The sequence below is a fragment of the Tiliqua scincoides genome, chromosome 3 (genome assembly GCF_035046505.1).
Source record: "Tiliqua scincoides isolate rTilSci1 chromosome 3, rTilSci1.hap2, whole genome shotgun sequence".
NCBI lineage: Eukaryota > Metazoa > Chordata > Lepidosauria > Squamata > Scincidae > Tiliqua > Tiliqua scincoides.
Window position 1 is genome coordinate 35,025,278 of NC_089823.1, and position 72,089 is coordinate 35,097,366.

Here is a 72,089-nt window from a genome sequence, read left to right on the forward strand (position 1 = left end):
ACCCAGGTTCTTACCACAGGATACAAATTCTTGTTACTCTGTCAAACTTTTCTTTATATTAAGATAGCTAGTCTCTTATATTTCTTAAAAATGAGTTTTGCCTCTGCACACATCTAAGGTCAAAGATTATTTCACGTGACTCCTATCACCTTCATACACAGCCCAATCCTAACTAAGTGGCCCCACAATGATGCAGTGGTGCCAGCGTGGCTTCCATTGCATCCTGAAAGAATTTCAGCTGCTGGAGGTCTACTCAAGTTAAGGGGACATTCATCCCCTTGTCCTGGGGTAAGCCTTAGAGTCACTCAGGCCTGAACCAGTGAAATCGCTGGCACAAGTCTGTTTGCTCCATATCAGTGAATGAGGCCTGGGAAGGGGAATAGGATATGGTGCACACAAGTGCTGACAGTCCTGCCCCTCCTGGGCTCAATTTACCCATCCCCTGCCTCTTTCGTCACCATCCACACCCTCTTTCACCCCCTCCCTACCCTCCCCAACCTTCCCCCACTCTTGTTTGCCCAGCGGGAGCTTACCTACTCCCTGCACTGACATTGGCAGGATGGCACAGGCCTTCTCACCAGTGGGGCTGGAACCTGCGCTATTGTAACGTGCTTTATGGCACGTTTGCAACATCTGCACTGGTGGACAGTCAGTACCTCCACTGGCACAGAAGGGGGATAGGATTGTGCCAACACTGTCACTGTGGAAAAATATGAAAATTTGGTTATGGAGTACTGGCATTTTAAAGGGGGTCGCCAGATCACCTGCACTGGTGGCTTTTCAATTTTAGACTTTCCATGCGGTGCTTGTTTTGCCCATCAGCTAGCCCAGATTGCAAGTGTTTTGTTGTTTGTTGTACGCAAGTTTCTAGGTGCTCTGGAAGCTGAGATACAAGTAAGAACATGCTGGCAGCACTCTTTGTGACAGCACAATGAGAATATGCTCCTGCCTTCATGTTTCTGCCCAATAAGGGAAAGTAAAGCTGGGATTGACATGTAAGGGAAGCAGTGATGCTGTGCTCCCCCCCCCCATGTGACCCACAAAACTAGGAACCAAGACGGCAATCACAGTTCATTTGACTGAACGTACTGATTCCTTTTCAAAGCTATTGGAGTATTTTCCTCCCTTGGGGCAGAAATGACAGCTGCCCATAGAATACAATAGAAAAATCCAGGATTTTTAGCAGCAGCAGTGATGGGGTAACAATGTTGCCCTCCCCTGCAAACAAACCAATTAGAGAGCAGAGACAGGAGTGTTTGCTCTTTCTAATTCAAGTCTCACGTCATGTTTTTAAATGTTATACTGTACATTCATTTTTAAACATTTAAAAGTGCAATGAGTGCTCACAAAGTCAGTGGAGTGCAAGGTTTCTGCATGCAGCAGAGTGCTAGATTTCTCCAAGGAAAGAGTGTGAGGAGGCTGTTCAGATTTGCTGCAACCTGAAAGGTGTTCTGTGGGTTTTTTGGTCAGAAATTTAAAACAGCCTCAGTTCTATCTGTCAGTTTAAAAATGTCCACATTGCAGGGCTGTTGTAAGCCACTGTCTTTTAACCACAGGTTCCCCAAACTGCAATAATGACCAAAATGGATGGTTTTACACCGTACAGGAATATATTGCAATTCCTTTATAAAAATGGTTAAAAGTTTTTTAAAAAATTAAAATATGAAATAAGATTTGAATTTGAAATAGCACAAACTGTTTACTCCTTGTCTTTGCTCCTACCTTCGTGTGGGGGGAGGGGAGATACTGTTGCCGAATTAAAACTACAGTATGCTAAAAGTTTTGGTTTTCTCCATTGTGTTCTATGGAACATTCTCACATATGTTTCCAGCGTGAAAACAAATAGTTTCAAAAGCAGGAACTCCTAAATTTGCTTCTCTTTTCCTGTAGGAAGGTAGAGGGGAAAAAGCTTCCAAAGAATCAAGAATCTGTGAGCCTAGTTATTACAAATCTGTGATTAAACCCACTCTTTTCCACTGCCCCCGATCCTAAAGTACAGTGTATGAAGAACTAATATTTTGTTGTAGAAGTGGGTAGAGGGTTTGAATTTAGTAATTTACAGTGCAAGCCTATGCAGAGCTACTCAGAAGTAAGTCCCAGTGTGTCCAATGGAAGTTACGTCCTAGTAAATGTGTATAGAATTGCAGCCTCAAAGTTGTTTTCATTTATAGTAGTATCATCAGAGCATACATCAGAGCATACACTCCAGCTGTTCCCTGGAAAATCACTGCCCTTCTTTTGCCTCTGTTCTTGCTTTTAGAGGGCACCTTGTTAAAATGTTGTTGTTTTTGTTGCTCATAGTGGTATTTTAGGGTTTAGCTGTCAATAAACCTCTGACAATGCAATCCTATACTTGCTTATTCAGAAGAGATGACAATGGGATTTACTCCCATGTAAGTGTACACAGGATGGCAGCCTAAGTGGCCAATGAATGCTTCTTGTCTCGTGCACATACAGCTGCACTAGTGCAGGCATGTAAATAGCCAGACTCTATGCAGCTCACAGCCTGCTGTTTTACACACAGCAGCTAATGCTGTAGTTCAGTGTTGACCTGTGGATAAAATATTACGAATATGACAGTGATGTTTTGCTAGTGTTTCTCTAGCCAGAAGAATAATTGTCCTTGGGTTTTAAATTATTAGAAGATTATTTATTTCTCTTGCAGGGTAAATGAACAGCCAGGAAGGCCTTGAACTAGAAATGGTAGAGCTGCCACCAGACAGGGCTGGAGAGTGCAAACAGAAGGAGGCCTGTAGGACAGAGGACCCAACAGCCAGGGGCTCCCTGAAAATCAGACTGTAGTGCAACAGGGTAGTCTGGGAAATGTGTCAAGCTGCTCCTTCCCAAGAGAACGAAAACTAGGCAACTAAAACAAAAAAACTACAGGTTGTTTATTTAAAAAAAAAAACTGGAAAAGATATACAAGAGAAAACAATATCTGCTAAGGTAAAAGCAAGGCACTGATGATTCAAGCAAAAAAGAACAAGGGGGTCTCTAAAGGTTGGTATAGATGTTAAAATGCAAGTGACAAACAAAACCTGATGCAACTTTTCTGGGTCTTTTCTCTATCCTCTTTACTCACACTTTAGTTTATTTTAGGTTCCTTACACCACATTTAGCAAGGTGGATGAGAAAGCCCCAATGAAGCACCCAATATTCCCAATGTCAGATCTGGGCAAATGTGCAAAGGATATGTGTCTGGCCCTGCTTTTACAACTGTCTGAGCATTAACCAGATTTCACCTATGAGTTTTGATACTGGGGACAGTCAGCTGCGCCCTTGAATTTCCTGCTCCTGAAAATCAGGTGGGTTTCATAGTCCAATATGCTGACTCAAAGCCACCTGACTCATCCACCTGACAATGGGAGAAGAAGGAGAAGGTCAACAACAAAAAAGGAACAATGGTTACTGCAGCCAGATGACTTAGCAGCCCTTTTGCGATGCTGAGTCCCCACAGAAGCCCCTGAGGTGGTGGAAAGGTCCAAAAACATGAGAAAATTTGCCTCCAAAGGGGGAAATCAGGAATGTTCACCACAGGAATGCATATTATTGCCTGTTAGCATCACTGTACTTGGATGTGTCTTTGATAGATAGATAGAGGGATTTGAAAATGGTGTGATTTACTGTACTTAGAAGTAAGCCCATTCGGTTCAGTAAGGGCTCGTTTAGGCCAGGGCAAATCCTTTGTGCCAGCCTGGGGGTGTTGCAAATGTGCCATAAGGCACATTTACGATGATTCAGGAGCCGGCGGGCCAGCGCATGTCTGTGCATTGACCTCCAGAGGCCAAATACGACCTCTGTGGCACCAGCGGAAGGTTAGTTCACACCAGTGGCAGGCCGCCAGCACAGGGGTCTGGAAAGGGTGGAGGAGGGTGGAACGGGGGCATAGCAGAGCAGGGGGAAGGTGGGGAGCATTGGGCTGGGCCCAGGGGGGTGCCTGAATCCAAGACTTAGGCTGGATCCTAATCATCCTCCTGAGCAGCCTGGCTTTACACCTACCTGCTCAGATCTGCACCATCGATTTTAGTAGCGCAGGTTCAGTTAGCCCCATTGGGGCAGCTGCTGTGCGACAAGGAGAAGGCGAAATGATTCCCCTTACTCTGAGTTGTGCCGCAGCCAGTCCCAAACCTGCACTGGATACAGCACAGGCCACTTGTTCTGCCTGTTCCAGCCTGATAGGATTGGGCTGCATGGCTGTAAAGCTATCTTACAAGAAACAGACACCTCTAGATATCGATAAAGAAATATGCTGTATTCGATATATATTTTTGCTTGAGTTGTGTTCTGGGCAGTGCAATCCTAACTTGTGCTGAAACAGGCAGGCTAGTATCCAGTGCAAGTTTGGGGCTATCTGTGGATCAGTCAAGGGAAAACTTTTCCCTGTACCCTGGGGAGAGCCACAGTGGCCCCAATGTGTCTACTCAGATCTGCACCACCTCAGGAGGTGTCATCGAACCGAGCAGAACAAAGCAGCCTGGAGCTGCTCCTTGCTGTCCAGGGAATGGGGCTAGGATCCAGTATAACTGCCATGCCCTGGCCCAGCTTCCTGCTCCCCACTCAGTCACCCCCAGAAATGCCTGTTGCCCACCCTCCCCTGCCCCCAAATGCCTCCCTTCTGGCTCCTCCCCACCCTCCCCATACCCTTGCATCAGTTGAGCTTGGCCGACACATACTCACCCGCTGCTGCCACTGTAGAGGCTGGATCTGGCCTCCATGGACTAGCGTACCTCTGTGCACTGGCACAGCTTACTTGTACGGAGGCACATATGTGTTTTATGGCATGTTTGTAACCCTCCCAGGCAGGCGCAAGAGTCTTGCACCATCCCAGGGCGCAATTAGTCTTGTGCCCTAAGTCAAACTGTTTCTATATTGTTGGTGTGTCCTAAGTCACAAGCACATTTATTGATGCATGTGCAGTAAGAGGCTTAGCTAAAAGCATAGTGGAAAGAGACATCAATAGAGACATTAGTGGCAGGGAAAAATCCTGATCAGAGAGCCAGTGAGGCTCATCGGAATATTTGAATCTGGCCACTGTGATAGTTTCCTATGGGTTGTTGGCATCCTTCAGTCTCGGAAGACTATGGTATTGCGTTCTGAATTGTCGTTCTGGAACAGAGTGTCCTCTCCAGTGCGTGAAGCTTGGGTAAAGTAGATATGGAGGATCGACTGTTACCCATGCAGCAAATTCCCCCTCTCCACTTCGCTGAAATGGTCCAATGGAAAGGCAGAGGCCAATACGGTTGTTTCCAGCAGCGTCGTAGGAGTTGCCAGAACGTGACTGTGTTCAGCCATGAACTGCCTCAGGGACTCTGGCTCTAGATTTTGCCTCGAGGTTGACTCCTGAAGCCTTTTCCAGAACTGGATGTAGCCACAAGGCAGTGGAGGTTTGGGATCATAGTTTTCCTTCTTTCAGATGAGCTGCCTTCCCAGGCAAAGGAGTCCCATCTACCCGATGGCTGTTTAATCGCTTCTTAGGACAAGTACAGCCAAACTGAGGGCCTATTTTTATCCCCCAGCCCCCAGGGGTAAGTTTCCTATGCTATCTTTAAATTCACCCCATTTCAAAGTGACTTGGGAGGCAGGCAATTGGGTGATATTTGTCCAAGTAGAAAAGCTGCCTTTGTTGAAGGGACACAGGGCACAAGTACAAAGGACTAGACTGAAGACCACTGTAAGCTTTGACATGATCTTATGTGAGCTACATTTTCCATGTCTCTAATGCAACAACAGAAGTGGCGAACATGTTTAATGTGGCAGCAATCCAGTGCACAAAGGTAGCCAAAGTAAATCTCAGCTGCCCTCCAACAGAATGATTTGGAGTCAAAAGTTAATGCGTACTAAAACTTTAAGGGGGAACAAGAAAAAAAGATTTCACAAATTATTTATCAATAAATCACTGTGGCTTAGTTCTCACAGATGAGAGGTTAAACCTGTGTCAGTACTTCAGATGGCTAGGTGAGACTTCACATGATAGAATGCTCCCCAGTGGAAAAAATAATCCCACATATTGAAAAGTGGCATATCAGGGAGAAAGGCTAGGCTAACCATACCATCTGTTTTTCAGTGTGCATGATTATTATTTTTGTCCATGGAGAGAAGCATTCATCACATGAGCTGTTGATGTGCTATAGTACAGATTTGGTTTGCCACCTCTGAGAGCAACCTAGTTTGTTACAGAATATAAATAATAGAAAATGTTGTTTATTATTGTTGTTGCTATTAACAGTATTTAAATACAGCTTTTCAGTGAAAAGTTCACAAAGCAGTTTCCAGAGAAAATCAAATAACTAATGCTGCCCTGGCCCAAAATGACTCACAATCTAAAAAGATGCAAAAGAACACCAGCAGACAGCCACTAGAAAAGACATTGCTGGGGTGAGAAGAGCTGGTTACTCTCTGGCCGGTTACACAATTTGCAGCAGATAAATGGTCCAATCTTATCCCCCTCCCCCACTTGTGTAACTAGCATTGTGTTGACAAAGGCTGTTTTACAGCAATTGCAAAGCAGCCTCCACTGACATACATTGCAGGCCCACTGATGGGGAGGCCTGAATGGCCTGCTATGTGCTAGTGGATCTACAGAGACATGCCAGAGCAAGTAAGCCCATGCAGGGGGGTTGGAGTGAGGTAAGGATGAGATTGAATGAGGCAAGGTGGGCGGAAGGTGGGCACTTTTGGTGCTGCTTTATCAGAAAGGAAGAGGAAAGGATAGAATGGGGCTATGAGAAGGGTTCTGCCTTTTCTCTCCCCAATGCCATCTCCCCTGCATCATCCAAATTATGGTTACCTCTCTCTAGTTTAAGTCGTATCTGCCCTAGCCTGTAACATGTTATGGAGATCTAGTATGATGTACTAGTTTAGTGTCCACTTGGATTGAGAAAACCCAGGTTCATATGCCCACCCAGTTGTGTAGCTCATTGAATGACTGTGGGTCAGTCACACACTCTCCCAGCTTCACTGACCTCTGTTGAATGGACAGGGAAACCAATACACTTCTGAAATAAATAAATCTATGCTGTCTTGAGCTCCTTGGATGAAGGGTCAGATACAAATGTAATAAATAAATAAATGTTCTAAGAAAACTGAGCTCAGCAGACTACAAAAACATATTCAAGCATAATGGTTGACTTGGGTTCTGTTTTATTTAAAAAATGGAATGTAATCAAGGTGCAAAGCACCAAAGATCTCAGTACAAAAACCACCATGATGGCAGCAGCTCAATGGAGCGGTGAAGTGGAATGCTTAGAAGCTGGATTTTCCCTTGTAAATGATCAACTCCTGGCATGTCTACAAGGGATGTCTGCCCTATCACCTGCATGGCAACCAGGTTAGCCCTGAAACACTGTGGACAGAGGGGAGACGAAAACTCCATGCAAGTCAATTGTTCTGTGCAAATTTCATTTGTTGTCATGAACTCAGAAGGGCACAGAACCTCAAAAAAACTACTCTGGCTAGTCCCTCCTCACTCATAGTGGCTCATGTCCAATGCAGGCTGAACTACACATGACATGTGAATGTGTGTATCTGAATCAAGGTAGCTTTTTTTTCTTTTCAAGGGAGTAGTGATTTTAAGTGGAAAAACCAGGTCAATGGAACTACTTATCTCTATATTGCCCATGAGCCCTGAGGGCTGAAGCCCCCCTCCCTAGTTATGTGGGGCAGTGGTGGAGCAACACACTCAACTGAGTACATTGCTCTGTCCCTGCCTCCATCTGCAAATAGACAGAAAATCCATTTGCAGATGGCTGTGGGAAGCAGGAGAAGATGGTGATAGAGAGACTTGCTCAGCTGAGTGATTTGTTCTGTCATATCTGAAGTGATGGTGGATGGATTCTCTCTTCCCCCAGTGGTGCAAACAGAGAACAGTTTCATGCATCCAAAAGACAAGAAGTCCCTGTTACCAAATGTGATGATGGTGGGGGAGTAGCCAGACCCATATCCACTGCACCCAGACCCGACTCCGCCCCCCGACCCCCAAGCACTCTGAATTCATCAAAGGCAGGCCATGAGAACCTGCCTTGGTGGTTGTTGCCAGTAGCATAGCTGGGGGGTGAATGGTAAATATTGCAGGTACCACAATGTGCTATGTAAGCAGCCTGCCCCCACTCACTGTCAGAGCAATTCCAGGTAGAATTGGCAATGCACAGGGGATGCTGTTTGGCTTGGCAAGCACCTGTGCATTGCCGTCGCTGGCCGGAATGAAGGGGCCGCTTACACAGTGTGTTATGGTGCCTGCAGTGCTTACCATTATACTACCCCTCTATACTCCCCCCATTATACTCCTCTAGCTATGCTACTGGTTGTTGTCCTATCCCAACTTAACCCCTGGGAGCAGATTCACTGCTGCTACAGAGGAGTTTTGTAAAGCCTTCTTCTCGACTTTTCTCCAGTCTGAAAGGAAAGCCCATTTTAACCTGGGCTTCTCTCAGCACTGAAGCTGGTTGAGAGAGTTATAAGAAAGGAGTCACTTAACTAGGCTAACCTCAGCTCCTCTGCACACTCACTCCCACAAAGGCCTTGTACCATTTAGTCACGAATAGTTTGCCAGGGAGTGAGGAGGCACCAACTCTAAGCTCTTGTCAAAATAAGACATGGGAAATACGTCATTCTCACTGGGACATAATTCCTGGTTGCCAATAGCAACCAGGTGAGTATTTAAATACAAGGCTTACGTAGTCAGATTATAAATTCAAATAACTTTGAGTTTATAATGTAAACAAAACTGTTTTGCATTGTGCCTGTGTTGTAGATTTTTGGCATTGAGAACAACCCTCAGTGCAGTGGTTTTGTTTTTTTTTATTGTGTAATATTTTATTCATATTTATTATGTGGATATTGCTGTTTTATGAATGTTAGCCACCTTGGGCATTCACCACTGAAGGTAAGGTGAGATAAAAATGCATTGAACCAATAAATAAAACCTGTGAATTATTTAATAGTCCATATTGTTCTTCCCCGAAAATAATATTTTAGGCCTAAGCATCTCCAACAGTTCCCTTGGAACCTTCAAAGGGAGCCGTCCTATTTCCTTCCTTTGTAATCTGTTCCTGAAGAGCTGAATTCCTCTTATCATTATGAAGTTTTCTTTCCCATCTTTTTAAACCTAAGTATTATTTCTGAGAATGCAAAAGTTTAATGACTGATTTAGACAAAGGTTAGTGATTTGGTGAGAACTTCAGAGAGAGAGAGAGAGAGAGAGAGAGAGAGAGAGAGAGAGAGAGAGGCATTGGTCAAAATGCTCTTGGTGCAACATAAAATTCATATGATGGTGTCACTGTAATGTATTTTAATTCTCCTCAGCTACTGCCCGAGCTCTCCAGAATGCAAATAGACAGGATATGCTAGGACATCTGCCAATGCACATCTGCCAATCTGCACATCTGTGCCAATATGCACATCTGCCAATGACATCTGCCAATGCTAGGACATCTATCAATCTACATTGCAGAAGCAAATCCTTGCCTTTTGTTGCATATACTAGCTACCTCCATGTGCTACTAAATAGTTTTTTGTTGTTGTTTTGCAGCCAGGCTGAATAAGTTTACAAAACCGTTGAACATACAGTGTTGACCCTGAAGCTAATTTTCATGGAATGGCACTGGAATTTTCATTTTTGGTAAGAACATAAGAACATGAGAAGAGCCCTGCTGGATCAGCCCCTCTAGTCCAGCATCCTGTATCTGACAATGGCCTACCACATATCTCAGGGAGCGCACCAGACAACAAGATACCTGCATCCTGTTGCCACTTCCTTGTATCTGGCATTCTGAGGATACTTCTAAAAACCAGGAGTTTGCATGTACCCACTATGGCTTGTTCTGTATATGAGGTACAGTCAGTTATCTTTATGTATGAATTTGCTATCTGCAAATTCGCTTATCCTGGAGAGGCAGAATTGCCACCTATTTATTACCTGTGACTCTGTTCTTGTTATCCATGAATACAACCCTAGAGATGATGAGACGTTGATGATGAGAGGTCTCTGGAAGGTTACCAGGGGCTGCTCTGAGGCAAGCCCATGGAAAGAACCAAGAGACAGGTGGAGGAGCAGGATGGGTGGAGCAGTGGCATAGCTAATGATCGTGTAGCCCTGTGCCAAGCTCAAAATGATGCCCCAGAAGTGATGTCACAACTGGAAGTGATGTCATGCCCAGGCTTTTAAAAAGTGAAAATTGGGGGGAAACATGCCTTCTCCACCCAGCAGTTTGCCTCCCACTTGCTCTGCCACCTCTCCCCAGCCAGTAGCATAGCTAAGGCATCTATCTACCACCTGGGGTCAAAGAAGATTTGTAGCCCCCCACACCAGACAAAATCCAATTTAAGTAAACAAATAAAAAGTGTGCCCCGATTGGTTTGAGACACTGTACTGTTGTGAAGAGGATATTCTTCCCCTGCTAAATATAAGAAGAGCACCACTTGAATAATTGCATCCTTATCTAGTTAACAGGGGTAACTGTATTATGATACAGGTCCAACCTTGTTATACACAGATTTTTGTACACAGATTTGACTCAACACAAATGGCCACTGCAAATGAGAAGGAATGTAATGATCCCTGGAGAAGGGGAAAAATGCACCCCTTTAAAATGCTTTTCTTACTCTTGTAGAGATTTTTATCTCAACATGAGGAGAAGGGCCCTTTAAATTAAAGGAAAACAGCCCTTTACAATAGTTAGAGGGCAGCCAGCTGACAATCCCATCAATCATTCGCTCTCCATCTGACCCCCCTCCCTTCCCCTGAACATGTGAAAGAAAGACAATCCTTTCTTGTATTGGCAACCTTCAGTCTCGAAAGACTATGGTATCGCGCTCTGAAAGGTGGTTCTGGCACAGCGTCTAGTGTGGCTGAAAAGGCCAATCCGGGAGTGACAATCCCTTCCACACCGGGAGCAAGTGCAGTCTGTCCCTGGTCTGTCTCCCTGGCTATGGGCCTTCCTTCTTTGCCTCTTAGCCTCAGACTGTTGGCAAAGTGTCTCTTCAAACTGGGAAAGGCCATGCTGCACAGCCTGCCTCCAAGCGGGCCGCTCAGAGGCCAGGGTTTCCCACTTGTTGAGGTCCATCCCTAAGGCCTTCAGATCCCTCTTGCAGATGTCCTTGTATCGCAGCTGTGGTCTACCTGTAGGGCGCTTTCCTTGCACGAGTTCTCCATAGAGGAGATCCTTTGGGATCCGGCCATCATCCATTCTCACGACATGACCAAGCCAACGCAGGCGTCTCTGTTTCAGCAGTGAATACATGCTAGGGATTCCAGCACGTTCCAGGACTGTGTTGTTTGGAACTTTGTCCTGCCAGGTGATGCCGAGGATGCGTCGGAGGGCCTGGAAAGAGAGGACTCAAGGCTATTTTTAAATCACCTGAGCAAAGGGACTTTGTTTTTTAAATTGATTTGCTATAGTGCAATTTTTATCATTCCTGTGAGTTCTGGGAACGGAACCCTCGCGAATAATGAGACTCAACCTCTATATGGAAATGAGAGCTGACCCAATTAACAAATAATTGGTTCCATGCTGTATCATAATAACATGTCATTGCAACATGTCAATAACATAATAACATGTCATTGGCTCTCAGAATAATCTGTCTTATAGGTCAGTTTTGAGTTAAAGAAATCTACTTTTTGTTCCATAAGGCAGTTGTGTTTTCATTTTCTGGTTAATTGGCCATAACTTTTGATAGAATACAGATATTTCAGTGCAGTTTGTTTCATTGCATTCTGCATTAAATTACCTTTCCAATGATGATATTATTCATACGCACCAAGATTTTCACAATTTTGGTCACTAGTGTCAAGCTCAGCTTGTTGCCCTCCTAAAACTTGATGCCCAGTACAGCTGCTACCCCCTGCACCTCCTTAGCTACGCCACTGGGGTAGAGCAATTCCCTCTTCACTGCTGAACTTTGAGACCTTGTTAGGCCAGCAATCTTCAGTGAGTCGAGGGATAGTCAGCACCGAGAAATTGCCATGACCACAACCTTCAACTCATTAAGGGATACCAGCATGGAGAAGGAAGCATCAGATGTTGGACATGTTGAGCCCTTGCTATCACCCAGCCCCATAGACTTCAAGTTAAGATTCAGGTTCATAAAGTTCATAGGGTGTGTAGTGAAGAGTGTCTCCTGGAACCTAACCCCGTTTTTCCCATAGGCTCAACAATTCAATATCCATTAATTTGGTATCCATTAGGTTTTCCAGAAATTTAACTCTAGCAAATTACAAGAACTGACTGTATATGCATATCTCACTCTCCACCCATATCTTTTTGCTCACTCTAGAATGGAGACAAAGGTATATCTCTATTTCACCTTACTTCTTCCTACTGCAGTTTTGGTACACTCAGTTACCAGTGCTTTTCCTTTTGCTCATCTGTTCATCCAGTGCTCTCAAATATAATGCTCATCAACTTTTTAAACTTGTTCCAAGCAACACTGGAGAAAGCTGAGTTGTCCTTGGGGGATTCATAGATGATAGTTGCTTACCTGGCAATCTCTCTCTCTCTCTCTCTCTCTCTCTCTCTCTCTCTCTCTCTCTCTCTCTCTCTCTCTCTCAGTGCTCCACTAAGCACATGTACAGTAAAGGTAGATCAGAATGGGTTATCCACATAATCTCTCTCCCCCCTCCCCAACCTTTTGGGCAGAATGAATAATTTCACACTCTTACCGTAATGAAACAACTTTCAAGGCATGCTGAAAACGCAGGCCAACACACATTTTGCTTCCTTAAACGTTACACCAATTCTTGGGTATATTTGGGGTGCTGATTCCAAAAATGGCATCTGTTTTGCCCTATCTCGTCTAGTTTTGGAGACACGGCATAGCCTCTTTAGTGAATGGTTCAAGCAGCTTCCTCATGAGGAAGCCTACACCATAGCTTCCTCATGAGGAAGCTGCTTGAACCATTCACTAAAGAGGCTATACTATATTTCCAAAACTAGACGTGATAGGGCAAAATGGATACCATTTTTGGAATCAGCACCCCAAATTCATATCAAACCACCATAAAGTTTGGAAAAAACTTTTCTGACCCTCGTTTTGTAGGCCTGTGAAATCTGCCCACTCAGTCAAGGAATAAACTCCCCCACCTTTGGGGACAAATACTGAGGTGAGGGGAAAATATCATCACCTGGAACAATTCATCACCACTTAGATCTGGGAGGAAATGGTAGTAGGAATACAGGCAGCAGAAGGCATAATGAGAAGACATTTCCACCTATGTGCAACAACCACAGCTGGGCTAATGTCCAGATGTTTTCAGCAGAAATGTGGCACGGAGACATTCTTTAGAGTTACAACTATCTGGCACCAGCCCATGGTTAGTTGCAAGTGCACACTAGCCCTGAGGTCAAGCATATCTCTCAACAGGCATGAATGCACAACAGAGTCTATTCAAAGCACAGATGCTTTGCTGCCAGGTACGGTTCACACAGGTCTGCTGGAGTCCATATGGAGCTAATGTCTAACTGGCATGGATTTGTACTCAGCCCTCAGAACTGGGTGGTTGCTTGTATTACCTAATTTATAATTTTTTGTTAAATCTCATATCTGTCCCCTGGAAACATGATATGAAAGAGATTCTACAGCCCTACCCAGCCAGCTTATTTCATTGCTAAAATCAGGGCCAATGTCAGCACATGGCAGCCAAGGGCAACTGACAAGTTTCAACTGCTGAGAGCTGGGGGCTGGGAAGGACTGGATGCTACCGTTGTCCGATGATGCTACGTATTTTCATGGCTACTGACCCACTGCCTCCAGAGGGGGCAGTGAGAAGAAGCATCCCCCAGTGTTCACCTCCTGTTAGCCAAGATACAGAGACAGGGGCACAGTGAAGCAGGGGGGAGTTTTGAGAATAAGAAGTAAAATAGGACAATTCTGGCATGGGTATTGGTTAATCATCTGGTTAATTGGTTAATTCTTGGTTAATAATTCTTGGTTAATAATTCTTGGTTAATAATTGGTTGATTGATTGGTTAATCATTGGTTAATCAACAGCAGTAGCTTTGCCTTTAACATAGGGTTACTACAAATGCATATATGGTTTGAAGTTCAACTTCAGACATGAGGCACATGAAAGCTTTTGTTAATTTTTGAACTCCCAGTTGAATTATTGAGGCCTACTGAAGAAACTCTGATGATATGAAGGTTTGATGCTAGTGTGACACCAAACATCCACACAATGATTTCTTGAAGTGCTCTACTAAGTAGCTATGCAATAAAGGTAGATCAGAATGGGTTATCCACATAATCTTTCTGGAAACAGTCTTTTGGACCAATCCTACCTTCTCCGGCCATCACTGCAGCATCTCTTTTGCTGGTGCTGACTGTAAAGCAACCAGTGCCAGTCGTAAAAGTGCTCCAGCAGCGTGCTACTCAGTGTGCTGCCGGGGACACTGGAGGGAAGGCCAGAGCCTTCCTGCTGGCACCAACTGATCAGGATCCACCTTCTGATCCAGGTAAGATGGCAGGGGAGGGAAGAAGAGGTGGGGGGGCAGAATGGGGTAGGGAGGGAAGAATGGCATGGTGATGGTGATGGGGATGAAGGATGGGCAGACCGAGTGTGGGAAGGAGGTCAGTGTGGTGGCGGCGGCAGCTGCCGAACTCTAACCCCTGCCCAGGGTATGGGTCCACATGGACCTGCATCAGATATTTAGCTAGCTCAGATCCAAGTAGACCTCCCCTGCAGTATATAAGAATATATTCAAACACATTATTATTGTTATGTAGAATATTATTGTACCATACATTCTTGTCCCTAAGGGAACAATTGCTGTCCCCTCACACACTTGTTCTGCTGTAACATAAATGTCTGTATTTACCATTACGAATTAAGTTATTTTTGTCCTTCTCATCTGGCCAATTACTACCATTCTACCTGACTATCCTGATGTGTGACCAAGGGCTGAACAAAAGAAGTAGATGGTTCTTTATTGACAGCAGTCTCTATACAGCCTTGACCTGCACTACAAATCAGAATATAGGAGAGAGACAGAAGGACAGCTAGAATGACTTTTTTTGCAATTTAAATTTGAGGGAAGGCAGAGAGATTATCTGTGAGTTGCCTGAAGGTGAAGCACCTTTTGTGCAGTTACTATCTTTGGGAACCTGATGCAGGATTAGTGGCTGTCCTACCTGATTTCAGGAGTCTGTTTCCAATAGAACCTGCCTGTATAATTTTAAATAAACATTTATTATACATGCACCGTATGTCTCAACTGCTCTCTCTCCCCTCTGTGAAAATCCAAACCCTGTAGCACTATATATATCTCAAAGCAATGTTTTCAGAATGCATGTATGTAAAAAGTTGGTTTATCATTATTATTCTTTTCCAGTGTGGCAGATACAAATAAAATGTGCTTCTGGATTGGACAGTATAAACACTGATGGTAAGAACGTAACAGCCCTCTTGGATCAGACCAAAGTCCTACCCAGTCTAGCATCCTATTGCTCACAGTGACCAGTCAGATGCATCTGTGAATCTGAGAAGCAGAACATGAAGACAAAAGCCTTCTGTGCTCCAATCCCCCCCCCCATCTTCTGAAGGTTCATGCTGCTTCTGGATCAGGAGAGCACATAGCCTTCAGGACTAGTAGCCATTAATGGATGTGTCCTCCGTGAATTTGTTCAAACCCCTTTAATGCCATCTAAATTAGTGGCCATTACCACATCTTGTGGCAATGAATTCCACAGGTAGTCAGGCAGTATATGAACAAGTACTTCCCTTTGTCCCAACTGTCCCACAGTTTCATTGGATGACCCCAGTTCTAGAGTTATGTGTATGAGAGAAAAACATCTCTCTCCACTCTCTCCATACCATACATAATTTTATCTGACCCCATCATGTTCTCTCTTTAACTGCCTTTTTCCAAGCTAAAATGTTTCAAACATTGTAACATCTTCTAGTAAGGAAATCCTCAGAACATTTGGTCTCCCTTTTTGTTACCTTTTCCTACTTTGCTCTAACCATTTTACCATAAGACTGACCTTAGATTTGGCAGGTTTTGATACTGGACATGCAAGAATACTGAGCATGTAAGAATAACATGAGAGGATAGGTTGTTGAATGTGCTTCAGAGTTTGCAAGACTGGATTTTCTTACCTTTCTTTCTTTCTTTTTCTTATATTACAACCTACCCCACGCTTATATTATTATTATAATTATACACCCCACGTTTACTGATTTGGCTTCTGGTGCTCTAAGTTCTAACCAAAGCTGATGTTGTGGTTTCTAGATGTGTTGGGGGGGGGGGGGGAGATGAGAAGCAAGAGAAAGACAGGAAAATACACAATTAATGAGCTGCAGGAACTTTGCCCACTTTAGGCAGATGGAGCTAATTTGATGGTGGTTCGTAAAGCCAGGTTTGCCATCTGCCTGCACAAACCAAAGGAATGCAAATCCAATTATGCTCATAAATTATGTTTTCCTGTGTCACAGAAGTCAATAGGATGCTTGAGGTGTGCACAAGGAACAGCAGCAGTAACTGATAGGAAATGGGAAGAACAAAACAGGAAAGGGCAAAGTGTTGGGCTATGCAAATGGAGAACATGAAGATTTCCATGTCTCTTTTGAAAACTTGCTACTTTGGTCATGCCAGGCACGGTAGCAACAGCCTTGCCGCACAATTTTTTTGTCAAGGTTTTCAAGGATATATTTAAACACATTATTATTGTTATTTAGAATATTAATATTCTAAATAACAATAATACACTGTACCACTTTCTAACAAAAAAAAGTTCTCAATGCAATTTATGTGGCAGGGGAGTAAGATTGTGTTCCAAAAGGGCTCACAATCTAATCACACCCTCACAAAAGGGAAACAGCCACTGGAAAAGGGGCTGTGCTGGGATGAATGGGGATAGGTCTTCATCTTGCCTTGCTAAATAAAATGGCTATTATATGCTGTAGGGGTTTTTGGTGTTAGACATGCAAGATGCAGGTTCAGATCCTTGCTCAGCCATAAAGCTTCCTGGGTGTCCTTGGGCCAGTCACTATCACTTAGCCTAACCAAAAGAAAATATTTCTTTACCCAGCGTGTAATTAGTCTATGGAACTCCTTGCCACAGGATGTGGTAAAGGCACCTAGATGCCTTTAAAATGGAATTGCACTGATTTGTAGAAGAAAAGTCCATCACAGGTTACAAACAGTGAGGAGTATGTGCAGCTTCCTACCTCTGAATGCCAAGTGCAAGAGTGTGGCAACAGGAGGCAGGTATCTTGTTGTCTTATGTGCTCTCTGAGGCATCTAGGGGGCCACTGTGAGATAAAGGAAGCTGGACTAGATGGGCCTTTGACCTGATCCAGCAGGGCTTGACTAATGTTCTTATGTTCTACCTGAGAGGGTTGTTGTGAGGATAGAAGGAACCATGCACACCACCCTGTGCTCCTCGGAGGAAGGGTGTATAAAAATGTGAAAATAAAAATAATACCAGTGTTGTCATATAGATCAGCAACATTACCCCCATATCATAGATGGGGTACTGAGAGCAAAAGAAAGTGGCTTGTCTAAGGTTCTTCAGTGAGTCCTTAGCAGACAGGAGACTTTGATGCTCACTCTTTTGTCTCCACTGTTTCACTCATTCAGGGCCTCTTTTCTCTGCAAACCATTTTAAGGGATCCCCCACCCCTGTCATTTCAAGCAATTTCTCCTTCACTGTTATAGGCCCCTATTAACTGGGCAAACAAGTAACTTTTATTATTGGAACATTATGCTAAACAGTTAAAAGACAATTAATTCCTTTGCTGTGTGTATGATTGTTTTAAACCTTGACTTTTCAGCAAGTCAAGGCTAAATTTTCTCAGGAAGAAAAAAAGTTCAGCTAAAGAAGGAATGAACTTTCCCTCCTCAGCAACACAAATACTCTCACAGATCAAACAGGCTCATTCTGTGCTTGCTTTGCACCAGCATAAATAACTGCTACCTAAAAGAATGAAACCCTTCAGAAGTGCTTTCAAAAACTGAAGTAATGACTGTGCTTCCCTGAGAAATGCTCAGCGCATGGGAATCTCATTCCCATGACCAGGCCTGAGTATTACAGTCAGGGACTGATGTTTTCACTTTGAAGATCAATCACGCCCTGACCTCTGCTTTACCCCCGGGATTTGTGGAGAGTTATTAAGAGTGATTACTTCAGAATTACCCCACAGCACTGTGCAGTGATATTATGATCTTTCCATTGTGTCATGCACTGGAGAGAACAATGTGAAAAGTTTCCAGTGAAACCCTTATGCTGGAAACAACCCAGTTCAGTGGATAGTCTCTGTAGATTTGTTCCTGTGACAGACATCAGAGTTTGTTCACATATTTATACTATTGGAATTATAGTATATAGTATTATATGGTATCAGAGTGCGATACCATAGTCTTTCGAGACTGAAGGTTGCCAACAACTGGAATTATAGTATACTATAATGGCCTGGTTAATACTCCAATGGCTGTAGATCAGCGATTTTCAGCCTGTGTGTTGCAGCACATTGGTGTGCCGCGAATGGTCCATGGGGTGCTGCTGGAGCTTGGGAGAGGGGCATTTATTAGTTGGGCCATTGGGAGATTTGAGCCCCCCCCCACCAGCAGTGCAGTGTGCCTTGCCAATCATCAATAAACCAATGATGTGCCTTGACCATTTTAGTGCCTTATCAGTGTGTCATGAGACCAAAAACGTTGAAAATCGCTACTGTAGATATTGCAAATGAGTGAAATGCTCATCATAGTGACACATAGGGCATGTGAGGAAGGACCTGCATATTGCAAGGACTTGTTCTCAGCTTGGAATGAACTACATAGAACATGAATGAGGTAGAATATTGGGAAGTTGGAAGAGCAGAGGCTGGCATATTGGGTAAGAGTGGGCAGCATTTGGCATAATCCCTCAGGCATCAGGAGGTCTTAGGCCATCCCAGTATCCACATCCTGCATTGTTGCCAGATATGGATTGTGGACAGGGAACCTAATGAATATTTGGAAATAAAGGTCCTGCCTCAGTATCTGTGAATTCAGGACCCACAGTTTTAACTAATGGGAGGCCAGACCTGAGCTCCCAGACATGAAAGCCTCTCAGAAAGGCCTCCAGTGATTTTTTTCTGAAAACTAGAAGTGCCTTTCTGGCACCTTGAGAGGCCTTTCTGAAGCCCGTAGAAGTATTTGTAGGACCTCAACAGGTCCTATGGATTGGATCAGCAGATTTGTTTCCATATCCACAGCGGGTCCAGGAACAGATCTCTGTGGATACCAGGTCCAACTGTATGTACATAAGAGGGGGAATAGCTCAGTTGGGGGGGGGGCAATAGTTCAATGAGAGAGCACATGCTTTGCAATTTCCAGCATCTCTAGGTGGGCAAAGAAAATTCCTGTCTGAAACCTGGCGAACCACTGCTAGTTAGTGTTAGCAATACTGAGCTAGATGGTTCAATGAACTGACTCGGTATAAGGCAGCTTCCCATGTTTCCCTTTGCAAACAGGACTTCGAATCCATAGAAAGTGGGACCTGCAGGCATGATCCCAATTCCCCTTCCATACACTCATTTCTACATGCAGTGAACCTCTGTCCATGATTAACAATTGGTTCTTACACATGTAATCTAATTTTAACAGTATTCAGTGTTTGTCCCTGACTTTTGTTGATTGCTATAGCAATGGCAAATCTAACTGGAAATGGTCTTCTTTGCATTTTGAAAGGAAATGAAGTCTCCAAAGGTATTAATTTGGTTTCTGAAAGTAGTATTACAATAGCTCCCTTTTTCAGTGTTGGCTTATGTGGAGGTAACTTGCTATCCTTAGTCTGCAATTTGGAGATGCTTTTGAATATTTCATTTGCTCATGTACATAATCTGTCATTCTCTGATGCACATTGGGATGGATCTGGAAGGTCCATCATAATTTAGAAAAATGTTGTGTTTAATATTATCAGTGCTCAGTGCAGTACATAAAATGTGAAAGTCTGGATCCTTCTGAGAATTATGTTTCTTATAATGCAGTTATTATATTAGATATTCATATGTCAAGAATTCTTATTGTACAGTTTGAAATGGTTGTATTTAAAAGCCATTTTCCTACAACAAGAGAAAGTCCAGACTTTTTTTCAGTTTCAGTTTGTTTTTATATTTATGTCAACTTATGCATCTTTAATATTAGCCAGTTTTCAAACAACTGTTGATAAGAGGCCTGACATGAGCAATATGGTACAGTTGATAATATTTCTTGGCTAATTTCCATCGTTTAATAACTTTTCTTCCAAAAGGGAGCCCAAACTTCATTGAGGCTGCAATCCTATAATAATTTCCCGAGAGTAAACGCCACTGAACACAACGTAACTTACTTCTGAATAGACTTGCATGGGATTGTGTGGTGAATCTCATGTCTATCAATAACATGTGTAGAAACCATCAATATACAATTAATGTCACACTTTGTATGTGTTGTATTTCAGCACTCCTCACAGACAGTGACATAGTTGGGTGATCTAGCAATATAAGAGATAACTTTTATTGATTCTACCCAAGATATCAAAGTATTGCTTATTGACAAACATGTATCTACTTATACATTATATGGAAGTAAATTAATACTAAGGTGTATATATTAGATAACAAAGGCTATACAAAAGAAACCTTTTTTTATAGCATAAATAGATTTATTGGTCTTTAAAGGTGCCATAAGACCTTTTGTTATGTTCCCTTCTACAAATACAGCTACCATTCTAAGTTATTTTTTTCCCCTGGAATGCCAAGAAAAGTGCAAAAACCTACCACAAAGTAATACACATGCAGAACGCAACAACATGTACATCTCCGAAACAAACTTTAATGATCATTCTTTTATTTCCCATTGACCTGTATCAGTTCAGGGCCTGTACTTGACAAAAATCACTTTTTGTCAGCAATTTCCTCAGAAAACTTTTCTTACCATTTACCTCAGAAAATGGAGCCTACTGAATACAATGGACTCAAGTGCACTTTTTCCTTTCTTATAGGCTTAAAGTTTTTTGGGTTTTTCATGTGGGTTGTATATGTGCATATGCCTTGGACATTCTTTACTTTGGTGCTTTCTTTCAGAATAAAAGGTTTAGGATGAAATTTTGCCAGGCCAATCACATTAATTAAAAAAATTAAACATACAAATCTAATTTTTCTGATGTAATTATAAAACTCAATTTTTCATAAATTAGCGGAATGATTCAGTTGGTTTTGTGTGAAAGCAAGTTCAGCAAGGTCAAACATTAATTCTGAAAGCATTTTCACACATTAGCTTTGAATTACCTTCCTGTCATTTATGTTAATGTTTGGCCTGGATATTGCTCATGAGGAAGAGAAAGCGAGGAAAGGCATTTGTAACACAACTGACAGGCCAATTCTATCAGGGCCGCTGCCCTGCAGTACAGCAGTGCCAAAACAGCCGCTGCTGTATCTTGCAGAGCCAGGGAAGCCGCTGTAGGTCTCCTGGAGGTAAGGGAACTTCGGTTCCCTTATCCCGTGTCAGGCTGTAGTAGCCCCTATGGGTCTACTCAGAGCTGTGACAGCTATTTCGCAGGCGCAGAACCAAGGAGACCCATGTTGGGTTCCAAGGCCCAGGAGGGGGGATAGGATTCAGTGGCAGCCAAGGTTGCTGTACCTGCCCCTCTCCCAGGCCTAAGCCACCCCTGGACCCTCGCCTCCCCACCTTCCCACTCAGTGGCATCACTAGGATTTCCATAACCCAGTGCAGGAGGCCTGCGCATCACCCCATGGAGTGGGCGGGGCAACACTCCAGTAGGTGGGCATGGTGATGTACCATCGCCCCGCCCCCACTGGTTTTTTGGCTGTACCTTTTGATAGAACACAGATATTTCAATGTGGTTTGTTTCATTTCATTCTGCATGAAATTACGCATTGATTGATATATAACCTGATGGTATTATTCCTCCAAATTCTGATTTTAGTGATTTTGAACACTTGTAGAGTCACACACACCCCATGTCAACTTACTAACACCTTATTGCAGCAGTTCTCAAACTTTCAACTCCGGAACCCACTTTTTAGAATGACAATCTGTCCAGGACCCATTGGAAGTGATGTCATGGTCAGAAGTGACATCATCAAGCAAATTAAAATAAATAATTATAAATAATTAAATTAAAATAAAAGAAATAATTAAATAAGGGGGAGCCAGTCCTGTTCCAGCAAGCAAATTTTCTCTGTAGCCTGCCTGCAATAACACCCCCCCCCAAAAGAATCAGTGAGATTTCCAGCCCTCCCCAGTGCCCAGTTTAAAGTTCTTCTATTTCAAGCATATCAAGATAAAGACCCACCTGGCTTTACAAGCGAAAAATAGAAAATATTCCCCTTACTAGTTCAAGCCTCTTTTTTTTTTGTCCTTTTTAGTTGAAGGGAAGGCTGCCTTCTGGAGCATTTGTTGTGTTCCAGTTCCATCAGATTGGGACCATTCTGGTGTCCTCACATTCCCCTTTGCCTGGCCTGATCACAAGCCAAGGCATGTCTGCCTACTCGCGAGTAAATGTGACCATGTGGCTTAGTTTCGCTTTCTATAGGGCTCAGTACATTTGCAGCTGGGGGGGAGGGACCTCCTTCTCGGGTGTTTTTGGGGGGCTGCATTCATTGGATCAGGACCATTCTGACGTTGTTGGATTCCTCTCAGCCTGCCCTTTCCGACAGACTAAGGCAATTCCACCTACTCACGAGTAAACACGGCCGCGTGGCTTAGTTTCACATTCCATAAGGCTCAATACACTCGCAGCTGGGAGGGAGGAACTTCCTTCTTGGGTGTTTTGGGGGGGCTGCATTCATTGGATAGGGACCGTTCTGGTGTCCTTGGATTCCTCTCAGCCTGCCCTTTCCGATGCACTAAAGCAAATTTGCCTACTTGCGAGTAAATGCACGATACGGCTCGGTTTCTCTTTCTATAGGGCTCCATGCATTTTTTGGTTTCCAGTTTTTTGGCCATAACCTTTGAAGGAAAGGAGCTATTTCACTCTGGATTTTTTACATTGCATTCCACTGCAAATTCCACATCCAAAGGTATATGGCATGATGGGGTTGCTCCTAAAAACCGCAATTTTAGCACGTCATCCCCCAGTGCGCATTACTCTCCCCTTGCACGTCACCCAGTGCAGCCCGCACCCCCTGCAACCCCTAGCGATACCACTGTCTCCTCCTGCCCAGGAAGGAGGTCCTGAGTTCTGCTCCTGAGTGTAGACAGGCTGCCAAATTGCGCAGAGGCCCAGCACCAATTGGTGCTGAGTTCCCTGCCACTGCCTTTTCTCTCCCAGCCACCACAGCTTGCCTTTTGGCACATTTGCTACAGCTGTTGCCTTGCAGAATTTTTTTTTTTTTTTAAAGCAAACTGATAGGGCTCAGTCACTGGACTATTTTATGAATGCAGTCCTTGTTTCCTCAGTGCCTCTGAAAACTTCACCACCACAATGGGCATCTTGACCATGGTGATGCAAAATCTCTACATGTAACATGACTTACAGATGCATCCTAGGCATTTTCTGCAATCTCTCCAGCATGCTACTGTACATAGCCTGCTCCTGTAGTCAAATACATGAAAATCATAGACTTAATTTTTTTTTAAAACCCAGATGAAACCTTAGTTCCCAACAAGGACACGGAACAAAGAAAATGTACTTTACTGTGCTGGACATCTGATACCTTAATTGTGAATTCCTACCAACATAGACTTCTTTAAGAGCAAACCAGTGATCCTTATAATTCCATTAGCTTTTAATGTGTTAACCTTACAAGAAATTGAGGTACAGCAACTTTTATAGCCTGTGATGTGGCATTTGCATTGCTGTTCATACAAAAAAAGTCATTGCTATGGTAATTGTTACTAGGTCCTCCAGGATGCAAAAACCTCTTAAGTATGATGATATCATCTTTATTATTAGAGCTGAGCAAGAAGCTCTCACTTCATGTTTGGCCTCTTTTGTGTTGGGAGTAAACCACAAGGACTTAATGAAAGCCTAGAATGTGTTCACAGTAGGGACGGTTAACCATGATGGGACTGTTAGCAGCATGGAGAATTCATATTATCAGAAAAAAAGTTATTGTGTGATTGTTGTTACTGTGTAACACTGAGGGAATTTAAATGGCCTAATTCGATCATTGGGCTGTGCTGCCAGAACTCATGTTTCAGCTGTGCAGCTTGACTACCTAGCCGCTGCTGGACATGGAGCAGTGACTCTCCCATATCTCCCAGTGTTGGTACGTCATTGGTAGGGCTGGGTCATCGGCAGGGAGGGGGAGGAACTGGGCATTTGGGGGGAGGAATGGGGGGCAGGAAGGAAGGGGTGCATCTGGCAGCAGTCGTAGTGTGCTTGATCTTATCCCTCTTTTTAAAACCTCCCCACCCCTTTTCCCTCCTTGGTCGTATGCCAACAAAATGGGTGGCGTGTGTGAGGATACCCATAGGCGGCCTGAGGGTTTACATGGATGTAAGTACAATTTTTTTTCTTACCTCCTGTTTGCCTTTAGGTTACTCCCTACCATAACATGCAGCACATGCCTTTTTGATCCAGCTGCAAGCTACAGCATGATCGGGGATAGAACTGGGCTCAAAGACTTCGTTCTTCAGGAAGGGAGGGGAGGCCTACTCCCTATACTTTGCTTCTTCCTCTTTGGTAAACAATCTAACTCCTTCTGTGGTCGCCGGATCTCAGGTTTTTGACCTGACAGCTTTTTAAGGGCTATGTTTAGCCTCCAGTGGCCTGCCACCTCTGCTGCTGCTCTTCTCCATTCAGCTGAGCGCATGGTACCAGTACATTGCTCCACGTCTTCCAACTTCCCTGACAGAAAATGAAGCAGGAGACATGAGCCAATCAGGGAACATCAAGGGAAGGGATTTGACCTGCCCTTGTCCTCATCCTCCACTTCATAAGCCAATCAGGGAACAAAGATACAGGGACATGAGCCAATCAGGGAACAACCCTGGTTGAGACTGGGATGTATGCAGTGTGGGAAATTCATTTTTCCTCGCAACTTTTTAAAGATGAAAATTGCTTACCTGAAACAGTGACTGGCCTCTGAAGCTGTATGGGGGCAGGGGAAGAGTGAACATCCCTATGTATCCTAGCCCAAATCAGCTTGGCCAGGCTTAACAGACTTTGGCAGCAATCCTAACATCACTTTCCTGGGAGTAAGTCCCATTAAACACAATAGGACTTACTTCTGAGTAGACCTGGTTAGAATTGTGCCCTAAAAGAGCCCTGGCAAGAAGCATCCATTTACATTCATGTCTAATGTGGTCCTTACACAAAACCATTCCCCCCCACCCCTGTTGAAAGTGGTCTAATTGAAAGGATGATAACTATTCATTGTGTCTATATAACTATTCCAGTGTCATGTTTTGTATACATGTTGTGGGATGATGGTGTTTGGTATTCTTTCAAAATCCAGCAAAACCTGTTTGACCAATATGACAGTTGCTCAAATGCCCATGTGTACATTCATCATGGGAAGCAGTGCCACTCTCACAACATTTTCTGCCTTTTGAAAAGTCTACTGTTTGTTTCCAACCTCAGAAATCTAAAATGCAAACACTTCATACTAACAAGGAATTCAAACTCTTGGCAGTCTTAAGCATGGAAAAAACTGGCATTTCCCTCCCTACCCCAACAAACACGGATTGTACAGTTATTGTGAGCGACAGTAATACTTGTTTTTATATATATTCAATTTTTCTTCTGTAACTTTTTTATCAGTCTTAAAATGTGTAGCATTGGGTTAAAATGCGAAAACAGTAAGATAACAATATTCTAGCTATTATGAAGAATGCCTGTAAATGTGAGGTACTTATGCAGTGCGGTTTATGGGATTGACAGAGAATTGCCATGTGGGCCTCCTGACATCTGAGATAAGATACCAAACGCTGCCCTCCCCTTACCCAGCCTCTGCTCCTCCCACTCCCCAATATTCTAGCTCAGTACTATCCTCACCTCCACATTTCCTTTTCCGCTCTCACTCAGAAGAAAAGGTGGAGGCATGTAGACAGAGATGGATGCTTCCCACTAATCTGCTGCCAGAGGCAACCAGCTTCAGTTGGTCTCATGGATGGGCTTTCCCTGAGTGCCATTAAACTGGATAACTCCATGATGTGATGTGCTTTTAAGAGAAGATTAACATTCTCCAACTTTACAAAACTAGCAAACAAATAGTACTGCTGTGTCAGGTTGTTAGTGTGAGACCACCACATTATGTGGGAACCAACGTATGTTTAGGATTGCAAAATAAAAAGGCAACGCATTTCAAAAGGACCTTTTGATAAAAACACACAGAGATGCCTGGAAATCATGGAACACATGAAGTCAGATCACTAGTCTGTTTAGCCTGGTATTACCATCTGCTTTTACAATCTCTCTCAGACAAAATCATTTCCAAACCTTTCTGTCTCAGCTCCATTTAACTGGAGATCCTAGAAACCGAGCATGGGATCTTTTTAAGGCAAAGTGCATACTCTGCCTCAGACCAATGAGCTATTCTGAGGTAAATGTTAGTGAAGTAAAATTAAAGACCTTAAAATTTGCCTTTCTGACTTCATAGCTAGTAATTAGGCTGACTAATTACAAGAGTGAAAGCATTTTAGTCAGGGATGTATCATGTGAATGTTGTTTACAGAGAATAGATTTGGATCTGGTAAAAGATTAGGAAGAATAGGATAGGTTTGGGAAAGTTAACCTAGTATTGGAGACCTGACAATACCTGACAAAATAATCATCAGTGAGATTGGTAGGTGCAGAGGGAGGGAATGTATATTGCAAGAATCTTTGTGATCTTTGCGGCCGGGAGGGAATGATGAAACCTGTTGTGGGGTCTCTACTCACTGAGAGTCAGTGGCCAAATGGTAAGCTTTTCTCGCACAACCACAAAGTTATAAGTGCAGCATTTCATATATTTTTTGCTTTTCTCCAAAGGAATGAATACCAGTATGTAACAAGTGCAAAGGCATCCTATTTTGGCACCTCAGATTCCCAGAAAGGGAAGGGAGTTGACCTGCCCTTGTCCTCATCCTCCCCTTCATAAGGCAGCTTCATAGAGCTTCCATTTCTTAGGCGGATCCTGGAGCTCTCTACTAGACTGTCCTTCCTCTCTCTTCATCAGCACATTATTGACTGATTTGTCATACTAATCCACTCTCAGCTGTGTCCTGTTTTCCCACCCTTCTTGTCTGCTAGCTCCCTGGTGACAAGGGAGGGGTAGAAATAAGAAACTCCTTGTGAAGGGGTTCAGAACAGTCATTTGCTTCAGCTGTGGTTCCCACAGAGTCCTTTGACCATCTAGTGATGGTGGTTCCCAGTGTTGGTGTTGTCCCTGCTGGAAGGATCATGTGCCATCTTGGGCCAGAAAGGCACCAGCCACTGTGGGCTTGGGCACAATCATCCAGAAACTGAATTGTAACATAGCAGAGGGGTGCTTTTGGGGACATCACTGAGGTTATTCAACACGTTCCTAATCACATCTATTAGGAATCAATCCTGCTTCTATCTGTATCACCCCAGTATGGATTCTGTTTCTACAATGTGACCGATAATTAGACCCAATTTCTACATAGAATAACCACCACCACCAGATGAAGCAGGAGGGTCTAGGAAACATAAGAAATTGATTTTGAGCAGGGAGTTAAAGAAAGTGGAAATTAGTTTGATGAATGCAGAAGGGCAAACTTCTCCAAACCTAGGAAACAGCTTGAGAGAAGGCACAATGGCAGGGAGGGGGAACGGAACAAATGTGTCCAATACCAGATGAGGTTATGCAGAATAAAGGGACTAGGAAGGGAGATAGGGAGGACAGGGAATGAGATATCAAAACATGGAAAGAGATATGGGTACAGGCAGGACCTTAAAAGGGAAGCAGCAAGAGCATGAAGCACATGTGGGAAGTGGCAGGCAATACAGACACTTAAAAGACAGGTGTGACATGATTGCAGCAGCAGAAGAGAAACATTATATTAGCTGAAACATGCAACAGATGGAAGAGGAGGCAAATTACAAGAGGGGAGAGTAGTAAGCAGGGAGTTGTAGAAGGAAGGTAAGTGATGGCCAAGGCATGCAGAAGGAAGTCAGTGGTTCTTGCGGGATTGAAAGCAACCCCACTTACGCATTCTTGCTTATAGCTTTTTACATAGCATAGATGGGCATGCAAGTTATGTTCATAACTAAGCAGTCTTGCTTGAGTATAGGTGTTAGTGCCAAGCTACATGGGCAGGAGATCTGTGATAAGATCTCCAGATAGTTGAATGTTTTCTTTAAAGCAACATGGGATTGCCACAGGCAATGTGGTGAATCACCACAGGGAAGCCTTCTGCCTCATGGGTAAGATAACATGTGAGTTGATCGATAGTCAGGAATGCACCAAATATTCTCAACCAAATTTTGTCTAAATCCTTTATACAAGTCTTTGAGCTCTAGCCACATCTATCGTATAAATATCAGCTACTAGCACTTGCCCTAAACTTTTCTTTCCCCCTTGGACGTGTTGGAATCCAGTAGCCCTCTTAGAGTGTTCAGGCCTTTACAGAGGACTAAGGACAAAGATACAGGAGGAGGAGCCATCTGGATCTGAAGAAATGGAACTTAATTATTCCATTTTTTTCCTTTTTCACTCTCATCAACATGTATGCCTACAGGGTCGCACACACCCCCTTGCAGTCATGTGAGTTCATCCTCGCATCCAATGATAATTATGGAGCTTTCAGGAGCCAAAGACCAGGCAGGATAATCCAGTATCTACTATAGCCTGCCCTACATCATATATGGGCATACAAAATTCCAATTATACTTTTGCACAAAAAATATGCATTTGTTTCTTATTCATTTCTCAACAGTCCGTGTGTCTTCCTTTAAGACTGCTCTTGCCGCAGGGACCTCACATTTTTCATGTTCTCATAGCACTGTATTTTGTACCTTAAGAACGGCAATACCTTCCCCAGATGGCACATGGTCTGCTATTATGTGTCTATACTGGATGATGAGTAACTTCACAGAAGAAGGAGTTAAAAGGACAATGTGGTAAGAAACTTGAGCCTGGAACAGCAGCAACAGGATGTAACAGTTTCAGGCATTCTTGAGGACACAGCTATATGAAGTAATGTCTGAGGAGGTTATGTTTACATTTCTACTATAATACAAAGCCAAACTTCTCAGCAGTCACTTCCGTGAGCACAGTTGCTGAAAGGTTTGCCATCAACTTAACACAAAACACTGCTGGAAATTGCAGTTATATCAGTAAATGTGCAGGATCAGATATATATTCCAGCTTAGCTTAGTTCAGGTAGCTTGATCCATTTTACATGGAGGACATCTCAGCCAACTTCATTTTTTTAAGGTTGTCCTCCCAGTTGTTCCTCCTTCTGGATCCAATTTTATTGGCACAACACCTTTCCAAATCTTCATTCAATGTCTTCATATATTCAAATATCTTCATATAAATGTAGCCCTGACCTCTTTTTCTTGTATGATTACATACAGCACTCTTCCTTCCCCTGTTTATGCTTAGGGGACATATTCTGCCCTTTTGAACCCAGTTTTGGCTTGTTCATATCCACGTAGAATGTGAAGAGTACTCTGTTCCGCTCTTGGGCCTATTTTTCTGTATTTTTAGGTACTTTTAACCTTCTAGAAGCCCCTGTGTAAAGCAGCTAAAAGTTGCTGAAGCATCATTTTGCAAGTAGGCTTTGTCTGTGTGAAAGTCCATTATTAGAAGGAGAGTTACCTAATTTGTGGATTAGGTAACTTGATGACATCATCAATGCAAAGTTAAACATGTATGCCCCAGTCTGCAGGAAGTACTTGTTGTTCTCTGTTAGTTACCTGAGTGACCCATTTGTTGGGGGGTCATAGAGGAGCTCCCACTTCCTCACCTGCAAGTGCAAGGACTGGGGATTTCCTGAATAATGTAAGTAGCTTAAGCTAGTAACCATCCAGCTAGATCCCGTTTAGGGACTTTTTGTTGCTTTCTCTGAAGCCAGCCGGTGTGCAAACGTCCTCATTTAACACAGAGATACAGGGGGTGGGGGATGTTGAGTAGCGTCCCAACTCCATCTGCTGGGTATTGATGGTTACTGCATCCATTTAATGAAAACATTTCTTTGTTTTTTCCAACCAAGCTCAGACATTTTCCATCAGCTTGCTTGTACTTTTACTAACCATCTTCCCTCCCTAATTTCCTTTTCATTTAGACTTTTAGGACCCAATACTATCCAACTTTCCAGCACCAATGCAGCCGCAATGCAGCCCCAAGGTAAAGGAAAAAAAGTCCCCTTAACTTGAGGAGGCTTCTGTGACTGCCCCCAAACACATGCCCCATTGCTACAGCTGCATCAGTGCTGAAAGTTGGATTGGGCCCTTAATAAACTAGTTACATATTAACACTTTGTCTGCCTAGTCCATGTTAGTGGGTAATTCAGTGCCTGCAGATGCTACTGTGACTTTGATTTTTTAATAAGTACCACTAGAGTTCAATGTTCTGCTTGGTCTCTGTAACCTGAGATGGTTGAAGAAGAACAAACTTTTTCTCCATTCAGCTGCTGGTCCAGTAGAGGCAAATCAGGGAGCAGGAAGGGGCCTAACCGCTAGACCCTACTCCCTTTGTTCTGCCAGCCTTCTCCTGCGAGTCCCTTTCCCAAGTTCATCCCTTTCCCTTTCCTCTGGATTCTCCAGATAGAGCTCAGAGAATCCCTCATCTGAAATCCTGGAGAGTTGCTGCCAATATGTAGATTATGCAGGCAATGCTGGAAGGCCCAGTGATCTGATGGCATATAAGGCAGTTGTTTATAAACAAACAACTCTAAAACCTGATTTCAGCAATTCTTCCCACATAACACTGGTTGCATCAACTGCAACACCATTTTTCCACCGAATCACCCTCTACAGTTCTGCTGTCAAGAATACTGTCATGAGGTTATAGAACAAATAAGTATGGTATTTACAGAGACCTACTGAGAATGCATATTTTGTTTTTCAGTGAAGGTGAGGTACTTCTTTATTTCATTAATTTATTTTACATTTTTGTCCACCTGTTCCGTGTATAAAAATTCCTCAGCCATAAAATACATTAAAAAATTATAAAACATTCAAAAAAGTTAGCACTGCGTGGAAATAGTGCTATGTGCAAGATTATGGGGTTGCTTGCAGTCTTGATTTGAACACACTCACATGCACACATTAGCAGTTACATCAATCAGCCTTTCAACGGGGTAGCCACATTTATACCCACCCCATTCCCTTCTCCCAACTGAACAGCTGATTTTGTGATAGGGCTACATGCAGGCAGCCATGCGTACACAGTTGTTTCAGAACTTGTATTGGGGAGCCCAATCCTACCTAACCCCCCTCATACCAGTACAGGTGCACCAATGGAGTATATGCTGGATGCTAGGGTGGGGGACAGTTGCAGAAGTCTGCTCAGGGTAAGGGAACTTTTGTTCCCTTGCCATTCAGAGAGCCTCTGCTTTCCTTTTCAGTCTACTCAGTCTTGGGCCAACTATTTTGTTGGCACAGAACCAAAGAGTGTAACAGTAGTCAAAAGGGAGAGGGATAGGATCTGGCAACACACAAGGACTGCCAGTCCTGCCCCTTCCTCCTCCATTCTGTCTCCTACTCCACCCAGGAACTCACTGTTTCTCTCCTTCCCAGCCTGTTGCTCCCACCTCCCGCCCCCAGCTGCCACTCATCTCACACCAGTAGATCAAATCTTCTCTGCCAGTTAGCGCCCCTGGCTGCCAGTGACTGCCCTGACAGCTTTGCTGCGCATTCTGGCAAAAATGATATTCTGCCGGCATCTTCCACCTTGCCCCAATGGGATGCATGTACTGCCAGTGGCAGAGGCGGATAGGATTGGGTTGTTAGTCTATTAAATATGCTTTTTCCAATAAAGATGGGCAAAAAGAATGTTCATCTCTTTTTTACAAAGGAAAATAAAAGACTGCAGGGATGGACAATTAATTGCGACCTTATATTATTTCCAGGAGATTCCTCGGATTCCAGTTGTTTCACAAAATTGCAATTGCCTGGAGCAGTAGTGCTTAAAAAGAAAAGAAAATGTTCCTCCCCTCCCAGATGAGCTACTGTGTGCACGTCCGTGGTATATGCACACCTCTTTTATATATGAACCCATGAGATCATAAATCATTTACAGTCCTACAAAGTCTCTTTTCTGACAATGTGAGGAATGAACAGGCTTGTAAAATTCCACCTTAAAACTAATTGAATGTCTGCTGCTGGTTCTCTGGTGCCGAGACAGTTTTGCTAAACAGTGACACATCGCATCTGGAGCCAGATGTTTCACATCTGGAATCCAAATGTTAGACGTGATACAAAAAAGCCAGCACAACAACCCAGTGGGGCGTTTTATAGCCAGGAAGACAAGCAACATGGACCTTGTTCTTCTCTGCATGTTCCTGCCACTGCTGACAGTGGCTTGGGGCCAATACGGGGACTACTACTACTCTCACAGTGACTACGGGGTCGATGATGCCTGGGTCAATGTGTATCGGCAGGGGTTCAACTTCCAGTGCCCCCATGGACAAGTGATAGTAGCTGTGAGGAGCACCTTCAGCAAAAAAGAAGGCTCTGACAGGCTATGGAATTATGCGTGCATGCCAACCCCACATACCCTGGGTGAGCCAACAGAGTGCTGGTGGGAAGAGATCAACAGAGCCGGACTGGAATGGTAGGACCCAGAGCTTAAACTGTGTTTGGGTGTTGATGTTTTGCATTGTCAGGCTGATAAAGTGGCTTGTGATAGCAATGTGCGTTGGAATAATAGCGGTGCATGCTAATGATATAACAATCTCCTCAAACTGCTATAGACTAGCTGTGAGGATGCAGTAATCATACTGTGACTGCTTTTCATTAATGAAGCAATGTTAGCGTTGTCCTTTTCCTTCGTACACAGTGGGCATTCCTTAATTTGTTTTCACTTCTGTCCCCCAGGTTCACCCTTTTGTTCAAGTCCAGATCCACAACATTGATAGGAGACAAGACAATGGTGTTTGCATTTTTTTTTAAAGCATAATTGAAAAAATTCTAAGATCAAGCCCTCATTGCTGAGAGAGAGTACACTCATATCTTTTGTCACTGTTGGCTCTGACCAAGCCATTTTTGAAATGTTAGGGAAAACGTGTTAGATCTGATTGACCAGAGAAAATGTTAGGACAGAAAAAAAATGAGTACAAGAGCAACTGCAGCTCTATCATGGAACTTTCAACTCTCTGGAGAAAGTTTTGTCAGTCACAAGCCAGCCTTTCCACAGTCAGAGAGCAGTTTGTCCAGCGCAAGATGTGTTTCACAGTGGAGAGCACTTCTTTCCAATCAGACAGGAATTTTAATCATTCTAATCCATCGCCTTAAAGGCCAGGAGCAATTGTTCTTTTCCATATTCTCAATTCTCAGCTTTCCATCATATTATGTATACAGAACATTTTGTCATACATGCTCACTGTACTCCATATATTTGTGGGCAGAGTAAATATAAACATGTCTGCTAAGCATTCTGTGTTAACGCATTGCCTCCTTTCCTTGTTTATGATTCAAGTAATGTACTGGACAACGAGTACTTTTTTATTTGACTCATTATCAAGCAAACTCCACCATCTGCTCCTAGTCACCAAGGCCTAGTTCTGAATGAAGTGGCAAGCCTCTGTCTGGACTGTACCACTTCACACTGTAGGTGGGGAATCACATGACTGAATAGTCTTCTATACAAAAGATGCCCTCCAGATCAGGGGTGTCAAACATAAGGTCCGTGGGCCAGATGCGGCCCCTGGAACATCTTTATTCTGTCCTCAGGCTCTCCCAGCACCACCATCAGCTGCTCTCAGCTGCTGAGCTGTGCTGAGGTGTCATTGCTGAAAGAGAAGGCCACATGATAATTAGGCTCTCTCATATTTTGAAAATATGATCAAGATTTGCATATTTTCTCATTGGTCATTTACAGCTAATGAGTAAGAAGTGAGGGAAAAAATGCTTATTTCTGGTCACAGCATGCTTAATGGCATCACTTCCTGCTTAATGACATCACTTCTGGCCCTCAGCAGGCATCATGAATGTTATTCTGCCCACTGTATGAATGAGTTTGACACCTCTTAGAATATGAGACATCAGGGAGAAGGATTCTAGCCTAGCCATTTCCATCTATTTATTTATTTATTTATTTATTTATTTATTTATTTATTTATTTTGTGCTTCTCACCTTGTGAACAAGGAGCCCAAGGTGGTGAAAAAACATTCCATATAAAAAATACAATGAAATACAAAATATAAAAAAACACCATTAACAAAAAACACCATAAAATCAGCAGGTTAAAAAAAATAGTAGCATAGTCATAAAAGTGATATTAAGCAGTATCCTGTTTTTAAAAACCTAGAACAAAAAAAAACCCCAAATGGAACCAAAAGCAGAAAGAACAAAAGAGCAAAGGAACCGCCAACAAAAAACTGAACGTAAGTAAGTTGGTATAAAAAGTTTTTGATACCATATTAGAAGGCAGACACAGAGGGTGAAGTTCTCCGTTCCAAAGTGAAGGAGTTCCATAAATGTGGTGCCATCACAGAGAAGGCCCTAGCTGTTGTTGCTTCCACCACTGCTACAGAGCAGGCCTTAAAACAGGCTCTAATTCATGTTCAGTTAGACACACTACAAGTTCTCTACCATTGTCACTCTAGGCATCTACCCAAGTGTTTTGCTGCATGCAACCCCCCCAGAAAACCCAGTAGCCACTTTTGCTCTATGTTGAGGCCACTTAGGAGCAAAATCATCTACAGCTGTAACCATTTTCTTTTTCCAAAGGTCAACTTGAGTTGCTGGTGCATCACCCCACTTAGCAGCATGACATTCCCCCAGAGCCATCAGGAATCCCTGAGGATCCATAAGCCTTATGAACCTGTTATTGTAGTCTGATTGATTTGGTATGGAGGAGTATTCAGTCATATCTGCAGTCTGAAATCGTACAGACTAGACACAGGTTAGCACATCAGTGTGAAAATAGCTCAGTGTCTATGGGGGATTTTTTGTTCTTGTTGTTCTTGTTAAGTACTAGTAACACATCAAAGCATGTTTGGATCTGTTACCGTTTAAAAGGTGAAGGTAAAACAAAACACCTCTATCCACATGAGAAATCTGTCAATCTGTTTGCAAGATTATTCTTGGTGTCATTTGTACTTACTGGCATTTAAAAGTTGGGTTCATGTTACTGATGCAAAGACATTTTAAACACACCGGTTATTGTTGATTCTGCAGTCATGAATGTATCTTACTACTGTATTCATCATTCCAGACATCTGAAACATTCTCATGGTTAACATTTACTGAATGACCACATATGTACAGTGACATTTGTAGCATAGTTTGCAGAATTCAAACCCTGGCTTGGAAATCAAGTCTTTGCTAATGCTGGGATAGTGTTTTGCAACGATTTGACTGTGCTGAAAAGGGTCACAGAAGAGAAAGACTGAAAGGGAAACTGCTCCTGCAGGATGGATTTCTCCTGGATAAAAGACAATCTTTGCCTTGGTTAGGTCCTCCTATGTAATTTAATTATTGTGAAGACAACACCAAGAATAATAGACGGCAAGTGCTTTACGCACTTGGGAAGTCCTATATAAATTGTGATGATGGTAGTGTTGTAGGAGGCCAAATTGGTCTGCAGGGTGAAACTTGTCTCCAGGGTGAACTGGCATGCAAGGGTGAAAGATGCAAATGAACCAAGGAATGGTTGTAACTGACCAGTTTGTGACAACTGAAGTGCTTGGAATTTTATTCCTGTCTGATAGATTGCCACTCCCTTCTCCATCACCGGCTGTGGTTTCAGCTACCTCTCTCTTCATTCATACTGGCAATTTTTCTGATGGCGACAGGAAGCTCATACTCATGGCAGCTGCTATCTTCAGCAACTTTGATTCAAAACTGCAAAGGAATGGCACTTGCTTCATCAATGCACACCCTTTCTCTTGAAAGATTCAAAATGTGCATTCAAATGCACAGCTCAACGACAGGAGTTTGGACAGAACTCTTGCAGCCCAGCCCATCCCATCCTCTCCACCAGTTCACACCATGCAGTCCCGCTGACAGAACATGCACTGCATTCTATAGTGGGGGTGAGCAGTGGTGAACTTACCCCTCCCTGCTCCTGGGGCAAAGATCCGCAAAGCCACCCCCACCTTTTCAGCGCAACAAAGCCTTGCGCGACCGTAGGACCGACTGGGGAAGCCTTCTGAGACCACAGTCTTAAACAGAAGTTCCAGAAAACCGAAAGTGCAGTTTCCAAACTGCATTGGGAGCCTCGGTGAGGCTTCCTGCACGGTCCTACAATTGTGTGAACTCAATGCCCAGGGCATTTGCCCCTTTTACCCATTGCTAGGTCTGCTGCCAGGGGGGGGGGAGGGCAACCACAGAGCCTGGGAGAGGTGAGTAAAAATATTTTATACTGCCCTCTCTGTAGGTTTTAAATGGAGAAACACTCAAGGTGCTTAAGCAGGATGCTTCACGCATCCTTGAAATATGCTAACACCTGCAAGAACGGGCAATGCACAGGGATCAGTCTTCCAAAATACGAAGCTGAGCAAGAAAGCAATGTCTGCCCCTTGGCACTTGGAATGAAGGTGAAAACATCATCTAGACCAGGGGTCTCCAAACCCTGGCCCGGGGGCCAGATGTGGCCCACAGCAAGCCTCTTTCCGGCCCACGGCCAACCTCTTGTCCCCTGAAAGCCTCTGGCCCACTCAACAGAACATGACCAGAACTGTGCTCTGATTGTGTGTGGAGGGTGTTTTGAGGGCCAGAGATATTGAATGAATGAGCCCATTCATTCATTCATTCATTCATTCATTCATTCATTCATTCATTCATTCATCTAAGTTCCATCTCTTTTTTATTTAAATTTTATATTTATATTTTTTTCCGGCCCTCCACACCATGCCAGATATTTGATGCGGCCCTCTGGCCAAAAAGTTTGGAGACCCCTGATCTAGACTCCAAGAAACATTTTCACATCTGTTAATAATGAGGCACATCTCTGCATATGTCTCTTGGCTTTGGTCATAGAGGATATGCTTGGCACAAGAGGGGTGTTTGCATGAGACAGGGACTGCCAGTTTCTTTATGGGAAAGAGATCTGGACTTTGTTTCTTTTGAATGAAAGAGGAAACAAGGCAAAGTAATTCATCTAGTAAAAAGATTAAGAACACATTAATGGCACAGTTCTTATCTTACCTTATGCCAGCGCAGCAGCTGCTGTGCTGGCCTAGGGTGTTGCAAATGTGCCGTAAAGCATGTTTGTAGCACCCAGTGAGTAGGCTGCACCAGGGGGAAGGCTTGTGCCATTCCAGTGGCACTGAACCCAGACGCTACTCCTTATGGAGCAGGAAAGCTCCTGCAAGGTTGCACAGGGGAAAGGGGAGGGGGGAATGGGGTGGGGAGGGGTGTAATAGGGAGGAGAAGGGTGGAGAGGGGCGGTTCAGGTCTGGGATGGGGCGGGCTCCTATTCCCCCTCCTAGGCTTGAAAGCCTGACATGGGGCTTCGTGGACTCACATCAGCTGTTTAGCTGGTACAGATCCGAGTAGCCCCATTTCGAAGGTTGAAGCTCTATATGGGGCAAGGGAACATTTCCCTTACCCTGAGGAGACCTCCAGCCTGCTCCTTTCCAATGCTGGATACAGCATGGGCAGTGTGACCCCATTAGTCACACTGGGTTAGTCACTTTAGGGTTAGTATTGGGCTGTAATACTTATTTTACAATACTTGATAGGTAGAAAATGATGGTGCAGCTCCCTCCATCAAAACACAGACACAATACAAAAATGCTGAATGTAGGGAAAGATTCCTATGATTGGGAGCAAATCCTGTACATGTTGGGGTGGGACTTGCCAGCACGCGCTCCCTGCCCTGCTACAAATCTTCTTTTCCATCTTTTGCTGACAGGATGGAAAGCAAAGGCAAAGAGATGTTGGGCATATCTAGTTTCAGCTTTAAAAATGCAAATTATGTTTCAACTAGTCTTACAGCATTTCCCTCCCCTCACCTTTGTACCGTATAACGATAACAGCTGCCTTGATTGAGGTACTAAGCGGAAAATTAAATAATTAATTCCGACCTCAATTTTATGAATGTATGGCACTATAAGCATATATCGGTTTTTGAGATAGGAAAAGCAAACAAAACATTTTGCGTCAAAGAACCTCAAGGCTTTGATAGGGATACTTGGACAAAGCTGCACTAGTTTATATGCTCTGTTTTGAAAGACAGAGTACTATACAGGGGGCATCTGCATTCATTTCATGGTGCCAGTAGTCTCACAGCAGCCAGAATTGTTATACCAATAGATTTCATTTCCATCACAGGCTTGTAAAAATATTCATTTCTGGTCTAGTTTACATGGAACAGATTTGTAATTCTGGAAGGCTCTGCGTCATTGCCAATGGCAGCTGGAGCGCTACTAATTTCCTTAATGCATACACATTAGTTAGGCTGTCACAAGGAAAAAAGAAAATAAGGAACAGAAAAAGGAGTGGACAAAGGTGGCGATATGAGCAGGTATCATGCCACAGTTTTAGAATATAAAATAAACAGGACCGGATTTCGAACTGAATGAAGAGCCTCGAGTACAGACATAGTACTGGTATAGCAAATATTCAGACAATAATTAGCCCGTACTCTAAAAGACCAATCCTATATGCCTATGGCACTGACGTACTGTGAGGTACATCAGTACTACAATGGCCCCACCAGCACAGCAGTCTCTCTGCCAGCCTGTGCAGCACTGCTGCTGGTACAGCAGCTGGAAGCAGATGGAAAACTCCACATTACCAGCAGGGCAGGGCAGTCTGGCTGCCAGGAGTATTCCACCGTTAGGAGGGCATGAATCAGGGCAGATCTGGGCAGGGCAGTTATGGTGGCACCAGCGTCCACCAATTCCTGAATCCCTGTCCTGGGCCAGACAAACCCTCCAGCAGGGTCTGCAGAGCTTTGCCAGCAAAAAGGTTGGCATAGGTCTCCCATCGGGGCCCCTTGCCTATAACTCAGCCATGGTTTGCGGCTTTTGTCACATTTCCTAAATTGGAAGTTGGGTGACCAGACTTTGTAATAATAACTTTCATCAAAAGAACGCATACCACCTGCATTTTTAATTGGCAGGAAACTGAGGACTGCAGATTAATGCAGCAGACAGAAGTGGAGTAGAATCTTCCACAAAGGGCAGGGCCAGCCCATCCATGAGGCCTACTGAAGAAGTTACCTCAGGCACAGATTGGTGTGTATGGTGGTGCCCATCTGTGTCAGTCAGCTTGCCTCCAATGCTTCCCCTCCTTCTTCCACTCCCTGGATTTAAAAAGGAAGAGGACAAAAAAAGAAGAGGAAATGTCAAGGGGAGGACAGTACTGAACTAGAGCATTGGGGAGTGGGAGGAGCAGAGGCTGGTACACTGGGTAAGGGGCGAAGGCATTTGGCATGCTGCCTCAGGCACAAGGAGGTATTGGGGCAGCCCTCACAATAAATGACACTTGGGGTGAGCACCTTGTCCAGAGATTCTTGGTATGAGAAGTGACAGGCATGTTCCTATTTTTATCTATGAAATGTTGGTGTCACAAGATCCTTGTCCTTATGCCCAGCCTGGGGTGCCAACCTGGTAGTGTCAGAGTGGCAACATTTTCTGGTGGTTGTCCCATCTCGGTTCTCCAAGTGTATTTAACTTTTTTTCTGCTTTCTTTTAACTTCCTCTGATTTGTTTCTTATCTTTCTATTGATCTGACTGAAAACAGAAGACTGGATTTTCAATAACTCTGCAGAGGCCCAGGACAAAGTCAATGAGGACTGAATGAAATGATTAAAAACTCTTGTCTTCCCAGTAGTTTTGTAGCACCCAACATCCATTTTCAAAACTATCAAGGTGTTCTAATTTTAGTTATAATTCTTTTCCTTCATTATTGTTATTATATATCATTATAGATAATGAACAAATTGTAATAACTTAGTGATAGGAAACAAAGTTAAAGCAAAGGAAGACCATCCTTGCCTGGGGTGAAATGGCCGAGAAGGAAGGGCAGAACTAAAAAAAAATACATGCGCGCACACCCCTCCCTTGGTCTCCAAGAGCAAACATCAATGCAAGGGGTGAAACAAGGCATGTACTTAGGATTGCCAACTCTGACTGAAGCTATTCCCAGAAACCTTTTTCCCAACATGACTTGATGTTAGAAGGTCCTTGTAAAATCTCCAGGATTGCTTTCAGCAGTCTTCTGGAGACTGATGATGAGTACAGGAGGACTGGCAGATCTACCTGTACATTGTCCTAACTGGGATAGAGGAAGCAGGTAGGCTGGTACTCTGCTTCCTCAAAAAATCAAGTCACAGTCTTTTGGAGAAGAGGAATGGAGGTAGGTAGAGAGAAGATGGTTGCCTCAATCCTATTCCCCACATGCTTATGCGATGTAAGTGGCAACAATGGAGCGTTACATCCTATGGTGGGGGGTGGCAACCGATGACTAAAGAAAGGTAAGTAAAAATATTTTTTACTTACCACCTGTAAGCTACCTGGTTGCCAATGGGTCACCTTGAACCTATGCCAGCTATTTAACTGGCACACGTCTGAGGAGCCTCAAGGGGTGTGTCAGGCTGGGAAAGGGGGAATAGGATCCTGGCATGTGTAACTCCCATGCTAAGCCCCAGATTGCATTAAGCTGTAAGTCTCCCATCAAATTATTGGTGGCAATGTCTCCCTAGATGTCTGTCTCACACTGACAAAATTTTGAGCAGCAAACACTTTGAAGACCAGGAGGAATATTTGATGCGCAGAGAGGGTCCCGAAGCAGCCCAGATCAGTGTTTCTCAAACTATGGGTTGAGACCCACTAAGTGATGCACTAGGTCGTGAGCCATTTTCAGGTGGGCCCCCATTCATTTCAATATTTTACTTTTAATATATTAGGCTTGATCTCTTCCAGATTAATGACATCACTTCCAGTGGGTCCCAACAGATTGTCATTCTAAAAAGAGGACCCCATCAAAAAGTTTGAGAACCACTGGCCTAGAGGTTACCAGTTTTCATAATCTTCAAGGAAGTGCTTGCAATTATTACATTTTATTTTATCTTGTTCCTCAGGTATCAGACCTGTTCAAATAATGGATTGGTGGCAGGATTCCAGAGTCAGTACTTTCCCTCAGTGCTTGATCGGGAGTGGCAGTTTTATTGTTGCCGCTACAGTCGGAGATGCCCATACTCATGCTGGTGAGTTCACGAGACTGTACTGAATTTCTACCGTATTGAATTCACAATCACTGCATAGTTCGATTGCCAGGTGTGTAGAGTCCAGAGCAGATCAGCAAGTACAATGCTGGAGAAATCACAAATGAGGTGCCTGTAAAGAGTCAGAATCATTCTGGAAATTATATTGTTTGAAATGCACAGTATATATAGAGCATGTAAGAAACTTTAACCTTTCAGGCATCTCTTTCATGTATTTCTCATATTGTATATATTTCATATATTACTTTATTCTTTTGCAGTCACTGGGGTGGTGTTTGTGAAATGTTTATCAACAAGTTTTACATTTCCTCCTAAATTTGGATTTTTTTCCCACTGAATCTGTATGCACCCTGGTTTTATTTAAGATTTCGATTTGGAGATTTAAAAAAAAAGTCTTTTCATTCTTGCACTTGGAAGACAAAAATCATGTCCATTTATTGCCGCGCACCATTATCACAGAAAAAGACAGTAAGCAATACTGTATCACAAAGACAGAAAGCCCTGGGCATGTACAAGGTGCTTTCCCTTCATCAATGAACAACTGCAGCCCCTCTCAAGACTTCTGGATAAAGCACTCCAGCTTAATTCTAAAGGCAAACGGTACCATTCCTGTGGAAATTTGGCCTCTTGAACCCCTCCTCCTCAGAAATAATAACTGCTCCCACTTCTCTTGGCATCTCTTGTTATCCCTCAAGGACATGGTTCCAAAAATGTTCCCTGATGAGCAAGAGATGAGACAGGCACGGCTTTTTGCACCAGTTCAGCCCCATGCATTTGTCCCCCTCCTGCATCCACTGGGTAGTGCAATTGGAATACTGCTTGTTTCAGCAGACAAGGAGTGATTGGACAAAAAGACCATCAAATGTAGGATGGATAGGAGACACTGCAGCTTCCCATTTCACTGGGGAATTTCAAGTAGTTGCACAGATCTACTGTGCAGGCAGGGTGACCAAGCATCCTCTTTTTTCCATTCCTCTTTTTTCCTCTTTTCTTTTATGGCCTTGTGCCCAGGAAAAGAACTTAAATGTCCTCCTTTTCCTTGTGAGCGGGCCCCTATTGGCAGCGCATAGCCTTCTTGTAAATAATAAATTATGGGCCAATTTTCCTAACCAATTTTCCAGCACTGGCATAGCTGTGTCAGTGGGGCATGTGCTGCATCCTGCAGTTGGGAGGCAGTCATGGTGGCCTCCACAAGGTAAGTCAATGTTTGTTCCCTTACCTCAGAGTTGCATTGCCCTTACCTCGGTGCTGGAAAGTTGGTTAGGATTGTGCCCTATATTTAATAAAGTATATGTGATATAGTTTTAAATTTAATAATAAGTAATATAGTGTTTAAACTAACTACATGAAATCAATATACATGTGTTTTTAGCTCTATTTTGCCATGTCCTACATTTTTTTGGCTGTCCTACATTTTTGGGTGCCTTGTCCACTTTTGCAGTTATGAAATCTGGTCACCCTGCCTCCAGGTTTCAATCTGACAGCCCAATTTGTTCCTTACAATGGCTTTACATAAATTGCTTGAATTTTGTAAATAGTAGACATGATCATGCCCTCATTTTCTTCAGCTGGGTTAATTGGACTTTCAACAAGGTCTGTACTGGGAGCAGCGGCAACCAAGAGGAGAATAGCTGGAATTAGAGTATCATGAATCAAACATTTAGATTACTTGTTTAAGCCTTTAGGTAGTGGCCCTAATTAGAAACCAGAGTGCCTACACACCTGTATTATGTTTCTGTGTGGCTGAGATACATAGGTATGTATGTATCTATGTAGAGATGAATCCTAGTGAGTTTGTTTCTTAAATAGGTTGAAGAAACCCAGTCCAAAGTATCTGATGCTAACAGTACTGAACAGGATGTGAAGGTTTCAATTATATGTTCCTGAGATGCCTACTTGCCTTTTGTCTGACTAGCTGCTGATCTACATACAATAACAACAATGAATATGTGTATGGAATGAAAATGGCCTGGCAGGCAGAAAGCAAGGAATCTTTGACTTCCCATAATAAAATCTTCAAAGCTCCTTCCTAGTGTATGTGTGGAGATGTTCGGCACCTTCACGTAGGACAAGAGTCCTGCCACAAGTATGTCTTATGAAGGAGATGCTGGTGAAAGCTGTTGTTAAGACCTTTGCTTCTAGCCCTGAGGAAACTTACTTTGCATTTCAGTTTGTGTATTGCTATTTATTTATTTTAGGGTACAATCCTACTTTGTGCTGGAACAGGAAAGCCAGGAGGCTTGCGCTGTATCCAGCACAGGATAGGTGCCAAAAGCGGCTCAGCCAGAGGCAAGGAGAAACTTTTCCCCTTACCCCTAGGTAAGGCGCCTTCTCCCCTATGGGTCCTCCCACCTCCTGAGGTGATGCAAGTCCGAGGAGAGTGGAGCGGCTTCAAGCCGCTCCGATCTCCCCAGGAATGGGGATTGGGATCTGGCATAACTGCCGAATCCTAGCCCCACCTCCCGCTCTCCACCCGCCAGCCCCGGGGCCGCCCACTGTCTGCCCGCCCCTGCTCTGGAACATCTCCCTCCCGCCTCCCCGCCCCCTCCCTGCCTGCCTCAGAGCCTTACATCAGCCCAGCTGGGCTGACTCAAGCCTTGGTGCCTCTGTTGGCATGGAGGCTTGTTCCAGCCTTTGCAGGTTGGCGCACCTCTGCATGCCAGCCTAGTGGAGGCACAAACGTGCCTTACGTCAAGGACTGGATTGTGTCCATAGGCATTTACATTCTACCTTTCTGTCATTAAAATGGCACTCAACATAGTTTACAAACAATAGAATATACTAATATCAAACTATGATAAAAGCAGCATTAAACTCACTAAAAATAGCCACAATAGTAAAACGAGCAGGATGGAACTCATACCTACAGATTAAACACATGTTGGAATAAAATAATTATCATGGCCCTGCAATATATTATGTAAAAATAATAAAATATAATATTTAAAAATTCCCTATGGAACTTTTCAATAATAGCAATACCTTTCAACATCACATCCTTGCAAGATTAAGCCATTATTATTTCCATTTTTCGCATAGAAAAGTGACTTTGACAGCTAGGAGGCTGCTCAAGCAATTTCATGGTTTTACCAAAATTAGAAACCAGGGTTCCCCCAAATGCATATTCGACACTACTATGGCTGGTTGAGCTGGGCCTTGTTCTTCTGTGGCATATTTACTATGCTAGTATAAGACGATCTTGAAAGTCAAAGGGCGCAATCCTAACCCCTTATGTCAATGCTTTCCAGTACTGGCATAGTGGTGCCAATGGGACATGTGCTGCATCCTGCAATTGGGTGTCACTCACAGAGACCTCCTCAAAGTAAGGGGATGTTTGTTCCCTTACCTCAGAGCTGCATTGCCCTTACATCAGTGCTGGAAAGCACTGACGTAAGGGGTTAGGATTGTGCCCAACGTGAGGGATTTCCATGGGAAAAGTTATAGCAATCCAAGAGTTCTTATGGTTTTTGTGATGACGGGCCAGGTGTCCTTTTCTTTCAGTATTTGTCTGGAGAGAATACAAAAGAGATGTAAATAGAAAAATGGCAAATTCTTTGCAGATGAAAATGGGTCCTTACTCAATAATCCTATTGTATATACAGTATATAAGAAAGAGAGAGAGACTTCCAACTGTCAAACATAAACAGATGTCCCTGCGGCACTGGACAGTCTGCAGAGACAATGTTTAGAATGGTTTCCCTTCTCCAGACAACCAGGGCTGCTGAGTTCAGAAGGTTTGGCTTACACTGAAGCTGCTTTCTATCATGATTCCAAGCAATGGCTTTCTTAAGAGTCTACAGTGCTTGGGCCCAGGATGAGGTATTGAGATGTGGTGGCCAATGGCAACTGCTGGCTCCTCCACCCTACCCCACCTCAATGCCTGCCCCTCTCCTGCCCCTTTGCCAGAAGGACCCTGCCAGTGACCAGCCTGTTCTAAACTGCTGCAGTGTGTGGCTTTATGGCTACTGCACTGGTAGCCATGTGGCAGCTGCCAGCAGAGGGCCTGCAACAACTCCAGGGCCCTTGAAACACTGGCATACCTAGCAGTATGCCAGCACTACAGCACATACTATTGGGCCGTAACTTATGGAATTCACTGCCACAAGATGTGGCAATGGTCACTAACCTAGATAGCTTTAAAAGAGGGTTAGATACATTCATTGAGGATATTTGTCAAAGGCTACTAGTCATAATGGCTGTATGCTACCTCCAGGTTCACACGCAGTGTGCGTCTAAATACCAGTTGCTGAGAGGCAACAGTCAGAGTTTCATGTCCTGCTTGTGGGCTTCCCAGAGGCATTTGATTGGCTGCTGTAGGGCTGGATGTACTTCTGCTCTGATTCAGCAGAGCTCTTCCTCTGTCCCAAGTTCAGCAAACTCAGAGCTTTGCAAAACGTACCTGGCGTGGAACACAAAGTCATCAAAGTGTAAGGCTTGGCTGAATTCTGAATCGAAGAGTACTTCTCTAGCTTGAATAGTAATTTCCGAGTGACTGCCCCTCTCCCTGCTGTACTGAATACTGCAACAGTAGTGTTCTTGGTACCAGGACATCTGGGAAAACTACTTTCCAGGGCACCTGAAAGAATAGTTTGCTGAGCACACTTCTGAATTGAGCCAAGGGGAGTTTCTTTGGTGCAAAAAGTTAGGGAGGCAAAAAAAAACGTGCTTCAATTTTCTAACATCTAAAATCTGATGCATTTTAATAGTAAACCAAGAGGCACATGCCTGATCTACCTGCATAGATCAATATGTGTGCAAGGCCCTTTACGGAGGCGTGTAAGCTGGGCCAATGCCACAAACAGGCAGTGGTGTGGTGCACACAGCAGCAGCTCTAGAGGCCTCCCATTGGCTCTGGTAAATTGGCAGTGGACACATATTGTGAGCAAGGGGTGGGCAAGGGGAATTTCAGAGTGGATCACAAGACTGCAGGGCGTGGGGAGGGGGAGGCAGGGTCAATCTCAGAAGCAGCAGTGCGTGCCAGATCTTATGTCTTCTATCCCAAGTCACCATGTTCCTTTTCTCTCCTCGGAAATACTCCAGCAAAATGGCTGGTGTATCACAAGGAGACCCATAGGCAATCAGGAAACCTACTGAGGGGTAAGTAAAAATATTTTTACTTACCTCCTGCTGGCTGTCCAACTCCCCCCCCCCCCACTACCATCGGACACAGTGAGCACTCAGCCAGCATAGCTGCGTTGCAACCAATGATAGGGGATAGGATTGGGCAGTTAGCTAAAGTACTTGCTCAATTGTTAATGTTTATTGAATGTTGTTTGTAGTGCTCTTACTTTATGCTGTTATAACTTACGGTTCCACAGTAAAAATTTAAGTACTGTTTTCATCACTTTTGCTCCAGAAGATAGATATGTTATTTCCCCCCTCCCCCCCATTTAAAAGGTTGACAACTGAATACCCAGGACACTATGGAGAAGATATGGACATGATGATGTATACCTATGACTATTATATTCGAGGTGCCCAAACAACTTTCTCTGGAGTGGAAAGGTTAGTTTCAAAAATTCTCTTGGAAGCCTTACATGCTCCCCAGGTCTAAGAAATAGCTTAGTACATCCAGATTCATTTTTCTGAAGCAATGCTCTTAACATGTAAGGTACACTATCCTAGGCAGTGAAAAACTCCTGATCTCATGTATTAATTGGGCCAATAGACCAAATGACAAACTACGCATCATCCAATTAGAGCAGTATGTGATATTTATGCTCCTTTGTTGGCAACCTTCAATTTCAAAAGACTATGGTATCGCGCTCTGAATGGTGGTTCTGGAACAGCGTCTAGTGTGGCTGAAAAGGCCGATTCGGGAGTGACAATCCCTTCCACACTGGGAGCAAATGTAGTCTGTCCCTGGTGTGTCTCCCTGGCTATGGGCCTTCCTTCTTTGCCTCTTAGCCTCAGTCTGTTGGCCGTGTCTCTTCAAACTGGAAGAGGCCATGCTGCACAGCCTGCCTCCAAGCGGGCCGCTCAGAGGCCAGGGTTTCCCACCTGTTGAGGTACACTCCTAAGGCCTTCAGATCCCTCTTGCAAATGTTTTTTTATATAGATCCTCTTCTAGGGATCCTAAATGATGTCGTAAGTCCAGCAGACCCCGACCATGCTTGCCCTTTGGTTAAAGAAAGGAGTAGGTGCACCCAAGTAAACTACAATCTTGATCTTGCTTTTAGCAGTAATCAAAACACCTTTAACTTGAAATGAATTCCATTAAAGCCAGTGGAAGGCCAGTGCTGTTCTTAATCGTTGTTCATCTGAAGCAAAACATCAAAATAATATCCTCACTTACTATTAATGATGCATGGGGGCATAAAAATGGTCCAGCCCCAATTTGGATGCCCAAGGTATCTGTTTCACTTTGCTTCATGAGGATATCATCTCTTTAAGCACCATGATCATCAGCGAAAGCTGATCTCTGGAAGCACCCCATAGTATACTTTACACACGAAATTAAGGTGCCACCAATAGTCAGAAGGCTTGCATTTCAGATTAAAGTCCTGATTTTTAGGAAATTTGCTAGCCCAAATGTTTCTCAGTCATGAGAATAGTGAGAGATGCCCGAGTAAAAAGAACGAAAGAAAATAAATCTTTGTCTTACCATTTTTTTTGCAAGTTTCACATTGCTCATCATAGATCACTAGAACAGGCAATAAAGTCTGCAATCCAAAATATTTCCCATATAGTATTGGACTGTTATTAATATCTAAGATCACTAGTCCCAACTCATTCAGCTGGTTTCTTTTTTCTCTTCCCTTGCAGAGATCGTCAGTGGAAGTTCATTGTCTGCAGAATGACAGATTTTGACTGTCAGTTTGACAATCTGTAGTAGCACCGGAATATATGCCACACTCTTGGGTGGGTGGGGAGAGGGAGAGGTGAAAAGAAAACAGTGGAGAAGACAATATACTTCAACTGCCCCCCACCACAGGATTCAGCATGTGCCCTGTTGGCATGGCTGCATCAGTGCTGAAAAGTTGGCTAGGGATGGGCCCTTCGTTAGGGATTAGATGTGCTGCTTCAGTTTACACCAGGGGTCTCCCAACGTTTTGGCCAGAGGGTCACATCAAATGTCTGGCAAAGTGTTGAGGGCCGGAAAAAAATTTAAATCTAAAATTTATAGAAATAAATTAGAGATGGAACTTAGAGTGAATAAATGAATGAATGGGCTCATTCATTCAACCTCTCTGGCTCTCAGAACACCTCCAGACACAACCAGAGCACAGTTCCAGTTGTGTTCAGTTGACTGGGCCAGAGGCTCTCAGGCGACAAGAGGCTGGCTGTGGGCCGGATAGAGGCTTACCGCGGGCCGCATCTGGCCCCTGGGATGGGGTTTGGAGACCCCTGGTTTACACAATCCCTGCAGAAACGTGTGTGCAGTGTGTGCAGAACTTGTGCTTCTGTCACTTTCTTGTCCTTCCACATTTCTTGTGGACACAACAGCAGAAGTAACATCAGTAATATGGGCTGCATATCTGACTGCTAAAGAGATGGCCCTGCCCTTTCTGGGGTCATTTCCCACACTTCTGCCTGGATGTTATAGCACTGACCTAAGTGTGGTCAGGTGCCTTGCAAATGTGCCCTTAGACAAAACAGTGGACAACACTCTTGAATTTTTATTTTGTGGCTTTACGCTGTCTAGATGCATTCTGATATAGACCTAGAGCAGGGGTGCCCAAACTTCTCAATGCGGCCCTCAGGGAGCCCCCAGTCTCCAATGAGCCTCTGGCCCTCCAGAGACTTGCTGGAGCCTGCACTGGCCAGACACAACTGCTCTCAGTGTGAAGGCAACTGTTTGACCTTTCGCATGAGCTGTGGGATGAGGGCTCCCTCCACTGCTTGCTGTTTCACATCTGTGATTCAGTAGCAGCAGCAAAGGAAAGGCCAGCCTTGCTTTGTGCAAGGCCTTTTATAGGCCTTGAGCTATTGCAAGACCTTCATTCATTCATATAAGTTGCATCTCTAATAAATTCATTTATGTAAATTTATTCAAATTTTAAATGTAAATTAATTCTTTTTTCACTGTGATGGCCCCCAACACAGTGTCAGAGAGATGATGTGGCCCTCCTGCCAAAAACTTTGGACACCCCTGACCTAGAGGAAGTGATTTCCTTGCTATCTCGCTCTTCTGTACACATGTGGCTTAATTTTGCATAATGTCTTTATATCCCTTACCCTCCATTGTCACCATAGAGAAAGGAGCACAGAAGACTCCTTATTTGTGATTTGCTGACTTTCCAGAGCTACTACTTTGCACACACTTTGTATCTTCATAACAAAATCTATAGCTGTGATTACAGGCTAGGTAAGAGATCCTCTGTGCCACAACTCTGCAACCCAGGCAAAAATATCGCATTAATAGGATTACACAGCATGGCTGGCTGGCAGGAATTGACACCACAGATTGCTTATCAACAAGATTGCCTGCAGGATATTTGATTCTCCAATCATTTCTGTGGTCTAAAATCCAAGTAGATTGATATAGTAACCTCTGATGGCCTTAATGTCTTCACTTTGAGATGAGAGCAGACCATTTTTGTCAGACATCTATGTTTTGTCTGCCATTTCTTGTAATCTGAGATCCAAAATGAATGAGGATACCACATTTCTAAACTCTTGCTGGAAAGGGTGTTTGAAGTTGTATGCCTGAATCAAGGTATTGATGACTTTTGCTACTTAAGTCAAATATGAAATATCATTGTACTGAAAAATATTTGAGGCTTGACCTTGAACCTAAAATCAGTTATGTCTTTTTCTATTCTATTAAAGGGAGGGGATCAAATCCAAAATGGGAGATATTAAGTCCTAGGACAACAATAGTGTAGAAAAAAATATGTGCAATTTACTCTAAATGCTTGCATTAGGAAATCTTTTACTCTGTTTAGTATTTACAAGCGCACTATGAATTGTTATCCAAATTAAATGAAGAAATAAAATGATTTGGTGATGCAATCGCTTTGTATACACTGTTTCTAATTATTCTGTGCATTCACTCATTGCCAGAAAACAAGCCCTATTACTGTGTTCTCAATCATTTCAAGGAAAGAAGCAAGATTCTATTTCTATTATAATTCTGTGGCAAAGGACAAATAGGATTGCTGGTAAATAGCATCATCTCTACCTGTTGTGCTGCATGATGCCTGTGATGAAGGGCAAGTGGAAAAAAGAGCCAGCACACTTATAATTTCCAAAATAAGTTGTACAAAAGAACATTGAAATTCCTCCACTTCCATTCAAAATGATGGGATGTCTTGTGTCTAGCTGGTTATGCAAAAGTGGTAGATGTTAGTGATAAAAGTGCCAACATGTACATATGATATTTACTAAGATCACCTTCACACATTGCATTTTTAGTTGTACTTGTTTGATTTTTCAAGCACACACTTAAAAATATAAAGTGCAAATGTGATCCAGGTTTGTTGCTGTGTAATGCATGAAGTAGCCTCTAAGTTAACAGATGTAAATGTTCACCAAGTGTGTGCCTTCATACAGTTGTCATCCCACCCACACTGCCATAAAGTTATGTGCCACATGCACATAGTTCTCAAGACAAGTGGACTTGTAATGTTTCAGGTCAGAGACTGGGACAACCAGTCAGGCTCAAACCTTATTATTAGGGTTAGGAAATAAATAACTGTTGGGGTCACTGGCCCTGCTGCTTATGCATTGATTGGGTCCATTGACTGAAGCAGCCAGTCCTACAGTTTTATCCTGCAATTCACTGCCGATAATCTTAAAGATACAGAAAGGGAAACATAATGTCAGATCGGGTCCTAGATCCTGTCTGCTCAATGATACCTAATATAATGAGACCTTCATTTGATGGATCTTGGGCAGGAGGCATACACTGCACATGGCGATACACTGAACAAGCACATACTTAAGGAAAGGACAGAGGCTGCGTGAATTTGCAGGTGATAGGATTACAGAAGCCTCTGTGAGGAGCAAATGAGTCAGTGCGATACTGCCTCAGATCTGCAGTTTGTTCACAAAAGTGTCCTTGTTTTAGAAGAGCCTCTATGGATTTGTTCTAGCCTGTTTCAGAGACTTTATCTCACTCTAGTCCCCTGCCAGTTCCTGCTGCTCGCCCTGCATTTGGCTCCTCTCTGTCTCTTTGAACAGTTGTGCCTTGTCCTTTGTAGTGCCTGTGAGTCTGGGGCAGTTGAAAAGGCACGTAATTTGTGCATTCTTTCAGTCTTGTTTGCCTTGGGTTGTCTTGAGTCCCTTGTAGAATGCACTCTGATGCTCCTTTTCCCATTGCCATCTAGGTGATTTCTGAATTGACCCACAGAACTAGCCTTATAAAGTGGAATGTGTTGACCAATGGTGTCGATGTGTCATGGAAATCTACTGCACATATTCTGATCTGTTGCTTTGGTAACAAAACCAGCTTTGGATCGCAATCTCCAGTTTCTCCCCACTGCTGCTGGCAAATTCTGTCTTCCCTCTTTCAGGAAACAGCTGGAAAATCATGTTTCTTGATGCTGAAAGTCAAATGTCACAATAGTACTGCGACAACGTGAATGGTAAAAGCATAAGACTGACCACTTCATTACAGGGGATAGGATAACACCTATGATAACTTCAGCAAATCCAAAGTAGCCATTTAGTGTCTCCAAAGCTCAAAATGATATTGCTGTAAGGAGAATGTCTACTTACTTACTGTACTACTTACTTACTACTTACTACTTACGTACTACTTACTTACTACTCTACTTACAGTAGACTTACAGAAAGTCTACTGTACTTACTGTTAGGTGGCTTTGCTAGGATTCAGAGATTTATGTGTAGAAGCAATGTTTCTGCATATCCGGGAAGATGCACTGTTATACCAGCTCCTTCTAAAATTGAGATAAGTGCTCTGGTTCCCATTGAAACTGACATTTATATATATATATATATATATATATATAAATTTATATATAAATATATACATTTATATATGACATATATATATAAATATATATATAAATTTATATATACATTTATATATGACATAAATATAAATGTCAGTTTCAATGGGAACCAGAGCACTTATCTCAATTTTAGAAGGAGCTGGTATAACAGTGCATCTTCCCGGATATGCAGAAACATTGCTTCTACACATAAATCTCCAAATCCTAGCAAAGTCACCTAACAGTAAGTACATTTATAACAATTTGCAGGTTCTATTAAGTTTGGAGAAATTCCAGCACTGAATAATGTTGGGAGAAAAATATCCAGGGATACCTTCAGTCAGGGGAGACAACCCTTGTGAAAACTCTGGACACTCCTCAAGGCCTAAACTTTCTCTCTCAAGGGCATTTTGAAATAAATGAAGTCGCCATGATGAAAGATTCAAAATAGGGCCATGCAGATGGTATACTATACATTATTGTACAGCAATCCTTACCAAATCCCTGGGAGTTATTATCATTTCCATGTTGCAGGCATGGGGCGGAGGTGAAACGATAAAGGTTTGCTGAAGGCCACCTAGTGAATTCATGGCAGAAGAGAGATGTAAACCAGAGATGTTCATCGCTCTTCACCACCACCATACTACAATAGACCAAGGCATGTGCTGACTTTGAAATGGGGACACTCATCAAGTAGTGCAGGGATGTTCTCCGCTTGCTTTTTTTTCTTGCCTGCAGGTGAAGATGAATGAAAGGGGCATAGACAATGCTTTGCTGCCTTGAGTTTCTTTGTAATTGCTACATTCCAATCTTTATCAAACCTTTGCTTAATTTGGAAATGCTAGGAATGTACAGAAATGCCTCCTACTGGAAGTCTCTGCAAGAGGTCTTGTTTCTGGAGGGCAAGCATGTCGTGTCCTCTCTAAGAAGGATCTACTCTAGGGCATGTTCTTGTGAAAGAAACAAATGCAGGTAGGACTGAGCTGTAAATTATATCTTCTTTGAAGTTAAACTCCCTCTCACACATACACATTTCACGTGGAACTTACCACCTTGGAGCTAAGTATTGTGCCTGCAACAGTGGAGCGGGGGGAGAGAGAGGGAATGACACATTGCTTTGCACTGATCCTCCACTGATCCACCGCACAGTATACACGGTATAAGGAGCAAGGGAACATAACATCATATTTCACAGAACATCTGCTTATCCTACCTTTGGTGCTTCTTTCCTGTTAAAGCACTTTCTCCCATCTCCACTTTTTTAATGCAACTGAGATCTTTTCATCGGTAGCAGCCCAATCCTATCAAACTGCACACTACATCCTGTGGGGAGGGGAGAGGCAGTCAGGGAGGTCCCCCCCAGGTAAAAGAACATTTGTATATGACATTATATGACAGGAGCAAGACTCTGCTGCCCCAATGGGTCTGCTTGAACCTGCACCAGTGATTTTGCAGGCACAAGTCCAAGTGGACCCAGGTAGATGGATTGAGGCCAGGAAGGGAGTAAGATATAGGAGTAGCTGCTGCCACCAATCACCATCCCCCTCCTGCTTCGACATACTGCCATCCCCTCCTTGTTTTGTCAACCACACCATGTTACACCCTGTCCCTATGCCAACTTACCAGTGCTGTAGCTCCCACAGAGGCTGCTTGAGAACTGGTTGGAGGCCAGGAAGCAGAGAGTGGGTGTCAATGGGCAATATTCACAATGGAGAGAGGTGAAAAGCGGTGCGCCCCAAGGATCTGTCCTGGGACCGGTGCTTTTCAACCTCTTCATAAATGACCTGGAGACAGGGTTGAGCAGTGAGGTTGCAAAGTTTGCGGACGACACCAAACTTTTCCGAGTGGTGAAGACCAGAAGTGATTGTGAGGAGCTCCAGAAGGATCTCTCCAGACTGGCAGAATGGGCAGCAAAATGGCAGATGCGCTTCAATGTCAGTAAGTGTAAAGTCATGCACATTGGGGCAAAAAATCAAAACTTTAGATATAGGCTGATGGGTTCTGAGCTGTCTGTGACAGATCAGGAGAGAGATCTTGGGGTGGTGGTGGACAGGTCGATGAAAGTGTCGACCCAATGTGCGGCGGCAGTGAAGAAGGCCAATTCTATGCTTGGGATCATTAGGAAGGGTATTGAGAACAAAACGGCTAGTATTATAATGCCGTTGTACAAATCTATGGTAAGGCCACACCTGGAGTATTGTGTCCAGTTCTGGTCGCCGCATCTCAAAAAAGACATAGTGGAAATGGAAAAGGTGCAAAAGAGAGCGACTAAGATGATTACGGGGCTGGGGCACCTTCCTTATAAAACTGAGTGTTGGGTGGGTTAGGACAGACAAAAGAAAATATTTCTTTACTCAGTGTGTGGTCGGTCTGTGGAACTCCTTGCCACAGGATGTGGTGCTGGCGTCTAGCCTAGATGCCTTTAAAAGGGGATTGGACGAGTTTCTGGAGGAAAAATCCATTATGGGGTACAAGCCATGATGTGTATGCGCAACCTCCTGATTTTAGGAATGGGTTATGTCAGAATGCCAGATGCAAGGGAGGGCAGCAGGATGAGGTCTCTTGTTATCTGGTGTTCTCCCTGGGGCATTTGGTGGGGCCGCTGTGAGATACAGGAAGCTGGACTAGATGGGCCTATGGCCTGATCCAGTGGGGCTGTTCTTATGTTCTTATGCTATCCAACAGCTGCTGCTCACCAATTGTGGTGGCAGTCACACATTGCTGTAGGGCGTGTTGCATTTTGTGACAGCTGTAAAATGCACTGCTCCACTGGAACACGTGTTTCAGTGACACAGCAGTCTCATAGAATTGGGTTGTAAGTTTCTCAAATTTTAAAACTGGAGATTCAAACTCTCACCAAAGAAAGTGGAACATCTTTGATGGTACCTAGTTGTGGAAAAATGTCCTTTTTTGATGGCATTCTATTGGTAAGTTATGCTGAAGCAAGAGGAAGTAAGTGACTGAGCACAAAGAATTTAAATCAATCCTCTTTAAATCTCATCTTCTAACTGTGTCCCACAAAAAGAAAATGAACATGCTCTTTCCAGATATGTATGTGTCCTCATAAGGAGAAGGTTTCCCTTAAATGCTTTAGGAAGGAAGGGTGTGATGCAGGAATAAATGAAATCTGAGTAGAAAAGTTCTCTTGCCCCTTCTTTGAAGAAACAGATACGCTTCTTCAAATAAAAGAGTGCTTACATACAAAATGAAACAAACCTCATTGGAATATCTGTATTCTATCAAAAGGTATGGCCAATTAACCAGAAATGAAACGCAACTGCCTTATGAAACAAAAAGTGGACTTCTTTAACTGCTTAACCAACCTATGAGACTGATTATTCTGAGAGCAAATGAGGTGTTGTTATGATACAGCATGGAACCAATAAGGTGCTAATATGACATAGCTCTTATTTCTATGTATCATAACACATTTACCTCTGCTAACTGGGTAAGGAGGCACTTCTCCAAGTGGTGCTCCTCTTATACTTAGCAAGGGGAGAATAAGAACATAAGAACATAAGAACATAAGAACAGCCCCACTGGATCAGGCCATAGGCCCATCTAGTCCAGCTTCCTGTATCTCACAGCGGCCCACCAAATGCCCCAGGGAGCACACCAGATAACAAGAGACCTCATCCTGGTGCCCTCCCCTACATCTGGCATTCTGACTTAACCCATTCCTAAAATCAGGAGGTTGCGCATACACATCATGGCTTGTACCCCATAATGGATTTTTCCTCCAGAAACTCGTCCAATCCCCTTTTAAAGGCGTCTAGGCTAGACGCCAGCACCACATCCTGTGGCAAGGAGTTCCACAGACCGACCACGCGCTGAGTAAAGAAATATTTTCTTTTGTCTGTCCTAACTCTCCCAACACTCAATTTTAGTGGATGTCCCCTGGTTCTGGTATTATGTGAGAGTGTAAAGAGCATCTCCCTATCCACTATGTCCATCCCCTGCATAATTTTGTATGTCTCAATCATGTCCCCCCTCAAGCGTCTCTTTTCTAGGCTGAAGAGGCCCAAACGCCGTAGCCTTTCCTCATAAGGAAGGTGCCCCAGCCCCGTAATCATCTTAGTCGCTCTCTTTTGCACCTTTTCCATTTCCACTATGTCTTTTTTGAGATGCGGCGACCAGAACTGGACACAATACTCCAGGTGTGGCCTTACCATCGATTTGTACAATGGCATTATTATACTAGCCGTTTTGTTCTCAATACCCTTCCTAATGATCCCAAGCATAGAATTGGCCTTCTTCACTGCCGCCGCACATTGGGTCGACACTTTCATCGACCTGTCCACCACCACCCCAAGATCCCTCTCCTGATCTGTCACAGACAGCTCAGAACCCATCAGCCTATATCTAAAGTTTTGATTTTTTGCCCCAATGTGCATGACTTTACACTTACTGACATTGAAGCGCATCTGCCATTTTGCTGCCCATTCTGCCAGTCTGGAGAGATCCTTCTGGAGCTCCTCACAATCACTTCTGGTCTTTACCACTCGGAAAAGTTTGGTGTCGTCTGCAAACTTAGCCACTTCACTGCTCAACCCTGTCTCCAGGTCATTTATGAAGAGGTTGAAAAGCACCGGTCCCAGGACAGATCCTTGGGGCACACCGCTTTTCACCTCTCTCCATTGTGAAAATTGCCCATTGACACCCATCCCTCTTTACCCCAGCACAGTGTCTCTAACCAAGGGTTACACTTTTTATTTATTTATTTAACTAAATTTGATTTTTGCGGGGGGGGGGGGGGGCTACAAAACCTTCTTTGACCCCAGGTATCAGATAGATGGCTCCGCTATGCCACTGATTGGGGGAAGCAACAGAGCAAGTAGGTGGCGAGCTGCTGGGCCATTTAATGGAGCTGGAAGTGCATTAAGTATACAGCTGATCCAAATGGCCCACACTGAACATTTGAATTGGGTGATCACAGGATCAACACAAAGGTTGGAGCTTCCACTCTTTGGCAAATTATATGGAGGCAAAGATTTCCTGTGCAAGTGGATACGTCTAGAATATACTGTACAAGTCTCTGGCTTGGTAACAAGAAGGCAATACATGGATCGCATGGAAAAAAAGACACTGCTATGAAATCCAGAAACTGAGATACAAGACTTGTAGATAACAAGCTGGTGAAGGCTCAGAGGTACTCGTCAGATAAGCACCTGGTGTTTAAAGAAGTTTTATCAGAACTTCATGAAGCTCTTTCAGTTGTGCCTGGAAATAGCTTGTGAGCCTCTTTTCTCAGGAGAGATTGCAGCAGTTCTAGGACTGTGTGGTACTTGACAGGGCACAGCAACATGCAAATTGATTTTTAAAAATAGCTGCATAATGCAAGAGAGGACCAGGATCACTTTGTAGTCTAGGCCTCTTAAGAGATGAGAGGATATGATTCACCTCGAGTTCAGAAGTCCACTTTTATCAGATAAATAGAAACCGATTGTCTTGCTAGTAGAACTACAAGTGGGAACTAGGAGCAATTTTGCTAAATTGAGTTAAATTAATCTGAAATTAATGACACAGAATTCCATTCAGGGTAGTTAACCTAGTGTAAAATTAGTACTAATGAGATCAGAATTGGAATCTGGTTCACAGAAGGAGTCAATGATCATGATATATAGGCTAGAGGCTTAAGACCTATCCAACTCAAACCTACCGGTTCTTTGAGGTTGACAGCATATTTAAGTAGCAAACAGACTTACTAACTCACTACCAAAGTTAAATCTTGCTCCACATAAATGTGTCAAAGTTAATGCAGAACTGAATGGTTCTGATTGGGTAGTGATTTTAAGGGCCCAATCCTATCCAACTTTCCAGTACTGATATAGCCACAATGCAGCTCCCAGGTAAGGAAACCAATGTTCCCTTACCTTGAGGAGTGCTCCATGACCGCACACCCACCGTAGGATGCAGTGCACATCCTGTTGGCATAGCTGCATCAGTGCTGGAAAATTGGATAGGACTGGGCCCTTTCAGGTAAATTACTGGTGTACCCTCAATGAAATCAGCTGTGTGACTCTAGCTCACAACCGACTATGGGCCTATGTCAAAGAATTTGATGCAAAATGAAAATTCTAGGCTGTACTGGAAAGCTGCAAGAAATATGAGCATAAGGGAGCAAGACCTAATTATTTTTATATGCTCAGTGGTGCCAAATGGGAATGATGCTGCTGCTGCTGCTGATGATATAGGAACCATGTTCTTTCTTTGGCTCCCACCTCCTGTATGACTGGTCTTTTCTCAGTCTGAAGGGCACGTGTCTTTTTGAGACGGTTCAGGGCACAGTCACTAGAACCAGTGGCTGAGCAGAAGGCTGATTAAAATGCTTCCCCTAAAAAAAAAAAAAAAAAGGAGAATAAATCCTGGTGCAAACTAGCTTAGGACCTCCTCCAGTTCAGCATTTGAAATTTTGTAATATGAGATAACCCTGCCAGGGAGTCACAGCAGTGAGACTCCAAACTGGCTAAAAGGAAGCTAGTACCTGGCACAAGAACATGGACAGAACATCAATTGGCTCTCAGGAGAAGTCTTTAGATTTCAAGGGACCGGCCCTTGGCTCTCAGTTGGCTCTAAACAAACAAATCTATTTCTGTTTTCCAATATTTATCACATCAGTGGGAGGTTCCAGCTGATCTTTTTTCAAACAGCTTTCCATGTACTGTGAAATTCTTTGGTGGAATTTGAGTCAAGCGTTGCAGTTGCACGCAGGAGGCAAAAGGAGCTCCATTCATTGCACAAATGAAGATTTTTCCATTCTACACATTCTGTTCAACAGAGAAATCCCATTAAATAGCATTAAATCATTTTGCTCTTCACTGGAACATGTATCACTGGATTGCAGGTTAGGCATAAGGGGTTAAAAAAAGATCCTGGTTGTGGTTCATGAGATGCTGGCTCTTGTAAATCCATAAGACGTATCTTTGCTAAGTCACATCATCCCAAAATACTGCTGTGGTCTGAAAAAAATGTTCTCTTGGATAGCTGACTCACTCATTCATATGAAATCAGACTTTTCCTCACCCACTATAGCCCTTCCCTGATCGGTCATTTGATGATTGTGTTGGATCTGATTTTGAAGCTACACATTTATAATCAATGCTCCAAAGCTACAATTTAACAGTGACTCATGGAATAACTCCTCTCATCAGAATATTTTAATGGAGGAGGTTGCTACATTGGCCAAATCTCATGGGTTGTACTCGGGCTATATTCAGATTTTTATTTCAATGGGGCAACAGAAAGGACTGTCAAACTCTAGGAGGCCATCTGTGAATTTTCCTGCATATAGGCCACCAATAATAACAACAACAACAACAACAACAACAGGTATTTATATACTGCCTTTCTTGGTCTTTATTCAAGACTTTATTCAAGGTGGTTTACATAGGCAGGCTTTATTTAAATCCCTTATTAAATAGGGATTTTTACAATTGAAAGAAGGTTCTTTCTTTCAAGAACCACTACATTCAGGTGTTTCATTCCGATCTGGTTTCACATTCTGGCCTCCATCCTCCCACGCTCAGAGCAGATGGAATAGCTCGGCTTCAACTTGTCAGCTGCTTCAAGGTCGCACGGTGCCAGTGGCCTCGAACTGGCGACCTTGTGGGTGTTATCTTCAGGCAGACGGAGGCTCTACCCTCTAGACCAGACCTCCTGCCTTTAGAGGTTCTTCCCCTCTCCTATTGCCCAGTAAGTATCCCCATAGCTTATTGGGTGATGGAGGGGGAAAGCAGCAGCTGCTGCTGTCCATCCTCATCCAGTGGGGCTCTAAGATTCTGATACCCTACCCCCTTTTATAAGGGTACTCCTCACATACTACATGGCCCACTCCAGCTTCTTGGTGTTGAGAAACAGGCTTCCTTCCTAGTCAGGCTAATTTTTCTTGTAGTCTCTTTCTCAAGTCCAGCAGTGACATACAGGCAAAATCCTCACTTGAAACTGCAGACCCAAGTTTCACATCTTGCAGATCCACAATTTGATAAGGATTTCCCCCAGAATGGTGCTTTGGATGCAGTCCTAATCCAATATCAGTTGTTTGATAATCCTATAAAATCAATGAGAGGACACAAATTTACTGTCAGTGACAGCCTAAGGGCAGCACCCATGAGAGAGTCAGGAAGACCTAGGGAAAAGCTAGGAATCTGGATGGCAGAGTCAAGAACAAAGCCAGATGCGGCAGAAGGGAATCCAGGAGACACTGGGTGCAATCCTAACCCACTTTCCAGCACTGGCATAGCTGTGCCAGTGGGGCATGTGCTGCATCCTGCAGTTGGGGGGCAGTCACAGAGGCCTCCTCAAGGGAAAGGAATGATTGTTTCCTTACCTCAAAGTTGCATTGCCCTTGTGTCAGTGCAGGAAAGTGGGTTAGGATTGAGCCCACTGTTGCTCAAGCATAGCTCTAGCCCAAACAGAAGGCCCTTTATAGCTTTTTCTGTTTGGAAAGACCCAATTGCCAGCCTGGTTAGGCAGGCCAGGCCTGAGAGCCTCTAACTCTTGTGATAGATTGCAGTTGTGATAGACTGCACTTCTGGCTTTGTTCTTGACCGTAATTAGCTGCCACTCCATGGCTCTCAGCTCTAGCCAGGCAGCTCTCTTGACCCTGTGGAGCAAAAACACCTGCCTGCTTGGTCCATTTTCCTTATTTTTATTTTATTTTTTTATTTTTTTTTGTAGGAGTTGCTTTCTCCTGTCCTGTACAGCTCAACAGAATCATGACATTTTCCAGACTGGATGGCAAATAGCAACTGGCCAAACTCAGTTTCATGTCAAAGGGAACTTAAATAAAAAAAGTTTCTTCATGCTGTGAGGAAAAGGTTGTCCTGGTCTTGTTATTTCTTTGGTTTTATAGAACTGCATGAGCCTGCATGAAATTGTGGAGAAGCACTCATCTAGGCACAGACTCAAAAGAAAGGAAAAGCATTTCCAAATCTGTTTTGGACATGAGGAGTGGGCGGGGGCAGGGAGATGGTACATCACCATGCCCACGATCCAGGTCATTGCCCTGTCCACCGCATGGGAGCAGGTCCATCATGGGGATGACATGCTGGCCTCCTGCACCAGGTGACGAAACCCTAGTGACACCACTGTTTTATCCAGTGAGCACCCATGACAGTCACATTAAAACACACTTAACAGTGCAGGCTCTGAACTGAAAGCTAACTTCGCTTTTTCCAGAGGGCTGCTCTGACAGTTAGAGATCCCTGCAAAACTGGCTGGACCAGACACACATGAGAAAGACCATGTGTTCCAGAAGCAATGAATGTTCAAAGCAGTGTTGCCTTCTAATCCCAAAACATACAGCCTGAAGGCCACACCGGTATATGCAGGTTTGCTCTTTGAAGAAAATAATATGCAGAAGGCAGGTTTTCATTGGCACCTCCACTATTTGAGAGTGCCCTAAAATGTAGTTATTTAATGGACAAAGAACAATACAGTATTTTGTCTGGCTCCTCTAGCTGAAAGGTTGAATGTTATATATGTACTACTGACTTTATATGCTGTGTGTGTGTTCTTCATTGAGGTGTTTCTGTTATGCTGCAGGGGGCAGGGTGGTAGTGGAATTTTGATTTTAAATTCCTAGGACAGCAAAAACTTTGGGCCAGTCTTGACTTGATGCTTTACGATATTGTTAGGAAACCCTTTGGAAAAACTCATCAAAATTTAGGAAAACTTCTCCATTGACTTTAAATCACTTTTTAGCACGACAGCATGAATACAAATACAAGAAGGCTGAGAACCCTGGAGGAATGAAGTAAAACAAGGTGATAATAGTAAAGTCAGAATCTAAGGATTTTAACTATACAGATCTAACCAATGGGATCCATTCCTGTCTCGCAGCTAGAACCGGTGCATCTTGAAAACTAGTGGAACAGATGCTGAGGAAAAGCACATTAAGTGGTAATGACTGTGCTTGGTGAATGACAAGGATCAATAAGGTGGAGTGAAATGCAGGAGAAAGAAAGGGAATCCTCACATCGTGTCTTGAATTGTGCTATGTGAAATTCTTATAGAAGAGCTATCCTGTTCCAGTGCAATCAAAAGTGCTTAAGACTGTGATGGGCACATCACAAACAGACATGATGCATGGAGTAATTTTCTAATCAATAAACCATTGGATATCTCCAAGAGAACCTTCCAAGTGACTTTACAATTTAAATGCTAACCCAAGATATCCAATACCTGCTCTGAAAGGAGAATGATGAGCCAAGTGAAATGAAGCCAGTTACTAATGTTGATTTATCTTTTGGAGTCTCTGTTCAGAGGCCCAGACCTGGGGAAAAAATGGGTAGAAACATGAACAAAAGGACAATGAAGTAATAGACATGCAGGCAGCAGGAATAATAAATATGAATCAGACAGGAAGAGAAGAAAGCCGGTAGCCTGCAGTGCCAAATTTAGAAATTTGATTTGTGGATTTGAGCCAAAAATAGAATTCTAATACGCATTCACTCCCTGAGTATGAACTGAGTATGAATATAAGGCTTTGAGAGTCTTCAATGCACTTTGCTCACCAAAATTCTGACAACAACCCTGTAGGTTTGATCAATATTAACTTCTGCTGTCCAGGCTAAGAGGCATCTTTTAAGTGGTGATACTCTTATGTTTAGCAGAGGAATAGCATCTGCCTCTATTCTTCCCAGCATTACATCTTTTCTCTGAAGCTGTTTGTGGGTTTTATTTATTTATTTAGCATATGACATATAATACATGGACTTGTATAACAATTAAACTAGATCAAATATCAGTGTCCAGTTTGTCCAGCCATTCAAGGACAGAGTTACCTTCATTGAAAAAGTCAGACCATGGGCCAGTATACGCCCTCAGTTTCCATCCAGACACAATATGGTACATGGTTTGGCAGGAAAACCTGTAGTCACACTGTGGGGTAGATACTAGCCCCCATTTAAACACTGAGTCCTGGCTAACACCATGTAGGGTACAGATCCTATTCAAAGTTTTCCAGTGCTGGCGAGGTAAGTCGAAACCTGGCACCTTAAGTGCAGGATTGTCTATATACCTACCTGTTTCTGGGCGTTTGACAGCCCATTTAACTTTCCATTGGGCATTGATGTTGAAATTATTGTGCAGATGTTGTGCGAGTGCCAGAGAAGGCTTCCTGGATTTGAGCCTACCAATTGATAGATGAGGAAGATCGGCATGCACTGGTAAAGTGGGTTGTTGGTGATTTTTCTATATTCTTCCACTAAAGCCTCTTGTCTCCATAGGGCTGGTGGTGCTGGTGGTGGCTCAAAACAGGGAGCCAACAGACAGCAGCGGGTCTTATACAGCCGCTTATGATCCTCATGGTTTCATTTAATCTGGCATCGATCTTGCTAGTATGACAGCTGTTAAGCCATTCTGGAGCGCAGTGTTTATGGGTGCCTCTTTTTTATCAGTCTTTTAGATTATGAGTCTGTTTGGGACGATAATCTTTTCATTTATTTTGGAACGTAAAGCACTCTGTGAACTTTATTCGGTGAAACGTTGCAGTTAAACATTTATAACAACAGAAACATCATCCCCATATTGCAGGTATAGCGGAGAGGATAACTCAATAAGAGTGCTAGGTTTTGTGACTGAGCCATTCGGTGGTTCAGGCTGGTGCAGTTGGGCATCCCTTATTTGAATCCCTTATTAAAACTCTGGTAACAAGGGAGTTTAATAGTCTTCTGTGCTACACCAGCTATCTTCTCAGTGCATCATCTTAGGCAAAGGAAATGAAACAGCTTCATTTCAAAATACTGGAATGAAATTTCCAGTAGTTATCACTACAGCAAAGTTCTAGAATTTCTTGACTCACCACAGTCTGTTTTTAGCTTTTCTGGCACAAGCAAGGCTCAGAACAGAACCGTATTTTCATTGCCTGGTGCCTAAGACACAAAGTGCATTTCAAACATTTATGAGAGCAAGAGTTCTTGAGAACAATTTATTCCTTCAGCAAAAAAAAAAAAAAAAGTGAAAATCACCAATGATATGTTACAGCAGTAAAAAAAAAATGTGTAAGAGGGACCAGGCACCAGACTTTCTTTGCTGATGTATCTGAGGGCCAATGTTTCTCAAACTGTGGGTCGGGACCCACTAGGTGGGTCCCCATTCATTTCAATATTTTATTTTTAATATATTATACTTGATGTTACCATGGTATGTGACTGCATTTGCAGAAATGTTACAGACCTGTACTTTTAACAAGCTACTATGTATATACTTTCAACAATGATAGTAAATGGAACTTACTCCTGGGTAAGTGTGGGTAGGATTGCAGCCTAGGATTGTTAAAAATTTTCCTGCTTGATGATGTCACTTCCAGTTATGACATCACTTCCAGTGGGTCCTGACAGATTTTCATTCTGAAAAGTGGGTCTCGGTGCTAAATGTATAAAAACCACTGCTGTGGGCAATATACTTTCAGATTATGTTCACTGACACTGTTTGGAGACATTCGTCAACATCTATTCAAATGCTCATCACCGCTCCAGCTCCAGATAATGAATACTTTGCTGACAGAACTCAAAAAAATTAAGAACTTGATCTTACAACTTAATTTCAAGTGGAGATTTCATACTCAATATGCAAGCCACATACATTTTTGCTTCCTTTCCCTTATTTTGTCAGCCCGTTATACTCAATGGGTTTCACAGTGCATTCTCTGCGGTCTTTATTCTGCTGTCAGCTTGTTCCTATGCAGTTCTCCTCAGATGTAGGCTCTGTTGCATTCTCAAGGACCTTGATCCCAGCCAGGTGTGAGTGGGATTCTGATCCATGGCCCATTTGCTGAACAGGTAGCACAGAATGTAAAAAAGACATGTTTTCATACATAGGACTTGGACACAACAGTTAAAAAAAATTCCAGTCTAAATCATGTATGGCAACATGTCTTGTTTACATTCTGTGCTTCCAGTTCAGCATATGAGGGAACTATTATGCAGAAGTGCCACAGAACATAACATTTCTGAAAAAACTCCACAGTCAGGGAATTAGAGGACAGGTCCTCTCATGGATTGAGGACTGGTTGGAGGCCAGGAAGCAGAGAGTGGGTGTCAATGGGCAATTTTCACAATGGAGAGAGGTGAAAAGCGGTGTGCCCCAAGGATCTGTCCTGGGACCGGTGCTTTTCAACCTCTTCGTAAATGACCTGGAGACAGGGTTGAGCAGTGAGGTTGCAAAGTTTGCGGACAACACCAAACGTTTCTGAGTGATGAAGACCAGAAGTGATTCAGAGGAGCTCCAGAAGAATCTCTCCATACTGGCAGAATGGGCAGCAAAATGGCAGATGCGCTTCAATGTCAGTAAGTGTAAAGTCATGCACATTGGGGCAAAAAATCAAAACTTTAGATATAGGCTGATGGGTTCTGAGCTGTCTGTGACAGATCAGGAGAGAGATCTTGGGGTGGTGGTGGACAGGTCGATGAAAGTGTCGACCCAATGTGCGGCGGCAGTGAAGAAGGCCAATTCTATGCTTGGGATCATTAGGAAGGGTATTGAGAACAAAACGGCTAGTATAATAATGCCGTTGTACAAATCGATGGTAAGGCCACACCTGGAGTATTGTGTCCAGTTCTGGTCGCCGCATCTCAAAAAAGACATAGTGGAAATGGAAAAGGTGCAAAAGAGAGCGACTAAGATGATTAAGGGGCTGGGGCACCTTCCTTATGAGGAAAGGCTACGGCGTTTGGGCCTCTTCAGCCTAGAAAAGAGACGCCTGAGGGGGGACATGATTGAGACATACAAAATTATGCAGGGGATGGACAGAGTGGATAGGGAGATGCTCTTTACACTCTCACATAACACCAGAACCAGGGGACATCCACTAAAATTGAGTGTTGGGCGGGTTAGGACAGACAAAAGAAAATATTTCTTTACTCAGCGTGTGGTCAGTCTGTGGAACTCCTTGCCACAGGATGTGGTGCTGGCGTCTAGCCTAGATGCCTTTAAAAGGGGATTGGACAAGTTTCTGGAGGAAAAATCCATTATGGGGTACAAGCCATGATGTGTATGCGCAACCTCCTGATTTTAGAAATAGGTTATGTCAGAATGCCAGATGCAGGGGAGGGCACCAGGATGAGGTCTCTTGTTATCTGGTGTGCTCCCTGGGGCATTTGGTGGGCCGCTGTGAGATACAGGAAGCTGGACTAGATGGGCCTATGGGCTAATCCAGTGGGGCTGTTCTTATGTTCTTATTTAATTTTTTTTTTTAACCACAGGTTCTGCAGTGGACTGAACTCTTACAACAAAGGTTGAGATTGGCCAAGGGATCTGCATAATACACTTGCCTTCACCCCCTCCCAGACACTGCAGTTCTTAAGGTTGTGCAGTCTTCTTCCCACACATACTTTTGGGTATCAGACTGGGTAGTTATTGGTTGTTGTTTGTGGCGGTGGTGTTTGGGTGGAAGGTCTTGGCTTAGTGAGGTTTCCCTTTAGCAGATTATACATCATTGCATCTCTGAAACCTACTGCAAAGCCTATTCCAATTTCTCTGAGATCCCAATAGCAGATTGGATTGCTGACAACTGCACTCTGACCAGCCCCAAATTGAGCCATTTTTTTCTTGCTTTTAGCAAGAGGGATCAACAGTGTATTTTTTTTTTTTTTTAAATGATGCCCATTTCCCCCTGATGGTTTATTATCAAGCAGGCTGCTGATGCTGAGATGGTACAGCTGCTGAGTCACTTTTCATGTGTTGAAGGCCTGCCAAAGCTCTTGGGGATGCTGCTGAGTCATGGATCCTGTAGAGAGAGGATGCTTATATGAGCAAAAAAGAGTGGTGAATGTAGAGGACCAAAAACAAAACAGGCTTTCATCGTGAGTTCATCTTTCAGGGGTTGAAGGGGTGGTCGCAGAATAGCATCCTTATTTACACAAGTGAAATAACTTCATCCTCAACAGAATTACATTCATTGCCAGAAGGATTGTGTTATTCCTCTTGCAACTGTTGTAGCCAAAGATGTGAATTGTTATTGGCAGCTTCTAATTGGTGTGATTTTTCTCTTTTAAGATAGGCCTCAGCTGAGGAAGCCACTCTAGGGAGGGATGTGTTTTTTTTCTACCTGTTTTGTCTATTGCTCTTTAGAATCTCTCAAAGGACCTCCTAAGTGAATGTTTTAATGCCATTATGCTTACTTCAAAAATGCTCAAAGTAGTCCTGTCCTTTCCCAATTACATGAGTGGTTGATCAGGGAAGGGTATTTGTGCTGCAGAACCATGTTGTTTGATGGCTTAGATTCAACTCTATGGCCTATTCAAGCTATAAACATTTATTGGTTTCATACAATTTAACTATCATGGCTTTGCCCAATGAATCCTGGTCACCGTAATGAGATGATGATGATGAGAATTCTCTTAGCAATCTCTAGCCCCACCCTAAACCACAGTTCTCAATGCTTTCTAGGAAGCAGTAATCATTGTTAAGCCAGTTGATGCCTGCAAATATGCCCAGCCAGAATCTATTCCCCCAGTTTCTACTATGTGAGACTTCAGAAGTGTTGACAGAAAAGGTGCTCAGAAAGCAAAAGTCCACAGGTCTGCTACATGTAGGAAAAAAGAACAACTCCAAGTACTTGGTACCACTTGTGCAGGCCCATAGCCATGTTAATGCACCAAGCCATAGCACATTTTATCTAATGCAGTGGTTCTTAAAGTGTGGTACTCTGGACCATTAGTCAGTATTCAGACCATTCTTGAGAGCTGCCACATTTTCTTAACTTAAGATCACCGTATGGGAGGACATTGGAAAGACTTCTGAATTTTAGTTCCAGTGCTGGATTAGTTCTTGGTGAGAGCAATCCAACGACACTCTGCATGCACTCACACACACATGTAGGATAACGGTTGCTGTGGTTGCAACCCCTTCCACTGCTGCAGAAGCAAGCCAAGTTCGTATTTTAAAATTTAAACTGAGAAGTGGGTTACTTTTTCAGCAAACTGTTGAAACTTTAAAAAAAAGAAAGAAAGAAACCCACTTGCTCATCAGGCTATTTTTCTCTTTTTTCCTGCTGTCTTGGAAACTGTACCTCAGCTGTCTGACATGCTGTGGGGTGGGACAGCAGTTCCTCCCATTCAACCGCTGATCCCATAAATCTGGGAAGTGAACAGCAGAAGGGGGGAATGCACTGAGCACTAACCACTACGATCTCCTTCATTCAGTCAGCCTCCAACTTTTCCCTGACATAATCCCAACTTGCATTGCATGTCTCCTGCCATTTCTGTGGTCTGATGGCCACATGAATGTAATCATCCTGTCAGCATCAATATGTTTTTTGGACTAAATTCTTGGAAACTTGCCTGAGTGACAGATTGTATTTAGAAAATCAACACGCTGAAAAGCTACCCAGCTCATCCCTTAAAAATGCAAGTAAATTTAATGACTGTAATAAGCATGTGGATTTTATATAAATATAAATATATATATCACACAAATAAAAATCACAGTATCACTGGTACTGCCCGTGAAGGTCGGGCCCCACCCAGAGGCCTAGGATCATCACAGGTATAGACGGATAATTGACGTTGATATATATGATGTTTAAAGGCACACAAAATCGGTTGAAATATCAATGTTAGAATATCAAGAGAGACTTTTTGATTGTCTTGAATTCTGATCAGCAATAATAAGATTCTAGACTGTAGTGTAACATGGCATCTTACCAGGTCCTACTCTCCACTTTGTAAACCTGACCAATGTACCAACAAAACAGTGTTGTGCGCTATTTTTAATCAGTGCCTAATCAAGGAATCTTGCTCCATTTTCCAGTGGTGGACTTACCCCTCCCTGATCCACGAAGCCACCCCCCCCCCCACCTTTGGAGCATGACGGAGTCTCGCATGACAGCAGGACTGACCAGGGAAGCCTTCTGAAGCTTCCCCTCGGTCTTAAACTTCACTTCCGGAAAACCGGAAGTGCAGTTTCCAGCTGCGCCAGCAGCCTCAGTAGGCTTCCTGCATGGTCCGTGGTGTGTGGACCCAGCGCCTGGGACATCTGCCCCATTTGCTCAGCACTAGGTCAGCTGCTGACATTTTTATTTACTTGATAGTTCAGCTCTAGCTATAAAGTAATAATATGTATTTATAAAGTGCCTTGAACTGTCTAGCTGCTATACACAGATTAAAAACAAGACAGGCCCTGCTTTCAGATTTAAAATTCAACAGACCAGTGGTTCCCAAATTTTTCCCCATTGCGACCCACTTTGTCCTTTGTGGGTGGTCATGAACCCTTGATCAATGCTCCACCACAAAGCCTTTCTGAGAGCCCCAGAGGCTGCTTCTGGGCCTCACCAGGCCCGCAACCCACTCTATTGATCTCTAAGGGCCCCAGAATGCCAACCCAGAAGTGGCCTCTGGGAGCTCCCAGAAAGGCTTTGTGGTGGAGCATTGAGTGTGGGGTTGTGGGTCACAACCTGCCATTTGGGAATCACTGAAACAGACACAATACAAAAGAAAAAGGGGAGGAAAGAGAAAAACAAGCCACTACGAGTATGAAATTACCCAGCAACCAAGTGGCATGGCCATTGAAGAGACAGTTCTGGAAGGGGAGGAGTCCAATAGTAGACATTAACAAGCTCTAGGTACTTCTTATCCATGATGGTTCAATCCTGTACACTGAAATCAATAGGATTTAAGCAGTCCAGAGGATGATAACTATTTTTTTTAATCAGTGTAACAGGACATAGCAGTTATGGACATGCAATGTTGTCTCTGAGCAAACTTATAATGACACCCAGTAGTCAGTAGGCATATTTCCAGTGACATCAAACATTGGCGTACGATAACAGTGAGTACATAATGGCTCCAATAAGCCATTTACTCTTTCCTGAACCCGTGTGAAGTTAGGTATCCAGTTCAACTGAACTGTGGCACTTCTCAGTAAATTGATGTGGCCTGTCCTTAAACCCATAAGAAATCAATATCACCTATAACAAATGTCCTGCTCTTTGACACCTTCTCTACTTCAGCTGTTTGAGGGTATCTTCAACTTTTTACATCTACCTTTTTACATCCATTTTTTACATGAAAACATCCAGAATCATGGATAAAAGAACAGGAAGTCCTGTTGTCTGAATTAAAGATATGTAAAATCTTTGGAAGTAAGTTTGTTAGAAAAAAAAGACATACTAAGAATTCAGGCACAAATTTGCTAAAACAATTGACTGCTACCCAATTCCTGAAGCCAGTGTTGCGGTCAGGTTCTTGAGGGTCCTGAGGTGAAACATTGGCCTCCTTCATGGAGCCCTGCTTGCTTCCTGATGGCACTTTAGGTAGTGCTGCTAGGTCCAGAAATGAGAGAACGGCAGTTGGCCAACCCAGTTGGGTTCTCTGATGGCTGAGGGCCCTTAGCCAGAGCCCCACCTTGCCCCACTCCAGTCACCTATCTGTAGAGCCTCATGAAAAATCAGCATGTACCAGTAGTTATTCAAACAGCAGGAAGTGTGGTGTGGTGGTGGAGCTGTCCTACAGCCTGAAGCTAAGCAGGAAGAACTGAGTCATACCCTTGGAGAGGAGATGCGAAGGTGGCTGACAAAGTACTATAACCCATTGTAAGAGGACGGAGTCGCTGATGAACCATCTGCCGTGAGAGAGCAGAGGACAATGGCGAGGTCAGCTGGCAAGTATAGCTAGAACTGAACTATCAGGTGTAATGGAACTGTGCAAGATCCCTCAAGGAGATAGGGTGTGGTGTCAGCTACCCTTGCTCTGGTAGGCAAGCATGGGATTAACACCAGGGCCTTAGATTGCAGTGAGTGTGCTGCACAGTTGCAGCCCCTTGAAGGCAATAGGGCCCTCAAGCATAAAAGCAGTACCTGATGAAGGGAGCGTTTGGTGGGTAGTAGAAGGAGAAAAGCTTGAGGAAGGAAGGAAACCGAACCGAAGATTAATGGACTGAGGAACTAATGCCTGATGGACTACTAGAACTGTTGATGGACGAACTGACTAAAAGACAGATGGGTGAATGGACTTTGGAGACTGCGGGAGACACTGCGGGAGATTGGTGTGTGGCTGCCATGCCCACGACCTACTGTGGACCAAGATGCTGCTGTAGTGGCAGGAGGAGCTGCTGGTAGGGGAGGGGAGGAAGAAGGACCTCTCCAGGTTGAACAGGCATGATACCCTGGTGGTGGGATCCTGCAGTGCTGCAGGGCAGAACTAGGATCATTGTTGGGGAACAAGGGATCTAATTAGCTTAAAGTGGGCATAATTCTCTAAGTGAAGCTTTGACCGGGAATCTGGCAAAACATTAGGTAAACGAAAATGTCAGCAACTGACTTAGTGCTGGGCAAATGGGAGAAATACCCCAGGCACTGGGTTCACGCACCTCTAGGAACTCTAGGTTAAGGCCTTGAGAACCTGCCTGGGCTTGAATTACTGTCACCTGCAGGAGTGGAAAAGCACGCAGCCAGAAGAGAAAACCACACCATGAGGGAAAACATCTGATGGACTGAAGGTTCTGTGAGTACCTCTCAGAATAATATTGTAAAAACCCCATTGAAAAATGGTGGTTTTAAGACTTACCTGCCTAGGTAAACCGCCTTGAATGCTGAGAAAAAAATAAAGACTGTAAATCAATACTTAAACAAATAAATAAATGGACATCAGTAGGATTTCCACAGACAGGAATACCAAACTATCCCCTTACACCAGAAGAAAATCAGAGCACTGATGAAATCCTGAATCACACGGACATCCCATGTATTCATTAACATGCTGTGCAAGAGATCTGAGCATCTTCAACACATTACAGAGGAATAAGCCTTAAGGGTGTCAGCAGGAGAGTGCAAGACAATACTGGGAATAAATGGCTATGACTAATTAATTAAACAGCACTTTTAGACATAATTACGTGGCACTGAAAACTAAATGCAGATATAAAGGACTCCTTACTGTGAAGAAGGGTGTGGAAAAAAATGTGCAGCTCCCTTCATTTCCATGGTTACCCAGGTGCACATTAAGTCAGAACTAAGTCAAAAACATGGGGGCTAGTT

General features: G+C 43.5%; 1 protein-coding gene across 1 annotated transcript; it reads left to right on the top strand.

Annotated features, from left to right (window-relative positions):
* Positions 1 to 27,923: 27,923 nt before the first annotated feature.
* On the top strand, positions 27,924 to 50,189 carry DPT (dermatopontin). The gene is made up of 5 exons (XM_066620233.1): positions 27,924 to 28,009; positions 31,947 to 32,650; positions 41,073 to 41,198; positions 46,614 to 46,721; positions 47,982 to 50,189. The coding sequence occupies exons 2-5, from the start codon at positions 32,280 to 32,282 to the stop codon at positions 48,046 to 48,048; spliced, it is 672 nt and encodes a 223-aa protein (XP_066476330.1). The 5' UTR covers positions 27,924 to 28,009; positions 31,947 to 32,279; the 3' UTR covers positions 48,049 to 50,189.
* The last annotated feature ends 21,900 nt before the right edge of the window (positions 50,190 to 72,089 follow it).

What these genes read in the sequence shown, in the direction of transcription:
- DPT (XM_066620233.1), top strand. Translation starts at nt 32,280, where the DNA reads ATGTTAGACGTGATACAAAAAAGCCAGCACAACAACCCAGTGGGGCGT. An exon ending in AACAGAGCCGGACTGGAATG is followed by an intron (nt 32,651 to 41,072) that starts GTAGGACCCAGA and finishes CTTGTTCCTCAG; the next exon opens with GTATCAGACCTGTTCAAATA. An exon ending in AGATGCCCATACTCATGCTG is followed by an intron (nt 41,199 to 46,613) that starts GTGAGTTCACGA and finishes CCCATTTAAAAG; the next exon opens with GTTGACAACTGAATACCCAG.